This window comes from Hyla sarda, chromosome 3 (assembly GCF_029499605.1).
Source record: "Hyla sarda isolate aHylSar1 chromosome 3, aHylSar1.hap1, whole genome shotgun sequence".
Taxonomy (NCBI): domain Eukaryota; kingdom Metazoa; phylum Chordata; class Amphibia; order Anura; family Hylidae; genus Hyla; species Hyla sarda.
This window is the reverse complement of record NC_079191.1, coordinates 389354886-389426974: the sequence shown is the minus strand read 5'-3', so window position 1 is coordinate 389426974 and position 72089 is coordinate 389354886. Positions and strand designations below refer to the sequence as shown.

Sequence of the window (72089 nt, the reverse complement as noted above, 5' to 3'; positions counted from 1 at the left end):
AGTTATGCAACAGCTAGAGGCACACTGGTTGGGATTGGGAAACACTGAGTTAGGTAACAGACTACCGCAGTGTTTACACACCACTGTCTGTTTCCTAACTCAGTGTTTCCCAACCCATATGCCTCCAGCTGTTGAAAAACTACAACTACCAGCATGCATGGTCTGTCAGTGAATGCTGGGAGTTATAGTTTTGCAGCAGCAGGAGGCACATGGGTTGGGAAACAGTGAGTTAGGAAACGGACAATGTTTTCCAACCAGTGTGCCTCCAGTTGTTGCAATACTATAACTCCCAGCATGCCCAGACAGCTGAAGGGCATGTTGAGAGTAGTAGTTATGCAACAACTGGAGGAGAACAGTTTGGAGACCACTGTGTAGTGGTCTCCAAACTGTAGCCCTCCAAATGTTGCAAAACTTCAACTCCAAGCATGCCCAGACTGCCCAGGCATGCTGGGAGTTGTAGTTTGGCAAAATCTGAAGGGCCAGATGTTGCTGAACTACATCTCCCAGCATGCCTGGACAGTCTCGGCATGCTTTGAATTGACACCTGGAGCTCTACAGTTTGGACACCACTGTATAGTGGTCTCCAAACAGTGTCCTACCAGATGTTGCAAACCTACAACTCCCAGCATGCTGAGACTGTCTAGGCATGCTGGGAGTTGTAGTTCTGCAACATCTGAAGGGCCAGATGTTACATAACTACAACTCTCAGCATGCCTGGACAGTATAGGCATGCTGAGAGTTGTAGATTTGCAACATCTGGAAGGACACAGTTTGGAGACCACTGCACAGTATTCTATAAACTTTGGCCCTCCAGATGTTGCAAAACTACAATTCCCAGCATGCCCAGACAGCCAAAGGCTGTCTGGGCCTGCTGGGAGTTGTAGTTTTGAAACTCCTAGAAGCAGCAGTGAAGATCACTTTGCAGCATTCTTCACTGCTGCCTCTGACGCTGCGGCTGCCTCCACTTGCCTGCCTGTCCTCCCCTGCTCCATTTGCCGGTCCCCGGTCCTGGCGTCGCTCCCCTGCTCCACTGTTTAACTTTCTGGCACCAGTTGATTTAAAAGAACATGTTTTCAAGTTGAGTACACCTTTTTGACCTATTTGACAAGTTTTCTTCATGATTCATTTTTTTTAACAGGACAGACCAATCTAAGCTGCTTTAATGTTTTGTCCGGACAACAAACATGATCCTGACAGATTCATAATTCATATTTTTGCACAAAGTATAGGAGAATAAGATGCAATTGACTTGAAAGCCTATAAAAAAAAATCCAGTATCTATATCATAATGTGCCACCCCCCCCCCCCTCCATTTGGATTAGATACTGACAGTGCCCCCTGTATGGATTAGATACTGATGAGATGATACCCCCATATGCTGCATTTATCGGTACGTAATCTATATTGGGCAAGGGGGGTGCCGTCACATTCTGATATTCCCCCCCCCCCTCCCCATGTATGGATTAGATAATGACAGTGCCCCCTGTATGGATTAGATACTGATGATACCCCCACATGCTGCAATCATCAGTATCTAATCCATACAGGGGGGTACTGTCAGTATCTAATCTATATGGGGGGGGACGCGGTCAAATTATAATATTTTGCCCCCCTGTGTATGGATTAGATATTGACAGTGCTCCCCCATGTATGAATTAGATGCTGACAGTGCCCCCCATGTTTGGATTAGATACTGACAGTGCCCCCCATGTATGAACTAGATACTGATAGTGCCCAACTCGTCCCCACCCCTTATGTATGTGATATTGTGCCCCCTGAATGGATCAGATATTCTGGACTGTCTATAAGGGATATTTATAAAGGGATTTAGAGGGTTTATTTTTCTTATAAAAAGCCGCACGTGCGCATAAGCAATTTTTTTGTGTGACTTTTGTGGGTAAGCATAAAGAACCAATCAGCCCTACCTAAGCAATTCAGCTTTCACTTTGCAGTGGTCAGGAATTCATAAGGTTTGAATGTGGCATGTTGGCAAAAAAAAAAAAGTTGCAAACCCCCTTTAACCCCTTAACCCCTTAAGGACGCAGGAAGTAAATGTACGTCCTGGTGAGGTGGTACTTAACACACCAGGACGTACATTTACGTCCTAAGCATAACCGCGGGCATCGGAGCGATGCCAGTGTCATGCGCAGCTGATCCCGGCTGCTGATAGCAGCCAGGGACCCGCCGGCAATGGCCGACGCCCGCGATCTCGCGGGCGTCCGCCATTAACCCCTCAGGTGCCGGGATCAATACAGATCCTGGCATCTGCGGCAGTTCGCGATTTAAATGAACGATCGGATCGCCCGCAGCGTTGCTGCGGGGATCCGATCATTCATGACGCCGCACGGAGGTCCCCTCACCTTCCTCCGTGTGGCTCCCGGCGTCTCCTGCTCTGGTCTGTGATCGAGCAGACCAGAGCAGGAGATGACCGATAATATTGATCTGTTCTTTGTCCTATACATAGAACAGATCAGTATTAGCAATCATGGTATTGCTATGAATAGTCCCCTATGGGGACTATTCAAGTGTAAAAAAAAATGTAAAAAAATTTAAAAGTAAAAGTAAAAAAAAAGTGAAAAATCCCCTCCCCCAATAAAAAAGTAAAACGTCCGTTTTTTCCTATTTTACCCCCAAAAAGCGTAAAAAACATTTTTTATAGACATATTTGGTATCGCCGCGTGCGTAAATGTCTGAACTATTAAAATACAATGTCAATGATCCCGTACGGTGAACGGCGTGAACGAAAAAAATTTAAAAAAAGTCCAAAATTCCTACTTTTTTAATACATTTTATTAAAAAAAAAATTATAAAAAATATATTAAAAGTTTTTTATATGCAAATGTGGTATCAAAAAAAATTACAGATCATGGCGCAAAAAATGAGCCCCCATACCGCCACTTATATGGAAAAATAAAAAAGTTAGAGGTCATCAAAATAAAGGGATTATAAACGTACTAATTTGGTTAAAAAGTTTGTGATTTTTTTTAAGCGCAACAATAATATAAAAGTATATAATAATGGGTATCATTTTAATCGTATTGACCCTCAGAATAAAGAACACATGTCATTTTTACCATAAATTGTACGGTGTGAAAACAAAACCTTCCAAAATTAGCAAAATTGCGTTTTTTGTTTTAATTTCCCCACAAAAATAGTGTTTTTTGGTTGCGCCATACATTTTATGATATAATGAGTGATTTCATTACAAAGGACAACTGGTCGCGCAAAAAACAAGCCCTCATACTAGTCTGTGGATGAAAATATAAAAGAGTTATGATTTTTAGAAGGCGAGGAGGAAAAAATGAAAACGTAAAAATTTAATTGTCTGAGTCCTTAAGGCCAAAATGGGCTGAGTCCTTAAGGGGTTAAGGACATAGCCTATTTTATTCTTGTATTTTTGTTTGTTCATCCACTCCTTCTAGAAATCATAACTCTTTTATATTTCCCTCTTCAGACCCATATGAGGGCTTGTTTTTTGAGCCACCAATTGTCTTATGTAATGACATCACTCATTTTACCATAAAATGTATGGCGCAACCCAAAAAATATTATTTGTGAGGGGAAATTGAAAAGAAAGCCGCAATTTTGCCAATTTTGGAAGTTTTCATTTTCACGCTGTACACTTCACAATAAAAATGATGTTTTCTTTATTCTGTGGGTCAATACAATTAAATTGATACCCAACATTCCTATCTATTATTGTGCAGCTTTAAAAAAAATCTCAAACTTTATAAACAAAATTAGTTTAAAATCCCTCTAATTTGACCACCTATAAATTTCTCATTTTTCCGTGTATGCGGCTGTATGAGTGCTAATTTTTGCGTGGTGATCTGTACTTTTTATCGGTATCATGTAACTTTTTAATCACTTTTTTGGGGGGGGAATGTGATGTCCCAAAAACACAGCAATTTTTGACTTTTTTTTTACGCTTACACCATTCACCGTACGGTGAATATAGTTTGATAGTTTGGACATTGACGCACGTGGCAATACCACATACAGTATGTTTATTAATTATATTTTTTTTCACTGGAGTACCCCTTTAACTTTTACTTATTCTATTCAATAAAAGGTTCCCCCAAAGCAAAAAGTATGTCCGTCTGACAAGGACTGATGGCATTCCCTAGTCCGTGAAGACAGGGGAGATAAACAATAAGCAGTGGTCAACTAAGCAAATCTATGGTTCGTATGGTCTCAATTAGAATAAGGAGGTGCTTGGTTTAGTCAAAGGGGTAGAAAGGGGCAGCGGTTGCCCTAATTAGGGTTATTGCCCTGAAAGTCCCTAAGCGTGAAGGGTTACACCACCACACCTGACCCTTAGGAATTTCGAGGGTGTAGTGTAGGTATAGGGCCCACTAGACAGCTATGACACAGTTCCTTTGGTTGGATACACTGGATACATGCGCAATGACATCTCATACGGATTATTCTAGAAGTTGTTGAGCACATCTGAGGGTAATTTTGTGATTGTACAATGCACTATTAATATACAGTAAAGGGTTGTAACATTTAAACACCCCTGTGTAAGGATACATTTAGAGCCATGTATGAATATCACCATATATTTCGGAGTGAGTCCTTCGTTTGGGTTGGTTCATTGTTGATTGATATATCTCTATTGTATATATTCTGCATGTACTCACTTTTTGTATGTGTTTGGAAACAAGTCAAAATTTTATAATTATGTGTATGTGTCACGATTCGGCTTACGGGTTGTGGATCCGCTGTGTCAGCGAGGGATTGGCGTGGACCGTGCTAGTGGACCGGTTCTAAGAGGCTACTGGTTTTCACCAGAGCCCGCCGCAAAGCGGGATGGTCTTGCTGCGGCAGTAGCAACCAGGTCGTATCCACTAGCAACGGCTCTACCTCGCTGACTGCTGAGAAGGCGTGGGACAGAAGGACTAGGCAGAGGCAAGGTCAGACGTAGCAGAAGGTCGGGGCAGGCAGCAAGGTTCGTAGTCAGGATGGATAGCAGAAGTTCAGGTAACACAGGCTTTGGACACACTAAACGCTTTCACTGGCACAAGGCAACAAGATCCGGCATGGGAGTGCAAGGGAGGAGATAAGATATAGTCTGGGAGCAGATGGAAGCCAATTAAGCTAATTGGGCCAGGCACCAATCATTGGTGCACTGGCCCTTTAAGTCTCAGAGAGCTGGCGCGCGCGCGCCCTAGAGAGCGGAGCCGCGCGCGCCAGCACATGACAGCAGGGGACCGGGACGGGTAAGTGACCTGGGATGCGATTCGCGAGCGGGCGCGTCCCGCTGTGCGAATCGCATCCCCGACGGCCATGACAGTGCAGCGCTCCCGGTCAGCGGGACTGACCGGGGAGCTGCAGGGAGAAAGACGCCGTGAGCGCTCCGGGGAGGAGCGGGGACCCGGAGCGCTAGGCGTAACAGTACCCCCCCCCCTTAGGTCTCCCCTTTTTTTTGTCCGGTGACTGCCTCCCCTGGGATGAGGACACCGGGAAAGAATGGAGGGTTTCCTCAACGGCAGGCAGTACAGCAGGAGTAGGAATGGGGAGGGAGGGCAGAGGGTGAAGCTTGGCACGGGGCAGGGAGACACAAGGACGGGAGCCATGAGGAGGCACAGAGGCTTGCCTGACGGGACTGGGAGGGGGGGAGAGGCACTTCCTGTGGCAGGCAGAGTCCCAGTACTTGATCTCCCCGGTGGTCCAATCAAGGGTGGGCGAATGAAGCCGGAGCCATGGCAGACCGAGGAGGACCTCAGAGGTACAGTTGGGGAGAACGAAGAACTCAATCCTTTCGTGGTGGGGTCCAATACGCATCAGGAGGGGTTCTGTGCGGTAACGCACGGTGCAATCCAGTCTGACTCCATTGACCGCGGAAATGTAGAGCGGCTTGACGAGACGGGTCACCGGGATGCTGAATTTATTCACAAACGACTCCAAAATAAAATTTCCAGAGGCACCAGAGTCCAAGCAGGCCACGGCTGAGAGGGATGAGTTGGCTGAAGGAGAAATCCGCACGGGCACCGTGAGACGTGGAGAAGCAGACTTAGAGCCAAGAGACGCCACACCCACGTGAGCTGGGTGCGTGCGTGCGTTTCCCAGGCGTGGAGGACGGATAGGGCAATCCACCAAGAAATGCTCGGTACTGGCACAGTACAGACAGAGATTTTCCTCTCTACGGCGATTCCTCTCTTTCTGGGTCAGGCGAGACCGATCCACTTGCATGGCCTCCTCGGCGGGAGGCCCAGGCGTAGACTGCAAAGGATGCTGTGGGAGAGGTGCCCAGAGATCTAAGTCTTTTTCCTGGCGGAGCTCTTGGTGTCGCTCAGAAAAACGCATGTCAATGCGGGTAGCCAAATGGATGAGTTCTTGGAGGTTGGCAGGAATCTCTCGTGCGGCCAGCACATCCTTGATGCGACTGGATAGGCCTTTTTTAAAGGTCGCGCAGAGAGCCTCGTTATTCCATGATAACTCGGAAGCAAGAGTACGAAATTGGATGGCGTACTCGCCCACTGAAGAATTACCCTGGACCAGGTTCAGCAGGGCAGTCTCGGCAGAAGAAGCTCGGGCTGGCTCCTCGAAGACACTCCGGACTTCAGCGAAGAAGGACTGGACTGTGGCTGTGGCAGGATCATTGCGGTCCCAGAGCGGTGTGGCCCAAGACAAGGCCTTTCCTGAGAGAAGGCTTACTACGAACGCCACCTTAGACCGTTCTGTAGGAAACAAGTCCGACAACATCTCCATATGCAGGGAACACTGAGACAAAAATCCACGGCAGAGTTTAGAGTCCCCATCAAATTTGTCCGGCAGGGACAAGCGGAGGCTAGGAGCGGCCACTCGCTGCGGAGCAGGTGCAGGAGCTGGCGGAGGAGATGGTTGCTGCTGTAGCAGAGGCAGAAGTTGCTGTAACATGGCGGTCAACTGCGACAGCTGCTGTCCTTGTTGGGCAATCTGCTGCGATTGCTGAGCGACCACCGTGGGAAGATCAGCGAGACTTGGCAGCGGCACCTCAGCGGGATCCATGGCCGGATCTACTGTCACGATTCGGCTTACGGGTTGTGGATCCGCTGTGTCAGCGAGGGATTGGCGTGGACCGTGCTAGTGGACCGGTTCTAAGAGGCTACTGGTTTTCACCAGAGCCCGCCGCAAAGCGGGATGGTCTTGCTGCGGCAGTAGCAACCAGGTCGTATCCACTAGCAACGGCTCTACCTCGCTGACTGCTGAGAAGGCGTGGGACAGAAGGACTAGGCAGAGGCAAGGTCAGACGTAGCAGAAGGTCGGGGCAGGCAGCAAGGTTCGTAGTCAGGATGGATAGCAGAAGTTCAGGTAACACAGGCTTTGGACACACTAAACGCTTTCACTGGCACAAGGCAACAAGATCCGGCATGGGAGTGCAAGGGAGGAGATAAGATATAGTCTGGGAGCAGATGGAAGCCAATTAAGCTAATTGGGCCAGGCACCAATCATTGGTGCACTGGCCCTTTAAGTCTCAGAGAGCTGGCGCGCGCGCGCCCTAGAGAGCGGAGCCGCGCGCGCCAGCACATGACAGCAGGGGACCGGGACGGGTAAGTGACCTGGGATGCGATTCGCGAGCGGGCGCGTCCCGCTGTGCGAATCGCATCCCCGACGGCCATGACAGTGCAGCGCTCCCGGTCAGCGGGACTGACCGGGGAGCTGCAGGGAGAAAGACGCCGTGAGCGCTCCGGGGAGGAGCGGGGACCCGGAGCGCTAGGCGTAACAGTATGTTGGAGGAATAGAGACTTTTCTTTACTTTTAAAAATACCTGGGTACAGGAAGATTTTGTTCATAGTGGATTTTGAGACTTTGCAACTTTTGTATCTAGGTAAAACAGAGCGTGCTGCAGACATTGTTTTCTCTCAAACATTTCTCCCCCCCCCCCCCCCCCCCAGATGGTGGCATTAATCTTGTGCCTAAAGTCTCAGTTCTTCCTCTATTCGCCCCTCTGCCTACAACCCAACAGCCAGATGTATGGGGTGGTAACTGCATGTAAACCACCAACCTTTACAATACAAGTGTGAACAGCACACATATAAATAAACAGCACGATCAGCACACATTCAATACATTAACAGGAATGACAGTTGTTACATAGGACTGCCCTTTGTCCTCTCTTCTCTCTTGCTAAAGAAACTGCATAATTGACATTACAGATTCTTAAAGGAAAACCAACTTTATATGTTTCCTTATCACATCCTACACCATGGTAACATTATCAACCAAAATACATGGTGCCTACTGTGGAAGAATGATAGGGGCAGTTTTTCCGGGCTTAGGGTAGACCCATTATTCCTAGTGGACTACATAGAAAGACATTTTAGACAATTTTATACTTCCAACTTTGTGGGAACAGTTTGAGTTCGCCCCTTTCCTGTTCCAGAATGACTGTGACGCAGTGCACAATGTGGGCTCCATTAAGACTTAGTTTGATGAGTTTGGTGTGGAGGAACTCAGGTAACCTGCATGAAGACCTCAACCCCCCCTGAATGTAAAGACTATTTTGGCTGCAAAAGGTGATTCAACTCAATACTCCTGAGGGAAAGAAAAGAACATACCGCTCCAAAACTATGGGTGGTAGGAGTGGTATGTCCAACAAGCGTATAGAGATGTGACAGTCTGGTGTATGCATACTTTTGGTCATAGAGTATACATGTAGCAATGGCAGCATTAGCACTTCAGATGATTGTTTAGTTGGTGGATATGTCATTTATGTCATTTAGATGCCAAAAATTTCACATTCTGTCCCAGTGGTATAGTTTGGAGAAAGTTGGTGGGGCATGTCTAGGATTCTGTACTGCTAACCTAATGTGGGGGAGCTATACTGTCAGCCTAATGTGGGGGAACTATAACCAAATATGGGAGAACTATACTGCCAGCCTAATGTGGGGGAACTACAACCTAATGTAGGGGAACTATACTGCCAGCTTAATGTGGGGGAACTACAACCTAATGTTGGGGAACTATACTGCCAAATAAATGTGGGGGAACTACAACCTAATGTGGAAGAACATACTGCCTACATAATGTGGGGGAAATACAACCTAATGTGGGGGAACTATTGTGAGAACTATGTGGCATCACAAATTTATAAATCTCACCACCCCGAGTCATGTATCATACCACAGCCTGTCTAACTCCCCGTGCCTGCCACACACTCAGCGGAGTGGGGAGGGGGGGAATTGTCGTGTATGGAGATGAGAAGTTGAATGGAGTGACATGTCCCCGCTGTGCACTGTGATGGAGCTGGGAGATGCCGGGAGGGGGTTGGGTACGGGGGTGAGCAGCGGGGAATGGAGTGGGATTCCTCACTGTAGAATTTCATAAACCCCGCCGAGAGCTGTGAATGGCAACTTGGACATATACATCGCTGGAGAGCATGCCGCCCGTTCCCCTGGTTAATAGCTTATGATCGCAGTGGGTCTCAGAAGTGAGAACTGGTGCGCTCAATCCCTCAGCCCTTGTACTACTTCCCCAACATTGAACAGACTCTGTTCCATGATGGGGGTAGTAGTACAAACACCACTGTAGTATCCCCAGCTGCCCGCAGAAAGGGAAACTACTACTCCAATCATGGAAATGAGTCTGTTCCATGATGGGGGAAGTAGTAATCCTGTAGCACTGCAGGAGTCCATTGCTTGCACCTCTTCTGAGCATGCCCAGAACTGAAAACGGAACAAAAACGGATTTTAAAAACCGGGCGCAAATGGATGACATTAAAGGCTCATCTGTTTGCCATAGACTTTATTGTTAAATTTAATACATCTGTTTCTGTTCCGTTTTTTGTTTTTACAGAGAAAATGCACACACGAAATGTCTTTTCTCTGCTAAAAAAAATAGGAACCGAATAAAGGCAAACGGGTGACAAAGGACTGTAAAAAAAAATACTATTGACATCAATGGGATCTATTTACAGCTGTTTGCAAAAGGCTTGAATAGATTTGAGAACAGGCATGAGTTAGTGGGGACTGGCAGTAATGTGAATGAGCCCTTAGTGGCAATTACTTTATCACATAAGGTCTTGGAGATTTTAGCTTTTTTGCCATAATAAATGAAACACTTGAAAACAGCATTTTGTGTTTACTTGGGTTATCTTTGTGTAATATTAAAATGTATTTGATGATTTGAAACATGTAAGTGTGGGTTCGATATATCTGGTGTCCAGCACAGTGAACCAAGACTACAACTGACCACAACTGCTGACAAAGTGCATTTAATCTGCATTCATTATTGTGCAGGCCGGACGAGGGAAAGACAGCATGATGCACTCCTCGTCCGGCTCTCATTCAGCATGTCCGACCATTCAGTGTCCAAATTAAAGGGGTACTCCGCCCCTAGACATCTTATCCCCTATCCAAAGCATAGGGAATAAGGTGTCTGATCGCGGGGGTCCCGCCGCTGCTGCACCCGATGTTCATTTAGATCGTCGGGTGCAGCGACGGAGGCTCGCGACATCATGGCCATGCCCCGCTCATGACTTAACGACCACACCCCCTCAATACAAGTCTGTGGGAGGGGAAGTGACCCCCATAGACTTGCATTGAGGAGGCATGGCCGTGACATCACGAGCCTCCGCTCCGCATCTCCAGTCATCCAAAGGCGGGACCCCCGTGATCAGACATCTTATCCCCTATCCTTTGGATAGGGGATAAGATGTCTAGTGGGGGAGTACCCCTTTAAGGAGCTGGATGAATGTGAACTGTTCCCTTCGAATGAATGGGGTAAATTCTACAATCAGTTTCCCTACCGGCACTTTCCTACAGACGGATTTCCGGATATATGTGAAGAGGGCCTTAGTGGGACAATTGTACAAAAAGAAATAGAAAATCAGGAAAGGGGCAAATACTTTTTGACAGTACTGTATATACAATATATTGTTACTGGGTGCATTCATGTTCAATGGTCCATTTAACAGCTATCCCACTAAATATTAGGGACTGGGGTGTAGGATAGCGTTTGAAACCTTCCACCAACCATGGTTTTTGCAATGCAATTCCTGGCCAGGTTTTCTCATACCAAACAGCAAGCCATATAGCAAACGTTATTATTTTCTTTATTACAATGAAACCTCTCCAGAAGACCACCTCCCTATTCAGACCAAATTTTGTGTAGAAGACCACTTTTTAATGTAAATTAGAGTAGTTTTTTGCTTTCGCTTTCATATTTTCAATGGAATATTTGTATTGTACATTTATTATTTCAGCATTTCTGTGCGTCTTTTATCTTCTATCGAAGGAAGAAAACACATCCCCCATTCCAGTACACAATTTATTTCCTAGCAACTTTTGACATATATGTGGGCTTGTAATACTGGTTTGTTTTTCCAAATTAACCCTACCTGTTTATTTACTCTAAGATATCCAAAAAGCCATAACTTTTCCAATATATATAGGGGCACGTCACATTTAGGCAGTAGATCTTTACTTGGGATCTCTGCTAACATCATTTACTTATTCTAAAGAAAAGCAAGTAGTGAAATTATTCTTTTTGAATTGTATAATATATCTTACCTATATTTAGTCTACATTATATTTTATTTTGTCCTTATAGGGTGAAATTGCTTGGAAGATGCCCGTTCTGCAGGTGTTCAGCGTGGTTCTGCTTGGCATATCCTTAGTGTATTCCACTGAGATATGTCAAGAGACAAACTATACCATCATCAAGTGTGGAGCTCCAGGAAAAGATGGGCTACCGGGCACACAAGGCATAAATGGGTTAAATGGGGAAAAGGGAGCGCAAGGTAATGTGCAGAATATTTTTAATTTAATTCAGGCTGACATTTGGAAATGCTGTTTGTGAGACATAGGGGGTATTCATGAAAAATGGAGACGGTAAATGTCTTTTTACTCCATTAAATCATGTAGTGGAAACTGTGTAACTGCGCCAAATTTATTACATGATGCAGGGCATGTGATAAATCTGGTGCTGATCGTATTTCTTACTTCACTACTCCACTTTGTGTGATGATTCCTCTGCCACTTTATATGCAACTTTTTAACCCGTGCGACAAATGTGCGCTTTTATATTATTCCTGACCACAGTCAGTTTGTAAGTCAAGAGAGGGCTGATGTTGAATTGCACCTCAGTTAGCACAGTTGCGCCAAATGATGCGACAAACTGAAAAGTCGTACACGATACATTTCAGAACACTGCATGATATCAACTGCATGAAACAGCATGAAACAACTTGGTATGTTCTTTTAAAAAAAAAGTCTCCTAACGTAAGCTGCAATGAAAAGTCTCTAAGCACCATCTAAGACAAACAGTGTGACAAATTAACCCCACAAAACCAGGGTAAAGACAATAATAACTTCCCCCCATGTTTCCTAAATGTATATATATATATCTATATATTTTTAGGTCCAGTAGGACCAGCTGGGCCTCCTGGTCTTGAAGGACGTCCAGGACCAAAAGGTGAGAAGGGACCACAAGGGGAGAAAGGCGAAAGAGGAGATAGTGGAGCTTCAGGTAAGGACAATTTTTCCCTTTTCTGTTGTATAGTAGTTTCTTTTGTCTTTACTTCTCTTTTAATATTACATTTTGGACAAAGTTTATTAAACAATAGTAATAGAAGCATTATTTGCTCAATGATTTATGTCGTAATATTTTGCTTTTGACAGTTACAGTAAAATGGTTTGATACTAAACAGTACAACAGCTCATTAAATGGGTACTCCGCCCCTAGACATCTTGGATAGGGGATAAGATGTCTGATGTCTGATCTCGGCTGCGGCACCCCAGACATCCGGTGCACAGAGCAAACTTCGCTCCTTTGTGGATGCCTGGGGATATGGGGCGGAGGCTCGTGACGGTCATACCCCGCTCGTGACGTCACGGCCATGCCCCCTCAAGGCAAGTCTATGGGAGGGTGCATGATGGCCCCTCCCATAGACTTGCATTGAGGGGGCGTGGCCATGACATCATGAGCCTCTGGCTCCGCACTCAATGCTCTAAACGAACGACGGATGCAGCAGGGAGATAAGATGTAGGGGATAAGATGTCTAAGAGCAGAGTACCCCTTTAAGGCTATGTTCACACAAAGGAGTTTCTGCTCGGATATTCCACTGCAGCAGAGACCCATTGCTGTCAAGGGGATTCCGCCGGTGACATTCCTCTGCCGAAAGTATGAACACGTTCATTCTTTCGAAAAAATAATGTGCATAATATATTGTTAATAAAGTAGACAGTTTAAGAAATTTTTTTTAAAGAGTACCTGTCATTTGGAAAAATTAGCAGCATGTCTAAAGTTTTGATCTGTGGGGGAGTGAGAGTTTAGACCTCCGCTGATCAGTAGAACAACCTGGGAGAAGCCTACACTGCCGTGCGCTTCTCTCCTTGATCTGTGTCACATGATCGCGACATGTTACTTAGATTTACATTGCGAGTTTGTCCCGATCATGTGACACAGAGCAGGGAGAGCCTGAACTTCTCCTGGTTTGTTCTCCTGATCGGTGGAGGTCAGAACACATTTTCATGCAAAAGAGATTCAGCAGCAGCAGAGTTTCATTGATTTCAAAGGGATTCTGCTGCACTGTTCACATAGCAGAATTCCTGTGCCGTAAGGATCTGGCATGGAAATTCTAATTCCAGTGTTCCACAGAAAGAATGGACACATATTTTTTCTGTGGATTCTGCATGGAAATGCATTGCTGTCTATGAAACATCGCATTTCGGAGCGGTCCCAGTGCCTGCATGTTCTGGCAGCACTCTGCATTCAGGGGGAATGTCCACACAGAGATTTTCTGGTTCAATAATTTTTATTGAAGAATTTTTTGAACAACAAACATACCATATATGCAGAGAACAGTACATGAAAAGCATACAGTCCAACAAGTACATGTTCAGCTAGTAGATGGACATGTGAAGTGCCATCAAGAGAACCATGAGACCTATGATCCCATAGGTGTGATGCCAATTAAGTACATTTGCTGGGTAACAGAGAACAAATAACTAGAAAACCGTCTATCAACTGAGGGGGGATAGGTAGTTGGGTAAAGTAAGAGGAGGGTGAGGGATGAAGGAGCAGGAAAGAAATTGACAGGTAAGGTGAGTATATATATAATTTTCTATGCTAGAGATCGCAAGGAGTGTAGGAAGTATATATTGGTGGACTCTTCAATGCTGGGGTTATCAACATAACAAGGACGTACTGCTCCACTGTATGGCTCTCTCAATCCCACAAAGCACTATTCAGTATTATTTTACGGCACAGGCTGGGCGAAAGGAGACCGCACCCAAGGCTCCCACATTTTTTTCCATAGAAGGGATTGCCCCAGTATTATATACAATTGCCCTTTCACAGGCATAAGAATGATTTAAAGAAGAGCTAAGTTCTTTAATAGTTGGAGACAGAGGAGATTTCCAGTGGCGGGTTATAATTAATTTGGCTAAGACCAAGATTTTACAGACTATGCCTTTAAACTGGGGTGGAATGGAATGGAAATCAACAACAGTAAAGCCATGGATGGAGTCAGGGTGATATCGGAGCCAAGTATACTGCCCACCACCGCCCCAACCTGTTGCCAGTACATTTCCAGTATAGGGCAAGCCCATAATACATGTAATATAGTGCCTTTAGTGCCACAGCCCCTCCAACAAACCTTGCGGGGAGTCTGGATAAATGAGATGTAGCCTATCAGGAGTAAGATACCATCTGTATTGTGATTTAAGATAGGCTTCTTGGTGTAATACAGATGGTAAGGCCTTTTTTGCCCATTTGCTGGCAGTTAACCATTCTTGATCTGTGATTGACCTGAATAAATCCTTTTCCCAAGATGTAAAGAGGGTGTAGGTAGCCAATGGTTTATCGGTTTCTAGCAAATGCATCAATGAGCGAAGTCCTTTTTGCTGGACCCTTAGTAGAGAAAAGGCTTCTGTGGAGTAAAGCCATGTGCGGTCACCTCTGGTATGCAAAAAGTGCCTTATTTGTAGGAATTTTTAAAAGTCGGACTGAGGCACACAGAGATTTTCTGTGCAGACATTCCCCTTGTGAACATAGCTCCAGAACCCCCAACAGCTTCCACCACCCCCAATATATATGGGGTCATATAGAATAAAAATTTTAAAGCATATTCAAAAACTAAAATAAATAAACTGCTGTCTTTATGCACCACTGGGTATGCTATATATTGCATGTGATCTATCAAAGTATTCTTATAAATGGTTTGACTTAAATAGTTTGCCATACATTTACTGCAATACCTATTCTGAGGTTTAAGGTTTAGTTTACAGGTACATCCTGATACCCTGGTACTTAAGGACCCAGGGCGTACCTGTATGCCCGTGGGAATTTCGGTCCCTGCCGCGCGCCAGGCAGGGGTGGACCGGGGTGACTGCTGAGACCCCCCCTTGTCGGCGATTCCGGGACATTTTGGTCTCCAGTGACCAGGTGACCTGGAAAACAAGGGGGGTATCCAAGACACCCACGATCTCCCTGAAGGGATAGGAGTGAGGTGGCAGGGGTGCCACCCCTCCTATCCCTGCCAATGGTCGATCAGAAGCGACTACCAATAGCAGATCGGGGGTGGGGGGTTAACTTTCAGTTCCCCCGTGGTGCCCACCCACAGTAGGCTGGGCAGAACGGGGAAACCGACAGGGACCGTCGCCGAAGTCCACTTACCCATCGGCAGCAGCGGAGGCGACGATTGGTGGCAGTGATCGCGGCACCAGAGGACGGCGATGCTGCTCCCTGGATCGTACGGAAGCCGGTGAGTTGCTTAGCAACACCTGGAGGGCGACAGTTTGAGACCACTATACAGTGGTCACTAAACTGTAGCCCTCCAGATGTTGCAAAACTACAATTCCCAGCATGCCCAGACAACTGTTTGCTGTTTGGGCATGCTGGGATTTGCAGTTTTGCAACAGCTGCAGGGCTACAGTTTGGAGATCACTGTGCAATGGTCTATGAATTGTGGCCCTCTAGATCTTGCAAAACTACAACTCCTAGCATGCCAACACAGCAGTTTGTTGCCTGGACATGCTGGGATTTGTAGTTTTGCAACATCTCGAGGGCCACAGTTATGAGATCACTGTGCAGTGGTCTCTAGACTGTAGCCCTCCCGATGTTGCAAAACTGCAAATCCCAGCATGCCCCAACAGCAAACAGCTGTTGTAGTTGCGTACCTCCAGCTGTTGCATAACTACATCTCCCAGCATGCCCTTCGGCGATCAGTATATGCTGGGAGTTGTAGTTTTGCAAAAGCTGGAGGCACACTGGTTGGAAAATACTTAGTTAGGTAACAGAACCTAACTGAAGGTTTTCCAACCAGTGTGCCTCCAGCTGTTGCAAAAGTACAACTCCCACATGCACGGTCTTTCAGTATATGCTGGGAGTTGTAGTTTTGAAAAAGCTGGAGGTTTGCCCCCCATGTGAATGTACAGGTTACGTTCACATGGGCAGGTTTACAGTGAGTTTCCTGCTTGAAGCGCAAACTCCTTGCGAGAAACTCATTGTAAACCCCCGCCAGTGCAAATGTACCCTAAAAACACTACATTACACTAACATATAGTAAAGGGTAAAACACTACATATACACCCCCTTACACTGACCACCCCAATAAAAATTTAAAAAGTGTCGTACAGCAGTGTTTCCAAAACGGAGTCTCCAGTTGTTGCAAAACAACAACTCCCAGAATTTCCGGACAGCCACTGACTGTCCAGGGATGCTATGAGTTTAGCAACAGCTGAAGGCACACCGGTTTGGGAATCACTGGCGTAGAATACCCCTTTCCCCCCCCCCCTATGCAATCCCTAATTAAGTCCTCAAATGCGCATGGTGCTCTCTCACCGGAGCCCTGTCGTATTTCAAGGAAACAGTTAAGGGCCACATATGGAGTATTTCCGTAATCGGAAGAGATTGCACTACAAATTTTGGGGGTCTTTTTCTCCTTTTACCCCTTATGAAAAGGAAAAGTTGGGGGCTACATCAGCCTGTTAGTGTAAAAAAAAAAAATGTACACTAACATGCTGGTGTTGCCCCATACTTTTTATTTTCACAACCGGTAAAAGGAAAAAAAGACCCCAAAATTTGTAACACAATTTCTCATGAGTATGGAAATTCCCTATATGTGGGTGTAAAATGCTCTGCGGGAGCACAACAAGGCTCAGGAGTGAGAGCGGACTATGTACATTTGAAGCCTAAATTGGTGATTTGCACAGGGGTGGCTGATTTTACAGCATTCTGACATAAAGACAAAAAAAGAATTACCCACATGTGACCCCCATTTTGGAAACTACACCCCTCATGGAATGTAACAAGGGGTACAGTGAGCATTAACACCCCACAGGTGTTTGAAGAATTTTCATTAAAGTTGGAGGAGAAAATGAAAAAAAATGAAAATGTTTTCACAAAAATGCTGGTGTTACCCTAAATTTTTTCATTTTCAAAAGGGAAAATAGCAAAAAAATATTAAAATAATAATAATAAAAAAATATAAAAAAACGACATTTGTAACCCCATTTCATCTGAGTAAGAACATACCCCATATGTGGATGTAACGTGCTCTGCTGGCAAACTACAATGCTCAGAAGAGAAGGAGCGCCATTGGGCTTTTGAAGAGAAAATTTGTCACGTTTATTTCCAAAGCCCCCATAGTGCCAGAAAAATGTACCCCCCCACATGTGACCCCATTTTGGAAACTACACCCTTCATGTAATGTAATAAGGGGTACAGTGAGCATTTACGCCTCACAGGTGTCTGACAGATTTTTGGAACAGTGATCCGTGAAAATGAAAAATCTAATTTTTCATTTGCACAGCCCACTGTTCCAAAGATCTGTCAAACGCCAGTGCGGTGTAAGTACTCCCTGCAACCTTATTACATTCTGTGAGGGGTGCAGTTTCCAAAATGGGGTCACATGTGGGGGGGGTCCACTGTTCTGGCACAATGGGGGACTTTGAAAACGCACATGGCCCCTGACTTCCATTCCAAACGAATTCTGTCTCCAAAAGCTCAATGGCACTCCTCCTCTTCTGAGCATTGAAGTGCGCCAGCAAAGCACTTGACGTCCACACATGGGGTATTTCCACAGAAGAAATAAGAAATGTTTTTATTTTTTTATTTACACATCCAACTTTAACAAAAATTTGTCAAACACCTGTAAGGTGTTTAGGCTCACTGTACCCCTTGTTACGTTCCTTGAGGGGTATAGTTTCCAAAATAGTATGCCATGTGTTTTTTTTTTTTTTTTTGATATTCTGGCACCATAGGGGCTTTCTAAATGCGACATGCCCCCCAAAAACCATTTCAGCAAAATTTGCTTTCCAAAAGCCAAATGTGACTCCTCTTCTGAGCATTGTAGTGCGCCAGCAGAGCACTTGACATCCACACATGGGGTATTTCCATACTCAAAAGAGATGGGGACACACATTTTGGAGGGCATTTTCTCCTATTACCCCTTGTAAAAATGTAAAATTTGGGGGAAAAAATAGCATTTTTGTGAAAAAAATAAAAAAACATTTACACATCCTACTTTAACAAAAAGTCGGCAAACACCTGTGGGGTGTTAAGGCTCACTGTACCCCTTGTTACATTCCTTGAGGGGTGTCGTTTCCAAAATAGTATGCCTTGTGTATTTTTTTTTTATTTTTTTTATTTTGCTGTTCGGGCACCATAGGGGCTTCTTAAATGTGACATGCCCTAAAAACCATTTCAGAAATACTCACTCTCAAAAATCCTATTGTTGCTCCTTCCCTCCTGAGCCCTCTAGTGCACCCACAGAGCACTTGACATACACATTACACATTGGGAGTTTTTGGGCCTGCAGGGCTCTGTGTCTCACTAGTGCAAGTCATATTTGGTGTAACGGTAGTGTAAATTTGAAAAAAAAAATTTTTGGGCTGTGAAATAAAATCAGTCAGTTCACTTCACACTTGGGAGTTTTTTGTAGAGATGAGCGAATCGAAGTTGACGAACCCGAATACGTTACGAATTTCATGAAAAATTCGACTTGCAACGAATACAAATATCGCCGCGATTCTATCGCGCGAATCGCTTAATTAAACTCCATTTTACAGCGTTCCAGGCTGTTAGAGAATTAAGATGGCGGATCCACATGTGAGTACATGGGGCAGGGGATTATGGGAGGGCGGGAAACAGCGGCGGGAATGAAGGTAGGCGGGCTGACCCTGAACCACATGTGAGATGCAACCTATCAGTGTTCACTGACCCCTGTGATGTCACAGCCCCTATATAATCGGCGGCCATCTTGCCTCTCTTCATTTCATCTATGCACTCAGATAGAGTGGACGGGATTGCATGTGTGTGAATAGCTCATACCACAGCGTTACACTGTAACTGCTAGTCACATCAGCATTAGGGAAAGGCAGGAGTGCAGAGTGCTGTGCTGTTACACTGAGAAGGATCATTGATAGCTAAACCTCCTATTCACGTTATTGAGCATTGCAGCAGAGAGGGGCAGATAGCTGTCAGCTGCCTCATATAGATCTCCAAGCTGCCTGAACTTTCTGAAGCATCTTATCTTCTCATTTTTCAGCCCAATTGAGTTTAATTTTATTTGCTCGACAAATCTTCTGCTGCTCAGAATTGTGCGACAGAGTGCAATTTAGGGTTTAATCCCTGGATTATTTTTTTTCGTGGTGCTGCACTGTTGGGTCCTGCTGCTGTTCAGAAATAAGTCATATTAGTGTGGACTTTAGTGCCTTTTTACCATTTTTCACCTGTTACTCTGTCTCTGTGCTAAATTCAGTGTTATACCACACGTTATACACCTGCCGGTGTATTAAAGAAAAAAAAAGTTTTTCCTGCGTACAAATACGCTTAACAGTGGCCTTATGATTGCAAAGGGCCCACATACAAGCAAATAGCGTACCATATACTACCATTTTTTCTGTCTTTGTGCTAAATTCAGTGTTATACCACACGTTATACACCTACCTGTGCATTAAAAACAAAAAGGTTTTCCTGCGTCTCGGTGCTAAATTCTGTGCTATTCCACACATTAGTATACAGCGGCTGGTGTATACAACAAAAAAAGAGTTTTTTTCTGCGTATAAATACGCTTAACAGTGCACTCATCATTGCAAAGGGCATACATACTTGCAAAGGGCCTATATACTTTGAAAAGACAGCCGTAAGTAATCGCCTACTGCTGTTCTATACCCTCATAAACGCACTAAGCTTGTCAGGCAGGAAAGTGCCAGGACAGAGAAGGGGCAGAGGCCTACATACGTCAGGCAGAGTTTGCAGCAGACTTGGGGTGAGTGGCAGCAGGAGTCACAGCAATAGGCCTGAGCTCCCTTTAACACCCAGCGGTCGTGTCGTCGACCCATCTCTCCTCGTCAATTGGTTTGCACACTCATCCCCATCATCACAAGCGACATGTGACAACCCCAGTCAAGAGTCGGTGGGTTCCTCAGACACAACCCTCAGTTGGCATGGCCCGGGAGCAGTCCCTGTGATCCCATTGCCTTTGTCCTATGCTGTTCCCTCTCCCAAAGAAGTATCTCACGCTTTTGGGTTCAGCTCCACTATTTACTGAGGACGATCCAATAAAGGACAGTCAGCAGCTAATGGGCAGCCAAGAATGTGAGGAGACATGCGTCGCTTGCTCCGCAAGGCGGGCAAGTAGTGATGCAGAGAGTGACGTGGGAGGCAGTGTTTCAATTGTTCAGGGTCCTGAGGCAGACACTGTTGTGGAACACGAGGAGGACATCAGTGACATGCGCACATCTTTTGATGATGATGAAGCTGATCGCAATTGGGAGCCGGGTGCAGAAGCCGGGGCTTCATCATCATCAGGAGAAGAGATTTGCTCTTTGTCTATGAGGCAGCAAGGCGGTAGCACGGTTGGCAATCAGCGTGGTGGTGGCAGTAGTGGAAATTCAGGAGCCAAACGTGCCAGGGGGAGACCACCTGCTTCGCGGCAAGCTACCATTCAGGGAGGTAGTGGAACAGGGGTTCCTGTAGACGGCGCCAATAACAGTGAAATAGTGCGGACTGCGGGTGGGAAAATCAGCTACTCTGCGGTGTGGTTGTTCTTCATAAAGAATCCGGAGGACCTTAGCGTAGTCACATGCAAAATCTGTCGGCAGAAAGTGAAGCGTGGCCAGGGTCCCAATCTCGGCACCACGGCCCTGCGTCAACACATGATTCGCCACCATAAAGCGGCCTGGGATAACCGTGGCTCCGATGTAGTGGTCCAGCCTGCCGCATCACCCAGTGGCCATCCGCTCCCTCTGTCATCCAGCCAAGGCTCCACCACCTCAGCCGAAGGGAGCATTGTGTCAAACCCTCCTTCTTGAGCTCCTGCTTCTTCCGCTCGTAGTCAGCCATTCCGCCAACAATCTATCGGCGAAGCCATGTCCAAGAGACAACAGTATGCGCCCACTCATCCAACTGCGCAGAAGTTGAATGTGCTCCTGTCCAAGTTGCTGGTGTTGCAGTCCCTCTCTTTCCATCTGGTGGACTCTGCAGCTTTCAGGGAATTGATGGCTTGTGCCGAGCCGAGGTGGAGAGTCCCAAGCCATCATTTCTTTGCGAAGAAGGCAGTACCAGCCCTGCATAACTTTGTACAAGAGAAGGTGGGCCAGTCCTTGAGCCTGTTGGTGTGTTCAAAAGTGCACGGCAGCGCCGACGTGTGGAGCTGTAACTACGGGCAGGGACAATACATGTCTTTTACGGCCCACTGGGTAAATGTTGTTCCCGCACAGCCACAACAGCAACTTGGACAGGTCACACCGCTTCCTCCTCCACGCTCTCGCTCCCAGGCAGTTGGTTCTTTTACAGTGTGTGCCTCCTCCTCCCCCGTGTCCTCGGCCTACACTGCACGTCCGAATCTCGGTGGCCCTTCATCGTACCGCGTGTATAGGGCACAGCGGTGTCAAGCCATCCTTCACATGGTTTGCCTTGGCGAACGGAGTCACACAGGGGAGGAACTGCTGAAGTTCATTAGGGAAGAAATCCGAATATGGCTTACTCCACAAAATCTGGAAATGGGAACCATGGTGACCAACAATGGGAAGAACATTGTTGCCGCACTGCGACGAGGAAGTGTGAACCATTCGCCCTGCATGGCACACATGTTGAATCTGGTTGTCAAGAAGTTCATCAAGTCTTCACCCCATTTGCAAGACGTCCTGACAATGGCAAGGAAACTGTGCATGCACTTCAGCCACTCGTACACCGCCAAGCACACTTTGCTTGAGCTGCAGCGTCAGAATGGTATTCCACAACATAGTCTCATTTGTGACGTTGCCACACGTTGGAATTCCACCCTCCATATGTTGGACAGACTATTCGAAAAAAGAAAAGCCATCATGGATTTTTTGATGATACAAGCAGATAGGAGTACTCCCCTGTGTAACTTCAATGTGAACGAGTGGCGGCTCATACGTGACACCTGCCGTTTGCTGAGGCCCTTTGAGGAAGCCACATTTTTTGTTAGTCGCTCGAATTACGCCATGAACGACGTAATTCCACTCCTACATTTACTCCAAAAAATGATTGAAAACATGGCTGGTCACGGCAATGGAGACGTTGCACCTACATCAGAAGTCTACATGAGTCCTGTTGGGGATGAACTGGAGGAGGATGATGAGGGGCAGAGCGGAGCACAGTTTACGGTGGATGAGATGGCCGGTGTTTCTGGTCGTTGGACAAGAGAGGAGGAGCAGGAGCAGCCAGAGGAGCTGGAGGGTTATTACGAGGGAGGCAAGACAGAGGACCCAGACACACCGTGGCAGTATGTAGTGGAGATGGAGGCAGGTAGTCCCAGCGAGTCACTGTCACAAATGGCACGATGCATGCTGAGTTGCTTGCGTAGTGACCCCCGAATTGTCCAAATTCATTAGCGCGATGACTTCTGGATCTCCACCTTATTAGACCCTCGCTACCGGTCCAGAATGGGGGCCTTTTTTACACCCACTGAGAGGGAGGGCAAACTGACCTACTTCAGGGAGCTTCTACGTAGTCGGTTGGCCGATGCCCATCGGCCATATGGTCGATCCACTCGCAGGTCTGACTCGGGAGGCCCTCTGTGCTCACCTTCCACTGCCACGGCTGCTGGGGAGGGGAGGGGTGGCAGGAGCAGTACCGGCTCAATCAACAGCAGCCTGAGTCTACAGTCGCTGATGAGTAGCTTCCTTCAACCGCATAGTGAAGCTACTCATCAGCAGCAGGTGGACATGGAGCAGGACCTGAACCAGCAGGTGGTGGCTTACCTCGACATGACCCTGCCAACAACCGTTGAAGATCCGCTGGACTTCTGGGCAGCCAAACTCGATTTTTGGGCGCAACTAGCGGAGTTTGCCCTGAAAAAGCTGTCCTGCCCGGCCAGTAGTGTGCAATCAGAGCGGGTGTTTAGTGCGGCCAGTGCCATAGTCACCCCAAGGCGAACTCGTCTGTCCACTAAAAATGTGGAGAGACTGACGTTTGTCAAGATGAATCAGGGATGGATCAGCCAGGATTTCCAGCCACCAATGACAGATGGGTCTGAGTAGATTGACCATGCTCCTACAATAAAATTTTCTCTATTGTGGTTGGTTATGAAACCCTCTGGGGCAGACCTGGGCATTGTATAGCCCGCTTACCACATACGGCCCTTTGATTGGCTCTGACCGGCCCGCGCTGATTGGGGGACAACTATGCTGCCTAATCTGGGGGACATCTATGCTGCCTAATCTGGGGGACATCTATGCTGCCTAATCTGGGGGATATCTATGCTGCCTAATCTGGGTGACATCTATGCTGCCTAATCTGGGGGACAACTATGCTCCTTATCTGGGGGACAACTATGCTCCTAATCTGGTGGACATCTATGATGCCTAATCTGGGGGACAAGTATGCTCCTAATCTGGGGGACATCTATGCTGCCTACTCTGGGGGACACAATGGATAGAGTTTCTCCGAGACAATCGTGCTCAGGGAAAAAAAATCGGTGTCCAAAAAAGCACTCTCTCCTCTGCGTCAGCTCGCAGGTATCGGATACAAATGGTGGTCATGAAAAGAAATAGCCTTGCTCGGTGGAGTAGTTTAGTAGTTGGAGTTTTATTGAGAAAAATCACAGATAACGCATTTCGAGGGGTGGGACCCCCTCTTCGTCAGATCCAATGATGTGGCATGTATGCAGAGGCCACTGATTTATACATGAAAAAGCCCGCGAAAATCACTGCGAATTACCGGGTGCACGGCAAGAACATACATGCAAACATGACCATAATTATAATATACATATGGGCTGTACCGTGTCAGCAGTGTTTACAACCCTCTGGCGGAGGTAAAACAAATTCTGAAAATACACAGATACATCTCCCATAATAAAGATACTTAAAAGTATTGGGACCATTGGCCCTGCCCTCTGTATGAGAGGCAGTGTAGGTGTGAGTGATAGAGTGCTGCTTCCCGTAGTCCGGTGACATGCAGAGATAGATGTGCGGGAGGATCGTGGCTGTCCATGGTATGGGAGACCTGGGTGAGTGTTTCCCATGTGGACCACATGTTAACATTACATTCCGAACAGGCCCGAGCTAGAATGAAGGGCTGTTTTTCTTTTTCTTCGATGTGGTGTTTTTGTAGGGGTAACGTATAGAGCTACCTCTCCAACAATCGGCCCCATGGGAAGGCAGAGATGTAGCCAGGTCGTAGTCCCTGGAGGTTGGGTAAGGGAATTTTTGGTGGCAGAGATGTAGCAGGATCGCGACTCCCGGAGGCCTTTGCTACGGTGAGGGAACATTTAGTGAGATTCACCCTTTGTGGTATATTATCCTCCAATGTAGGTGTGGCCATTTGGGAGAGGATCCCATGGATATATGGCCTGACTGAAGTTCCTAAGGAGAGGATGATATGATGAAAAGAAGCGGTGCGGCAGTCAGAGTAGGTGGGTCTGTAGTGTTTGGCTTAAGTGGATTAATTCAATGGCTTCATTCAATCCATGAGGCTGGAGAGATTCCAATCTGTAAATCCAATACATTTCTTTTTTTTCCCAAAGCTTCCAAGCGATTGGTAATGTGTTCTGGGATGTAATCAATGGGCATGATGGAAAAGGCTTCTTTGATCTCATTGTGTTTAGTTGTGATGTGCCGTGATAGGCCATGGAGCATGAATCCCTTTTTCACATTGCATCTGTGTTGATTCAGTCTTTGGTGTAATTTTTGCGTGGTCCTCCCCATGTATTGTTTTCCACAACAACAGTTGATGAGGTAGATGACAAACTGGGATTGGCATGTCAGGTGGAATTGCAATTGGAAAGTTTCACCTGTGGTGGCTCTTAAAGTCGGTGCTGTGATCTGCTATGATGTTGCAGCAGAGACACCTCTTCTTGCCACATTTGAACACACCTTTTTTAAGGGTGGTCTCCTTAGTGCAACGTTTGGCTGGTCTTTGTTTTTTCAAGCGACTGGGCGCTATCATATTTCTAAGAGAGGGAGCTCTCCTGAATGTAAGCATAGGTTGAGAGGGCAGGATTTCTTTCAGGTAGGGGTCATTTTTTAAAAGACCCCAGTGTTTTTGTAGTATCTTTCTTATGTTGTAGTGGCCTGAGGAGTAGGTTGTTATAAAACTACTGTTCTTCCTCTCCGTGTTGTGTTTCAAAATTTTTTTGGGTTCCCTCGATTTTCTTCTGATTTCTCCTTTTTACATTCTTCTTTTGGGTTTGCATCATTCGGAGTTGTTGACGGCACTCGAGGGGATGGTAAGCAGGATTCCTGAGTGAGTTTAAGTGCTTTCTGGAATGCATTTTCTACCAGGGTTTTAGGGTATCCTTTTATAGCAAATCTGTTCTTTAGAATTTTTGATTGGTCAATGTATGTCTTTGTACTCGTGCAGTTTTTGCGCACCCGGTTAAATTGGTCATAAGGTATATTTTGCTTCCATTTGGAATAGTGGCCACTCAAAAACGGTACATAGCTGTTGGAGTCCACGGTTTTGAAAAACGTGGAGGTAATGATTTTATTGTCATGGTGAGAGATTAGCAGGTCTAAAAATTCGATTTCCTTGTTGGAGATGTTTGGTGTTAGGGTAATACCCCAATTAGTGTTATTCATTTCGCAGATCAGTGTATGGATCTGCTCGACTGTACCTTTCTAAAGCAAGAATAAATCATCTATATAGCGTTTGTAGATGACTGTGTGCTCGCAAAACAGGTTATTTTTGTAGAGGAACTCTTCCTCAAACTGCCCCATGAAAAGGTTCGCGTAGGAGGGCGCCACTCTGGTGCCCATGGCTGTCCCTCTGGTTTGCTGGAACGTTCTCCCGTTGTATGTGAAGAAGTTGTTCTTTAGAATAAGTTCCAGACATGTAGTTAGAAAATCTGCCTGATTTGCAGGGATTATGGTGTCATTTCTCAAGTAGGACGCTGTGCTCTTTATTCCTAGATCGTGTCTGATGTTGGAATATAAGGCCGACACATCCATAGTTACAAACAGCATGTTCTCTTCCCATGTTATATCTTTTAGTATTTGGATTAGTTGGTCCGAATTTTTAAGATAACTGGGTAGATTCTGGACATGGGGTTGGAGTATAAGGTCCAGGTACTGTGAGATGTTACTCGTAATACTCTCAATCCCAGAAATGATAGGTCTTCCTGGTGGATGTTCCTGGTCCTTATGTACCTTAGGTAGATGGTAATAAAAGGGCATCTTTGGGTTGGAGATCCATAGAAAGTTCTTTTCTTTCTTGGTGATGACATTCTGTTTGACACCATCTTCCAGTATAGAGAAAACTTTTTGTTTTAGTGCAGGAAGGGGGTTACTGTTAACCTGTTCATAGTACGAGGTGTCCCCCAGAATCTTCCATGCTTCTTTGTCGTAGTCCATGTAATTTTGTATTACAATGTCTCCGCCCTTATCAGCGGGGCGTATCACAATATTCAGGTTTTCTTTTAATGCCTTCAGGGCAGTGCGTTCGCACTTAGTGAGGTGGCCCTCTTTTGTGGTAGACTTAGAGGTGTCGGGGAGACTCTTGAAGTCCTTCGCTACTAGGTCATGGAAGGACTTCAGAAGATGACCCTGACTTTACACAGGGTAGAATTTGGTTTGGCCTTCACCTCCGGGTGCACCCCGGGTATTATGGTTGTGTCCTGTGGGAGATATTTAGGGCTGATGCATGGTAGCGCGAAGTGACGCTGTAGTGTCAGACATCTCGTGAACCTATGAAGGTCTAGAAATAGATCAAATTTGTCCGGGTGTGATTTAGGGCAATATGATAGACCTTTCTGCAGCAAGGATATCTCTCCTTGGTTTAGTAGGTGGTCTGATAGGTTAAAGATTTTGATTGTTGATTCCTTTATAGACTCCTTTGCGAGTTCTGGTGTGATGAAAGGTTTACATTTTTTTTTGGGTGTTTTTCCACTGGGTGTTTCGGACCCCTCCTCGTGTTCCTCTCCTAGTTTTCTTTTTGTTGGTTTTCCAGGTTGGAAGTAATCCGTTATTTGCCGGGGCCGATCGTGACCCACCCCTAAAAAATGGGTGGATAGATTACTGTGGGTGGTTTTTGGGATTGTGGTGGTTGTTTCTGAAGGGCTGTGGATGTCTCCATGGTCGGTGCCTCCAGAGAGGTTGATAAGATCTCGCTCAGTGGTCTGGTTTTGGCGATTCGGTTGGTTCATCTGGTGTTTCTCCCTGAGTGAAGGAGGTAGGTGATCGTTTAGGTGGGCGGATTGGTGAATCTCAGCCGTGACAGTAAAGGTGTGTAGAGAGTCCCTTATCGTTTTTAGAAAAGGGACTAGGGCGTTTTCTCCTGTGGCAGAATTGTCTATCAGGACTGTATGTAAATCAGAGTTTGGTTCTGAAATGCTGGTGTCATGCACTGTTAGTGTTGATAGATCCAGGGGATTTTCCTTTAGTGGTGATGGGGACAGTTGTAGGATTGGTACGACATCCTCTATGTTGAACACCATATCTTCTTTCGGTTTGTCCTTCAGACGTTTTATGGAATGTCTGATGTCTTTCATGTGCTCATCCACTCGTGGGTGTGGGATCCCCGGGGTCTCTGGGTTGCGTGTTCCTTTGTTCGGCTGGGTGGGTAGAGAATTAATCGAGGTGGGAGTCATTGGTGGAGGGATGGTTCTAATGGTGTTTTGATTGATGGTGGGCTTTTGTGTAGTGTAAGTGTTGGGTTTTATGTTTTGGGTATTCTTGGTTATATAGGCGGAGTTCCACCAGGTGGCTGTTCTCCTCTTGTTGTGGGACAAGTATGCTCCTAATCTGGGGGACATCTATGCTGCCTAATCTGGGTGACATCTATGCTGCCTAATCTGGGGGATATCTATGCTGCCTAATCTGGGGGACAACTATGCTCCTAATCTGGGGGACATCTATGCTGCCTAATCTGGGGGACATCTATGCTGCCTAATCTGGGGGACAACTATTCTCCTAATCTGGGGGACATCTATGTTGCCTAATCTGGGGGACAAGTATACTCCTAATCTGGGGGACATCTATGCTGCCTAATCTGGGTGACATCTATGCTGCCTAATCTGGGGGACAACTATGCTCCTTATCTGGGGGACAACTATGCTCCTAATCTGGGGGACAACTAAGCTACTAATCTGGTGGACATCTATGCTGCCTCATCTGGGGGACAAGTATGCTCCTAATCTGGGGGACATCTATGCTGCCTACTCTGGGGGACAAGTATGCTCCTAATCTGGGGAACATCTATAATGCCTAATCTGGGTGACATCTATGCTGCCTAATCTGGGGGACAACTATGCTCCTAATCTGGGGTACATCTATGCTGCCTAATCTGGATGACATTGATGCTGCCTAATCTGGGAGACAACTATGCTCCATATCTGGGGGACAACTATGCTCCTAATCTGGGGGACAACTAAGCTCCTAATCTGGTGGACATCAATGCTGCCTAATCTGGGGAACAAGTATGCTCCTAATCTGGGGGACATCTATGCTGCCTACTCTGGGGGACAAGTATGCTCCTAATCTGGGGGACATGTATGCTGCCTAATCTGGGTGACATCTATGCTGCCAAATCTGGGGGACAACTATGCTCCTAATATGGGGAAAACTGATGCTTCTGTCCTTGGGCCCATAATTTTTTGAAGTTTAGCAGTAGCTAAATACATGCTTAATGCAAATGTCAACATTGATCTTTAAATGTAAGGGGTTATGAAACCCTCTTGGGTACTGCGAATGACTGCTCCAGGCTCATTATGTGTCTTTCACAAACTACTTGCCTCCCTGGTGCCTCAGGCCTTGGGCCTATAATTTTTTTAAGTTTAGCAGTAGCTAAATACATGCTTAATGCAAATGTAAACATTGATCTTTAAATGTAAGGGTTATGAAAACCTCTTGGGTACTGCAAATGCATGCTCCAGACTCATTCTGGGTCTTTCAGGAACTACTTGCCTCCCTGGTGCCTATGGCCTTGGGCCTTACATTTTTGGATGTTTAGCAGTTGCTAAATACATGCTTAATGCAAATTTCAACAATGATCGTTAAATTCTCGGCGCTCTGCCAGGGCCTTCTCCTAGCCCACCTAGGCCGATCCGAGGACCTCACTAACCAACTCACTAACTAATCCAATAGCTTATAACGACGGGCGGTGTGTACAAAGGGCAGGGACTTAATCAACGCCAGCTTATGACCCTCACTTACTGGTAATTCCTTGTTTTAAGGGTAAATAATTGCAATCCCAGATCCCTATCACGAACTGGTTTCAGCGTGCAACACGCACATGTCCTTGAAAGATAAAGACATGCAAATCCGTTCAGTGGAGCGCGGCTGCGGCCCCGGAAATCTGAGGGCATAACACACCTGGTATTGCTCGATCTCGCAATTGATCGTGCAAAGGTAGGGGGTTATTAAAGCCTCTTGGGTACTGCTGAGGCCTACTCCTGACCGCTCCTGGTGCAATGTATGGGGTAATTAAACACTCTTGAGTAGTGTTTTTTTATTTTTTATTTACTGATAATTTTATCTGTAATAAAATAGAATTTTCCAGAATGCTAACCGTTACACAACGGAACTCTTGTTGCGTGTGATTTTTTAATGAAAAAAATAAAATAAAATAAAATACGGACAGGGATTAACTCTGCTTCATCATTTTGGGCGAAAAAAGTCCTTTGGTGATCTGATCTTTTGGAGACAGATGCGCTTACACACATATTGAATTAGTTTTTGTAAAAAAAATTCAAACATTGTGTGGTTTATTATTTTTGAAGAGAATGTCTTTGGGTGGTCCACCGTCCTGCATTATAGAGTCTTGTGAACTGTTGGATATGCGCTTGTTCTTACACAAAGGTATTTCTTTAAAAAATTTCTAAAATGTTGTTGTTTTTTGGAGGGGATTGTGAAGCCCGGGTGTGTACTGGTGCATCAGCCAACTTCAGGCTGTGTTCTTCAGGCTATATATGGGTTCCTGATGCCGCAGAGGTGGGGCCTGGGTCTGGAAATTTCTCATTTTTGGATAGCGGGTGCTACCTATGAGAAATCTTTGTCAAAAATGTCATATATTGTGTTTTTTTTTTTTTGGGGGGGGGGGGGGGGATTGTGAAGCCCTGGTGTTTAGTGTACTAGTGCATCAGCCAACTCAACGCTGTGCCCTTCAGCCACTAAATGGTCTCCTCTTGCTGCCAACATGTCCACGCTGTGTCATTCAGCCACTATATGGTGTCCTTATGCTGCCAACACCTCCACACTGTGCCATTCAGCCACTATATGGTGTCCTCATGCTGCCAACACCTCCACGCTGTGCCATTCAGCCACTATATGGTGTCCTCATGCTGCCAACACCTCCACGCTATGTCATTCAGTCACTATATGGTCTCCTGACGCCACCACTAGGCTCTGTCATTGTGCTGCTGTGCGGCAGTGATTCTAAGAGCGATGACGGTAATCTGCATACTATTCTGAATAACAGTATTATTTCACTACCCCAGCACACTCCATATGCGTTTTAGGACACAGCAAAGTGTTCTATACCCATATAGAGGCTGTATGTAGGCTAGAAATAGCCTTTTTAAACATCGATTCGCCACGAATAAATTCGGATCGAAACAAACTTTTCGGGAAAATTCGGTGAATCGGTCGAATCGAATTTTTGAAAAGTTCGCTCATCCATATTCTCAATCATCATCTGCGAAGACTAGGTGATGTCAATCTCAAAGGTTTTAAATGCCCAGACTCATCTGACCTTGCTCCAACAATCAGCAACATGGGTTCTTCTAAGCAGTCGTCTAGATATCTGAAACTGAAAATAGTTGATGTTCACTAAGCTGGAGAAGATTATAATAAGATAGCAAAACGTTTTCAGATGTCAATATCCTCTGTTCGGAATGTAATTAAGAAATGGCAGTCATCAGGAACAGCGGAAGTTAAAGCAAGATCTGGAAGGCCAAGAAAAATATCAGACAGAACAGCTCGCAGGATTGTGAGAAAAACAATTTAAAACCAACGTTTGACTGCACAATCCCTCCAGAAAGATCTGGCAGACACTGGAGTTGTGGTACACTATTCCACTATAAAGAGATACTTGTACAAATATGGTCTTTAAGGAAGAGTCATTAGAAGAAAACATCTTCATTGTCTTCTATGTAGGCTAGAAAGAGCCTTTTTTTAATATTGCCGCGAACAAATTCGTATTGAAACAAACTTTTCGGGAAAATTCAGCGAATCGGCCGAATTGAATTTTTGAAAAGTTCGCTCATCTCTAGTTTGTGGGTCTGCAGGGCTCATTGTCCCACTAGTGCAAATCATATTTGGTGTAACAGAAGTGTCAATTTGAGAAAAAAATATACCTTTTTTGGCTGTGAAATTAAATCAGTCAGTTTACAAAACATTTGGGAGTTTTTGGGCCTGCAGGGCTCTGTGTCACACTAGTGCAAGTCATATTTGGTGTAACAGTAGTGTAAATTTGAAAAAAAATAAAATAAAAATTTTTTGGCTGTGAAATAACATCAGTCAGTTTACAAAGCACTTGGGAGTTTTTGGGCCTGCAGGGCTCATTGTCACACTAAAGCAAATCATATTTAGTGTAACAGTAGTATAAATTTGAAAAAAAAAATTTGGGGCTGTGAAATAAAATCAGTCAGTTTACACGTTATTCCAAACAATTTAGGAATGTTAGGTGATTTATGCCCTTTATGGATTAAAACCAGACTCTGCATCAACTATGTCATTTTCCATGCGACTTTTGCCATGGATCCCCCACCGGCACGCCACAGTCCAGGTGTTAGTCCCCTTGAAACAACTTTTCCATCACTATTGTGGCCAGAAAGAGTCCCTGTGGGTTTTAAAATTTGCCTGCCTATTGAAGTCTATGGCGGTTCGCCCGGTTCACACATTCGCGAACATTTGCGGAAATCCGCGCTCGCCGTTCGCTAACGGAAAATTTTATGTTTGCGACATCACTAATACACATATGAGGTATTTTCTTACTCGAGGGATATTGGTTACACATTTTAGGAAGATTTCTCTCCTCTTACCCCTTGTAAAAATTCAAAAACTGGGTCTACAAGAACATGCCAGTGTAAAAAATGAAGATTTTGAATTTTCTCCTTCACTTTTCTGCTATTCCTGTGAAACACCTAAATGGTTAACAAACCTTTTGAATTTCATTTTGAATACTTTGAGGGTTGAGGGGTGCAGTTTTTTAAAATGGGGTTATTAATGGGGTATTTCTAATAGGAAGGACCTTCAAATCCACTTCAAAACTAAACTGGTCCGTGAAAAGTTTCGATTTTTAAAATTTTGCGAAAAATTGGAAAATTGCTGCTATACTTTGAAGCTCTTTGATGTCTTCCAAAAGTAAAAGCACGTCAACTTTATAATGCCAGCATAAAGAAGACATATTGTGTATGCAAATTAATATGTACCGTAATTTATTTGGAATATCCATTTTATTTATAAGCAGAGAGCTTCAAAGTAAAAAAAAAATCGAAATTTTTGGAATTTTTCACCAAGAAATGATGCAAGTATCGACAAAATATTACCACAAACATAAAGTAGAATATGTCAGGAAAAAACTATCTCAGAATCAGAATGAAAAGTAAAAGCATCCCAGAGTTATTAATGCTTAAAGTGACAATGGTCAGATGTACAAAAAATGGCCGGGTCCTACAGTGAAAATTGGCTGGGTCCTTAAGGGGTTAAAGGGGTGCTCCAGTGGAAAACTTTTTTTTTAAATCAACTGGTGCGAGAAAGTTAAACTGATTTGTAATTTACTTCTTTTAAAAATCAGTGGGAGTACCCCTTTAAAGGGAACTTGTCGGTTGTTTCAGGCCAGGCAGCCCCGACCGCAGGCTGCATAAAACAACCACAGGTTTCCTCACTAAAAGACAATGATTTACTTGTTGTGTCCGAGAAACTATAGTATTAAAAAATCTTTGTGAATGTGGTACACAGCCAAGGTGGGGGCTCTATATAGCTGCTCTCTGTCTTGCTTGGCTGACACGTCTCTCCCTATGTGTGTATAGGGCAGTGTTTCCCAACCAGTTTGCAGAACTACAACTCCCAGCATGCCCAGACAGCCAAAGGCTGTCCGGGAATGCTGGGAGTTGTAGTTCTGCTACAGCTGAAGGTACCCTGGTTTGGAAACACTGGTGAAGTGAGAGCTGCCTTATTGGCTGTATACCTGCCACTCATAGTGATGGTGTCACTGCCTGTTTCATGCTTCCCCTTTAATATGTTTTAAAAGTAAGAGTATACTATTAACCTTTATAATGCATTTGTTTTTTATCAGTGCTTGAAGCTCTTAAACTCCAACTGGGTGTTTTGGATGGAAAAGTCACGAAATTGCAGTCCAACCTGGTATCGCTGAGGAAAGGTTAGTAAGAAATGTAGATTCTTGTTTTCTTAGGAACAATTCTATAAACAGTAAGGGTATGTTCACATGGCGGAATTTGTGCGGAATGTCCACACGGAATATTCCACAAGGACATTCCCCTGCAGCAGAGCCGCATCAATTTCAATGGGTTTCTGCTGTACTGTACACGGCAGAATTTCTGCACCAAAAGTTTCTGCCGTGAAAATACCCATTCCAGGGTCCACAGAAAGAATAGACTTGTTTTTTCTTTTTGCAGATTTCGCTTGGTAATTCATTGCCATCTATGAGACGGAGCATTTCCAAGCAGTCCTAGCGCCTGACGGATTATTCAAATGTTTTCCGTGGGGACATTCTACATATTTTACGCCATGTGAACATAGCAATAAATGGGTACTCCTGAGGAAAATATATCTTTTTTTTTTATCAACTGGCTCCGGAGAGTTAAACAGATTGTAAATGACTTCCATTAAAAAAATCTTAATCCTTCCAGTACTTACCAGCCGCTGTATACTACAGAGGGAGTTGTGGTGATCTTTTCTATCTAACCACAGGGTTCTCTGCTGACACCTCTGTCCATGTCAGGAACTATGCAAGAAAGGTTTGCTATGGGGATCTGCTCCTGCTCTGGACGATTCCTGACATGGACAGAGGTGTCAGCAGAAAGCACTGTAGTCAGACAGAAAAGAAAATCAAAATGAAAAGAACTTCCTCTGTAGTATACAGCATTTGAAAAGTACTGGAAGGATAAAGATTTTTTTTTAAATAGAAGTCATTTACAAATCTGTTTAACTTTCTAACACCAGTTGAATTAAAAAAAAAAAAGTTTTCCACCGGAGTACCCCTTAACGACGCATGACGTATATTTATGTCCTGCGCTGGCTCCAGCGATATAATGCAGGGTGACCCCGCGTCATATCAGTTCGGTCATGGGACCCGCGGCTAATACCGGACATCACCAATCTCGGTGTCTGAAGTGAAACCTTCCCAGCAGCTCAGTGGTGCTGTTTGGTACCACCGTGGTGAAATCCCGGCGCCCCGAACAGCGTGCAGGACGCGAGGAGGATCCCTACATGGCTCCTCATTGTCCGATCGCCGAATGACTGCTCCGTACCCGAGATCCAGACAGGAGCAGTCGAGCAGCAATAACACTGATCAATGCCATGCTATTGCATGGCAGTGATCAGTGTAGGAAATCAGTGTATGCAATGTTATAGTCTCCTAAGTGAAAATAAAGTGTCAATAAATGTGATTTAACCCCTTCCCTAATAAAAGTCTGAATCACCCCCTTTTCCCATAGAAAAAAACTATGTAAATAAAAATATAAACATATGTGCTATCACCGCGTGCGTAAATATCTGAAATGTAAAAATATATAGTTAATTAAGCCACACGGTCAATGGCGTACACGTAAAACAAATTCCATAGTACAAAATAGAATATTTTGGTCACTTTTTATACCATAAAAAAAATTATAAAAAAAGATCAAAAAGTCTGATCAAAACAAAAATGGTACTGATAAAAACTTCAGATCACGGCGCAAAAAATGAGCCCTTATACATCCCTATGTGCCGAATAATAAAAAAGTAATAGGGGTCAGAATAGGACATTTTTAAACGTATACATTTTCATGCATGTACTTATGACAAAATCAAACCTATATAAGTAGGGTATCATCTTAATTAGAGATGAGCGAACTTACAGTAAATTCGATTCGTCACGAACTTCTCGGCTCGGCAGTATATGACTTTTCCTGCGTAAATTAGTTCAGCTTTCAGGTGCTCCGGTGGACTGGAAAAGGTGGATACTTTCCTAGGAAAGAGTCTCTTAGGACTGTATTCACCTTTTCCAGCCCACTGGAGCACCTGAAGGCTGAACTAATTTATGCAGGAAAAGTCATCAACTGCCGAGCTGAGAAGTTTGTGACGAATCAAATTTACTGTAATTTCGCTCATCTCTAATTTTAATCATATGGACCTACAGAATGTTACGCTGAGCCCTCCGGGTCCCCGCTCCTCCCCGAAGCGCTCGCAGCGTTCTTTAATTCGCAGCGCTCCGGTCAGACCTGCTGACCGGGTGCGCTGCGATATTGCTCCCAGCCGGGATGCGATTCGCGATGCGGGACGCGCCCGCTCGCGATGCGCATCTCGGTCCCCGTACCTGACCCGTTCCCCGTCTGTGTTGTCCCTGTGCGCGCGGCCCCGCTCCTTAGGGCGCGCGCGCGCCGGGTCTCTGAGATTTAAAGGGCCAGTGCACCAATGATGGTGCCTGGCCCAATCTTCCTGATTAGTTTCCACCTGTGCACTCCCTACTTATACCTCACTTCCCCTGCACTCCCTTGGCGGATCTTGTTGCCCTTGTGCCAGAGAAAGCCTTTCCTTGAGTGTTCCTAGCCTGTGTTCCAGACCTCCTGCCGTTGCCCCTGACTACGATCCTTGCTGCCTGCCCTGACCTTCTGCTACGTCCGACCTTGCTCTTGCCTTATCCCTTGTACCATGCCTATCTCAGCAGTCAGAGAGGTTGTGCCGTTGCCGGTGGATACGACCTGGTTGCTACCGCCGCTGCAAGACCATCCCGCTTTGCGGCGGGCTCTGGTGAAAACCAGTAGCTACTTAGAACCAGTCCACTGACACGGTCCACGCCAATCCCTCTCTGACACAGAGGATCCACCTCCAGCCTGCTGAATCGTGACAGTAGATCCGGCCATGGATTCCGCTGAGGTGCCGCTGTCAAGTCTTGCCGACATTTCCACGGTGATTGCCCAGCAATCCCTAATGATCACCCAACGAAATCACCAGCTGTCATACTTGACCACCGTGACACAGCAACTTCAGTCACAGATACAGCAGCTGCTGCCGCAGATACAGCAACTTCAGTCACAGACACAGCAGCTGCAACAGCAACAACCATCTCCTCCGCCGGCTCCTGCAACTCCTCCGCAGCGACCGGCCGCTCCTAACCTCCGCTTGTCCCTGCCGGACAAATTTGATGGGAACTCTAGACTCTGCCGTGGTCTCCTGCCTGGGAAGGCCCTGCCATGTGCCCCACCGCTCGGAGCACCTCTCTCACAATATCCTTTGCAATCCACCCCTGTGCCTCCCGCCGAGGAGGCTATGCAAGTGGATCGGTCTCGCCTGACCCCTGAAGAGAGGACTCGCCGCAAAAAGAAATAATTACTTCTATACTGCACTGTGCGTTACCGCACAGAATCCCTGCTCTTGAGCATGGAACTTTTTGTTTTGCCCAAATGCTCCTCTGAAGTCCTCCTCGGTCTGCCATGGCTCCAACGCCACTCCTCTACCCTTGTCTGGACCACCGGGGAGATCAAGAGCTGGGGTGCTTCTTGTCACAGAAAATGCCTCACGTCTGCTCCCAGTCCCGTCAGTCAAACCTCTGTGTCTCCCCCTTTACCTGGTCTCCCCAAGGCCTATCTGGACTATGCTGTGTCTCCTCCTCACAGCCCCCATCCTGTTAACTCTCTGCCCCGTGCCAAGCTTGACCCTCTTCCCTCCCTCCCCACCCCCACGCCTTCTTGTGTGCCCGCTGTTCATGTGGTTTCGCGGGGCTTCGCCACCATCTGGAAAAAGACTCTAAAATCCCTCATACTAGCCTCATCCTGGGTGAAGAAGCTTGCCAAAGAAAAAAGAAGAACTCCTCCTGTTTTTGTGTGGCTCTCCACCAAGTATATCCGCTTCCGTGTCCCCAGTTTTAATCTGGGACCACGTTATCTTGGACCCTTTGTAGATGAGTGCTCAGAGGAGAGATCTTGGGAACCTGAGGACAACATCCTGGACAAAAGTCTTATCCTCAGGTTCTCAGGCTCCAAGAAGAGGGGGAGACCCAAGGGGGGGGGGTACTGTTACGCTGAGCGCTCCGGGTCCCCGCTCCTCCCCGAAGCGCTCGCAGCGTTCTTTAATTCGCAGCGCTCCGGTCAGACCTGCTGACCGGGTGCGCTGCGATATTGCTCCCAGCCGGGATGCGATTCGCGATGCGGGACGCGCCCGCTCGCGATGCGCATCTCGGTCCCCGTACCTGACCCGTTCCCCGTCTGTGTTGTCCCTGTGCGCGCGGCCCCGCTCCTTAGGGCGCGCCGGGTCTCTGAGATTTAAAGGGCCAGTGCACCAATGATGGTGCCTGGCCCAATCTTCCTGATTAGTTTCCACCTGTGCACTCCCTACTTATACCTCACTTCCCCTGCACTCCCTTGGCGGATCTTGTTGCCCTTGTGCCAGAGAAAGCCTTTCCTTGAGTGTTCCTAGCCTGTGTTCCAGACCTCCTGCCGTTGCCCCTGACTACGATCCTTGCTGCCTGCCCTGACCTTCTGCTACGTCCGACCTTGCTCTTGCCTTATCCCTTGTACCATGCCTATCTCAGCAGTCAGAGAGGTTGTGCCGTTGCCGGTGGATACGACCTGGTTGCTACCGCCGCTGCAAGACCATCCCGCTTTGTTCTGTACAGTACTCACCTCCGCTCGGCACTGGTCCGGTGCTGCAGGGCTGTCCGGAGAGGAGGTGGTCCGGTGGGACAGTGGTTCCGGGCTGCTATCTTCACCGGGGAGGCCTCTTCTAAGCGCTTCGGGCCCGGCCCCAGAATAGTCACGTTTCCTTGACAACGACGCAGAGATACGTTCATTGCCAACGTACTTCTGCGTCATTGTCAAGGCAACGCCTCTATTCCGGGCCGGAAGCGCGGAGAAGAGGCGCCCCCGGTGAAGATAGCAGCCCGGAACCACTGTCCCACCGGACGACCTCCTCTCCGGACAGCCCTGCAGGACCGGACCAGCGCCGAGCGGAGGTGAGTACTGTACAGAACTAAAGGGGGGTGAGAGGGGGCTGGATGATGTCGAAGGCCGCAGTGGTCTTCAACCTGCGGACCTCCGGAGGTTTCAAAACTACAACTCCCAGCAAGCCCGGACAGCCGATGGCTGCCCGGGCTTGCTGGGAGTTGTAGTTTTGAAACCTCTGGAGGTCCGCAGGTTGAAGACCACTGAGGGCGGATGATGAGAAGAGGATGATGAAGGGGGGGGTGTGGGATGATGACAAGAGTATGATGAAGGAGGGGTGTGGGATGATGAAGGGGGGTGGGGATGATGAAGGGGGGTGTGTGGGATGATGACAAGGGGATGATGAAGGGGGGTGGGGATGATGACAAGGGGATGATGAAGGGGGGATGTGTGGGATGATGACAAGGGGATGATGAAGGGGGGATGTGTGGGATGATGACAAGGGGATGATGAAGGGGGGATGTGTGGGATGATGACAAGGGGATGATGAAGGGGGGATGTGTGGGATGATGACAAGGGGATGATGAAGGGGGGATGTGTGGGATGATGACAAGGGGATGATGAAGGGGGGATGTGTGGGATGATGACAAGGGGATGATGACAGGTGATGATGATGACAGGCGGTGATGATGATGAGGATGTTAATGACGGGTCTGGATGATGACAGGGGGGGGGTGATGTATTTCCCACCCTAGGCTTATACTCGAGTCAATAACTTTTCCTGGGATTTTGGGTTGAAATTAGGGGTCTCGGCTTATACTCGGGTCGGCTTATACTCGAGTATATACGGTAGAATTGGTGGCACAAAAAATAAGCCATCATGAGGACTTTTAGGTGGAAAATTGAAAGGGTTATAATTTTGAAAAAGTAAGGAGGAAAAAATAAAATGCATAAGCTGAAAAACGCTTAGTCCTTAAGGGATTAAGGATCTGTTCTCATGTAGCAGCTTCTCATTGTCTTCAATGGGATTCTGCTGCACTGTGCACACTGCTGAAATTCTGGACTCCACCCAGAGAAATTTGGGGGGGGGGGACATTCCATCTGCAGTAATCGCTACCATCATGAATCAGTGCCATTACCGTGTGGACAGGTGACGTCACCACTGATGGCAATGAAGTTCTGTACTGTATTCCGGTAAAAGGATGAATATTTTCATTCTTTTGGTGAATTACTGTACGGAACTGCGCTGTCATCAATAACCACAGCACACGTCAGCACGATCATAGCGCCAAATTATTACACTGGCATCTGCTACACATTGAAAATTCACCCCCAATTTCCAATATTTTGTAAGGTGCAAGAGGCCTTAAAGGGGTACTCCGGTGGTCAACAAGTTTTTCCGTTTTTGACTCACCCTATTTGTTTCATTTCTATTCTTGTTGTTTGGTCAACTCTATTTCTGTTCTTTGTTGTCTTTTTATCCCCCCACTTAGTTTTTCTATCTTTGCTTCTATATCCTGTTTCTTGCTGTGCTGAAAACTACAAATCCCAGCATGCCACATGCTTTGCTGGTTTGGGGCGGCTCCTTTTTTTTGTTTGTTTGTACCGCCCTTTACCCACCCTACTATTTTCCAGGGTCGGCCCCCTTATACACAGCACACTAATGAAATCAGCCTTGGTTGGGATACACTGGCATACACACACAAAAGGGACTACAACTCCCAGGATGTGTCACTCAGGAGTCTTCAGTATAACACCAGAATGCTGCCTCTGTAGTCTCCTGGGGGTTGTAGTTCACCACACCTCTGTAGGGCATACACCAGTGTTTCCAAACCAGGGTGCCTCCAGGTGATGCAAAACTACTACTACCAGCATGCCTGGACAGCCAAACATTGTCCGGGCATGCTGGGAGTTGTAGTTTTGATACAGCTGAAGACACCCTTGTTGGGAAACAATGCACCTTGTTTGTAATATACTGAATTGGCTAGAACAGTGTTTCCCAATCAGTGTGCCTCCAGCTGTTGCAAAACTACAACTCCCAGCATGCCCAAAGGCTGTCAGGGCATGCTGGGAGTTGTAGTTTTACAACAGCTGGAGGCACATTGGTTGGGAAACACTGGTGTAACATGATGTGTATGCTGAATAGGCTAGAACAGTGTTTCCCAACCAGTGTGCCTCCAGCTGTTGCAAATATACAACTACCAGTCTACAACTACCAACTACAAATCTACAACTACCCAAAGTCTGTCAGGGCATGCTTGGAGTTGTAGTTTTGCAACAGCTGGAGGCACCCTGGTTTGGAAACACTAGCATACACACACACATAACAGGGACTACAACTCCCAGCATGTGTCATTCAAGAGTCCTCCCCCCTCACTAGGGTTGCCACCTTTCCCTCAGAATAATACCGGTCGTGGGTGTGGCTATGTGGGGGTGGAGCTAAAAGGGGGAGTGGCCTGATTGCACAGAGGACGAGGGATCAGGGGTTTAAGAAATGGCATGGGGGATGGGAGGGGGGTAAAGGAATAGTATGGGGGATGGGATGGATACAATATATATATATATATATATATGCGGGGGGAACTTTCCTATATCGCACAAAAAATTTACATTTAGAGAATAAAACTTACAATTGTAAATAACATTTATTTAACAGGCAATTAATTTAAGGGGTTACCCAGCAAATACAAATATAATATAAATACATTTGACAACCTCACCAAATAGTGCAAATGCAAACATTGTAACAGCTCCTCTGTATACACACTACCAACAACAAAAAATAGGATGAAAAAATCATCAAAACCAAATTGATACCGATAAAGCCCTCATATAGCTCTGTAGGTGGAAAACTGAAAATGTTGTACTGAATAAAACCACTATACACAGACCAGTATACTATAAAGGATCTGTACACAATATAAGTGATTATATACAGGACCATATGGCGGTAGATATCATCTGTACACAGGATGTATATACCATATAAGTGATTACAGTTACATTTTGGGACTCACAATTACGTCTTTTCTGATCAGCAGCGTCCTCTTTCCTTTTCTTCTCCGTTCGGATCAGACCGCCATGTGGATCTCTTAACATCTGCAGGAAAAACATGTCAGACTCTGCATATATTCAGTGTCCTCCCCTCCTCTACACAATCTTCCTATCTATAGGCCCACAAACTGTAAAGTCCTCCTTGGTGTCCTGCACAGTAAAAGGGCAGGTAGGTAGGTAGCCCGGTAAATAGATAACCAGGTAGGTAGATCAGGAGGCCGGATATGTAGGTAGGTGACAAGCCAGGTAGGTAGGGGGCTAGCTAGGTAGTTCGGCAGCCATGTATGAAGGCCAGGTACATAGTTAGATAGCCTGGTATGTAGGTAAGTAGTTAGGCATCCAGGTATAAGTTAGGTAGCCCCCCCAATAAGTATAGGCAGTTACACCCCCTCCCCCGTTCCCTATAGGCAGAGTCACCCCCTCTCTTCCCCATAGGTATAGGCAGAGTCACCCCCTCTCTTCCCCATAGGTATAGGCAGTTACCTCCCCCCCTCTTCCCCATAATTATAGTCAGTTACCTCCCCCCCTCTTCCCCATAGGTATAGGCAGTTACCTCTCCCCCTCTTCCCCATAGGTATAGGCAGCTACCCCCTCTCTCTTCCCCATAGGTATAGGCAGTTACCTCCCCCCCTCTTCCCCATAGGTATAGGCAGTTACCTCTCCCCCTCTTCCCCATAGTTATAGGCAGTTACCCCTCCTCTCTTCCCCATAGGTATAGGCAGTTATCCCCCCCCCTCTTCCCCATAGGTATAGGCAGTTACCCCCCCCCCTCTCTTCCCCATAGGTATAGGCAGTTACCCCCCCCTCTCTTCCCCATAGGTAAAGGCAGTTACCCACCCACCCCTCTCTCTTCCCCATAGGTATAGGCAGTTACCCCCCCTTCTTTCTTCCCCATAGGTATAGGCAGTTACCCCCCCTCTCTCTGCCCCATAGGTATAGGCAGTTACCAACCCCCTCTCTCTTCCCCATAGGTATAGGCAGTTACCCCCCCCTCTCTCTTCCCCATAGGTATAGGCAGTTACCCCCCCCTCTCTTCTCCATAGGTATAGGCAGTTACCCCCCTCTCTCTTCCCCATAGGTATAGGCAGTTACCCCCCCTCTCTCTTCCCCATAGGTATAGGCAGTTACCCCCCCCCTCTCTCTTCCCCATAGGTATAGGCAGTTACCCCCCCCCTCTCTTCCCCATAGGTATAGGCAGTTACCCCCCCCCCTCTCTCTTCCCCATAGGTATAGGCAGTTACCCCCCTTCTCTTCCCCATAGGTATAGTAAGTCACCCCCCTTCCCCCCTCTTCCCCATGGAATTGGGGTGGGGGGGGTTGCCACAGGGGAATTGGGGTGGGTGGGGTGGAATTCAGAGACACACAAACACTGACTGACAGACACAGACACACAAACACTGACACACACATAGTAACAGACACACACAGACACACTTACCTACTACACAGCACCTCTCCAGTCTCCTCGCAGTCTCGGGCCGGCGAGTGACGTGACGTCCTGCGCGGGTCTGCAGCTTGACGTCACTTCCGCAACGTCCCTCCGCAGATCCAGCCGCCCGGCCACACAGCATTGCACAGTGCCAGGTAAGGTTTTAGACTGGGACATCCTCAGAGTCAGACAGGGTGCTGTGCTGAGCGGCATGGTGCAGGCGTGCGGCCCGCACCCCCGCTCAGCGGCGCCGCTTTTTTTAGGTTAGTGTGTGATGACAGTGAATGAAAAATACCATTGCATGGCCGTTATTTTTCATCCAAAGTTACCGGCACAGCCCGGAATCTGAACGAAAATACCGGCTGTGCCGGTAAAATACCGGTAGGGTGGCAACCCTACCCCTCCCCCTTCACATATAGAGATCCAGTATGTGATTTATTCCCCTGCAGTCCATACAACCCCAGCCCGTTCACCTTGTCATCCTCCCCTTCAGATAACACACATATCTTCTCTGTGTTCCTTCTCCTGCGCAGACCTGCGTCTTCAGAAGCAGTTCAGGGGGAGGGGAGGTGAGGAGCTGTGTACTATAGCTTCTCATGCAGGAGGGAGATGAGGGGGCATGGTTATTTCTCTTATGCAGACAGAGAGAAAAAAAACAAACCCTGACGTGTTGTCCACAGCCCAACAAACAGGTAAGAAAAACACACACATGCTGCCATAACATATAACACATGTATATTGCAAAAAAACTAAACTTACAATGAAGATGCAAAATAGTCAAAAAATTTTACGACTGGAGTACCCCTTTAAGAAGAATGTGGGTAATAGTGTTACATTGTTATTTATTTACTTAATATACCCCCAATTATTATACCCCCCCCCCCCATAATTCACTGATATCAGACAGACATTATATCCTTGTGTTAAGAAGTGCTGGGACTGCTGGGAATAAGGATGGTATTTTTAAGGGGGGAGGGGTCCCAGTAGCTGCCCAGCGCCCATTTCTACAATCATACTTTTAAATGGGCACTAGCAGATATAAAAACTTTTATATATGTTGTACATCTTGGCATCACAATAGTTTTTCTAATATTCTTCTTTAGAAAATGTTCACATGTCATCAACAGAACTTTTTATGTAACGTATATGATACCATTATATGTATAAATTTGTTATATACATTGCTCAAAAAATTTGTATATTTTTGTCTCTGCAGCTATTGAATGTGTGTCTCTATGAGGAGTCCAAATACAGGAAGTGAGAGTGAACAAGCAGGGCTCTGTGCACTGAGGACAAGCAGGGCTCTGTACACTGAGGACAATCAGGGCTCTGTACACTGAGGACAAGCAGGGCTCTGTACACTGAGGACAAGCAGGGCTCTGTACACTGAAGACAAGCAGGGCACTGTACACTGAGGATAAGCAGGGCTCTGTACACTGAAGACAAGCAGGGCTTTGTACACTGAGGACAAGCAGGGCTCTGTACACTGAAGACAAGCAGGGCTCTGTACACTGAGGACAAGCAGGGTTCTGTACACTGAGGACTAGCAGGGCTCTGTGCACTGAGGACAAGCAGGGCTCTGTACACTTAGGGCAAGCAAGGCTCTGTACACTGAGGACAAGCAGGGCTCTGTACACTGAGGACAAGCATGGCTCTGTACACTGAGGACAAGCATGGCTCTGTACACTGAGGACAAGCAGGGCTCTGTACACTGAGGACAAGCAGGGCTCTGTACACGGAGGACAAGCAGGGCTCTGTACACTGAGGACAAGCAGGGTTCTGTAAACTGAGGACAAACAGGGCTCTGAGTACTGAGGACAAGCAGGGCTCTGTGCACTGAGGACAAGCAGGGCTCCGTGCACTGAGGACAAGCAGGGCTCCGTACACTGAGGACAAGCAGGGCTCTGTGCACTGAGGACAAGCAGGGCTCTGTGCACTGAGGACAAGCAGGGCTCTGTACACTTAGGGCAAGCAAGGCTCTGTACACTGAGGACAAGCAGGGCTCTGTACACTGAGGACAAGCATGGCTCTGTAAACTGAGGACAAGCAGGGCTCTGTGCAGTGAGGCTCTATGACATGCTATGGGCTCACACATGAGGATGACTTACAAGCCATAAGCCTGCACAGAGCCCTGCTTGTCCTGCCCTTACTTCCTGTATTAGGACTCCTCACAGGCAATAGCTGCAGAGAGAGCACTTTTTCACCCATAAATATACAACTTTTTTAACCAATGTGTATTATAAACATACATGTAATTGTATTACCTACATTATATAAAAAGTTTTTGTTGACAACAGGTCCACTTTATTGAAAACTGCCTTTGAAAATCCCACCACTAGGGGTCCCCATACCTCCTGGGACACTGATGAGTTCCACAGCAGCATGAGTGTGTCCAGGGGTCATGGACATGAGAAGGCTGATTGACAAGGCTGCAGGAGAAACACTTTTCATTTTACCAAACATGTGCCTCCAGCTGTTGCCAAACTATAGCTCCAAGCATTCCGGTACAGTCAAAGCATGTCCCGACATGCTGGGTGTTGTAGTTTTGCTAAAGTTGTAGGCACACAGCTGAAGGCAACACCGCTGTAAAAAAGAGTTATCCAAACACTGTACCTCCAATTATTCCAAAATTACAGCATTACAGGACTGACAAAGAATGATACACATGAATGACAAAGGGAAAATATATACAAATTTTGCATAAAAAAAAACACTGTACTTTTATTACTAAACCTTTGCACTAATAAGTTATACACTCACTATATTGTCTTTGGTGGTAGAGTATAGGCAATCTCCAATAATCATTGTGTGTGTGTGTGTGTGTATATGCAGCATAAAACTAGAGAGGAAAGGGTCACAGAGCAGGGCTGCCAGGGTCAATTCCGAGAACAGTGAGTCAGCGAGTGAGGAAGGGGGAGGAGTCATCAGAGTGCAGACAAGAGAGAGACACGCCCCCTCCCTCTGAGAAGATGAAAAAGACAGTGGGCAGCTGTAATAGGCCATTTGTTTGTGAAATATCAGTGATAGATACATACAATTTACATGTACATGATCATGAGGAGGTACTGAGTAACATAACATTTTTATTTTATTATTATTATTTTTTGTGGGATCTGACAGGTACACTTTAAGTTTTCATGTCTAAATAATAAGAGAAAAATGTTGGTAATTGGAATACTCCTTTAAAGAAGCACTCCAGGTTTGCATGAAATGGGCAAAAAACAATCACACCCACATGCACACACACTATCACTAGTCTTAAAGCTCCATCTATTATATGCCTGCACAGCTGCCTCCATACATTTCATGATTGTAACTGGCTCATGTGATTATCAGTCTGTGATCACAGTGTTTAATGTCAGAAGAAATGGTCTGTCCTGGGTCAGCTGACTTCTTGTGAATTACGGGATAACATTATCACATCATCAGATTTCTGGCTGCTCACAGACTCCTCCCCTCCCCACCCAGATCTGTATGCTTTGGCTGCGGCTGCAACTAGTATATATAGTAGTATATGTCCCCTGGTATATAACTACTATATTTTTTTTTTCGGCATTTTGGGATTTTTCACTAATTGCATGATGGCAATATTTCTCTAAAAAATGCACTTTTATTAAAAAAAGAAAGAAAGAAAAGAAAAAAAAAAAAAAAAAAACATCAAAATGTGAGGTGAACAGATCCCAACCTCAATTTAATCCTCAAATCCTCCTCACTGTGGATGTGTTGAGGGAAAAACTTTGAAACATTTTTATCACCTATCCCACTGTTTCCCCAACAGTCTTTGCAAGAGACAACCGTGGTACAGGTTCCTCACAGGTTTGCTGGGACTCCTGGATCAATGAGTTTTGGTGCTAGCCACTGTGCTACTATTTTTAGAAGAATTGGATTTGTAGTAGTCACACATGATTTAGTAGATTGAGCTTGGATAACTCACGGTTTTGTGGCTACTAGGTATTAGGCTTCTGGCCTAGCTTGAATTGACAACCTATGCTCTTGAATATCTCATTTCTCAATAAAGCACAATACAATACCAAGTGGTGAAAAAATCTCTCAATTTTATTATTAATCCTATTACATATTCACAACAATTGGAAACCCCCATATAAAACATATACACACAATCAGACATAATAAAAACAGGGGTGGGGGAACACCCAACAAAGGTAACAATCATGGATCTATGTATAATGACTCAAATACTAAAGTGCACCATGCCTATATAAAGTGCATACAGCATAAATGGATAGCAGCCCAAAGATGAGGTGGTCAGTGCATAAAATTAAGGTGCACTGTGCTTAAAATATCCAATCAGGGTGCCTCCAGCTGTTTAACTAATAACACTGCAACAATAAATGAATGGCCTATTTGTCCCTATATGAAAAAGTACAGTACATAGGGTAATATCCTAACATCAGAGAGACAAATAGCCAATAGCAGCAATAAGCATCTACCATATAAGCGGCACATGCATTAGGTAAGCACTTTGCCCGATCACTATAGTTAAGTATAGTGACCGGGCAAAGTGCTTACCTAATGCATGTGCCGCTTATATGGTAGATGCTTATTGTTGCTATTGGCTATTTGTCTCTCTGATCAGCTTGAGGCACCCTGATTGGATATTTTAAGCCCAGTGCACCTTAATTTTATGCACTGACCACCTCATCTTTGGGCTGCTATCCATTTATGCTGTATGCACTTTATATAGGCATGGTGCACTTTGGTATTTGAGTCATTATACATAGATCCATGATTGTTACCTTTGTTGGGTGTTCCCCCACCCCTGTTTTTATTATGTCTGATTGTGTGTATATGTTTTTTATGGGGGGTTTCCAATTGTTGTGATTATGTAATAGGATTAATAATAAAATTGAGAGATTTTTTCACCACTTGGTATTGTATTGTGCTTTATTGAGAAATGAGATATTCCTGAGCATAGGTTGTAGGTTGTTGTTCCTAGAGTTTTTTTTTTTTTTGCTCTTATTTAATTATACAGGATCAAATAAGTGATCTTATTTAATGTAGGTTTGTCTAGCTTGAATTGATGCTGAAGATATGAGATTAGTGCTGCTTGATAGTCCGGAACTAAGAGAGGTGCTTGCTTTGTAACCAGGAAATAAGAGAGAGAATTTAGAGGCTGCAGCTTGGGACAAAGCTCATTGGTCAGCAGACCTGTAAATCCTGACCCAGTGAACTCTGGCACGCACTTTTCTCATTTTATCCCGTCCGGGCTGCAAAATAAAAGAAAACAAACTTTCTCTTACCTGCCAACGAGCCCCCGTAGCTCCGGTACACTCCGGTACAGGTGTTTGGTCCCCGGGCTGTATTCTTCTTACTTCCTGTTAGCCCGGCACGTCACACGGGGCTTCAGTCTATCACCAGCCGAGGCGGGACATCGCTGCGGCCAGTGATAGGCTAAAGCTCCGTGTGATGTGACGGGCTAACAGGAAGTAAGAAGAATACAGCCCGGGGACCGATCGCCTGTACCGGAGTGTACCGGAGCTCCGGGGGCTCGTTGGCAGGTAAGAGAAAGCTTGTTTTCTTTTATTTTGCAGCCCGGACGGGATAAAATGAGAAAAGTGCACGCCGTACTACTCCTTTAAACCATAATACAATTACATTAAAGGCATGTGACCTCTAAGGTCCTATACAGAGGTATTCTTATATAACATGTTAAATATATATATATATTTATACATTAAATACCATTTATATGAGGCGACTAGGGGTTAGCCCTACAGGAGAGCCCTATTGACATGGAGGGACTCTGGCTGAGGGGACTTTAGACAAAGGGACAGGATCACGTCCTGTACCGGGACACCACAAACCCCCTTACTTAAAACAAGTTGTCCTCAACGTAGGTCCCCAATGACAGAGGGATGAAATGACCATAGGGCCAGACACAGTCCTGGGCATAAATGTAAATGTCCTTGATCAGGCTATAGATAAACAACAAGATAGAGTCCTTGTGCATAGTGAAATGTCCATACAAGCTCCAAAATTTTTATATAAACAAAATTACATTATTTGGGTTTTTCTGAGTTTAACATATATAGCTATGCATTAAGTAAATGATACATGACATTTGATCTATATTTTTCTCTATATATATCTTTCTTCTTGACTGACAAGTACTTTTGATACGGAACTGAAAGTATGTATAATGAGGGTGAGGCTTCTACATAATAGAATAATAACCTCACTTATTATTTTGTTCTATACCACATTTTTATTATACCACATATTTATTAACTTAGTAATACACTTGTTTCGGATTTGGTTGCCTGAGGCTTTCTCCCCAATGCCTTTGCTGCTAGGGTCTATAGGTATCACACACTTATCCCTAGTACTCTGAACTAGATAAAATTAATGTTACCTTTCTGGATACGTGCATTTTTATTTAGCTACAGGAGCACCTTCTGTCCAGGAAGAGCATCCGGAACACGTAGGAGACATAAGAACACATTAGTGCATAAACAGTGGTATGGAACTGAGATGTAGCATGTTACAGTCCCTAAGACTTATGTGCTACCTGGGGGAGTAGGGTATATGGGGTGTAGCTGTGGGGTGACTAAAGAGTGTCTGGTTAACCCTTTCTATTCATGACGCCAGGGTGAGGGCTCCTCTGTAGTGCTTGTCCTACCGCCACCCTTCCCAAGGGCGATAGGGAGGTATAGAATAATAGAATGTCCACAACCGGAGAGTTTGCTGAAAACAGTTGGAACTTTACTGAAGATTTTATGCAAGCTTCATAACAGGAATAGTCTCTATACATGCAAAGTCTCTCAGGGATTTACAAAGGTTGGGACCTTACGCGTTGTAGACTCCTTAGACTGATATGTGCTGTTCCACTGGATTTAGGGGATTTAGTTTCGGTCCAGTAGTCAAGTTAGCTTTAGCGGGGATTAGTTTAGAACTCACGGTTTAGTTTAGGCTGAGGCCGGTAGGTTTTCTGGTCTAGCGTGTCTTTGAAAGTTGCACAGATCCGTCCTGCTAGTCCGGCATCCACGAGAGCAGCAACCCAAGACAGCGATAATTGGCTACAGCTCCCTTATATGGGCAGGGGCTGAACTAGAGCTAATTGGTCTAATACTTCTGTCAATCACCTTCTCATAGAGTTATGGGTAGCATGTGACCTAAGGACCTCCAGAGGTCCTTTAACATACCATAGAGGAATTAACATAGTCACATGACCAAAGGTCCTGCGACGCTAACAAGGTAAGCATACTATACATTATATTAAATATGCATTATTATTATTATTATTAAATATGTACATATAAACATTATAGAATTAGAGTAGAAGAGAGGCGACTAGGGGCTGTCCCACTTGGGGGACACTACCTGAACGTAGTAACTCTGACTTTGGGGACCACCGTACAAGATACGGTATGCAATACGGTACCGGGACACCACCAACCCCCTTACTTAAAATAAGTCGGCCTCGACGTCTGTCCCCTAAGACAGAGGGACAAAGTGAAGGCTGCTTTATAACAGTCCAGGGCATAACTTTTGTATGTCCATCCATCAGGCTGTATAACACTACAAAGCTATTTTACTTTTTTTTGAGGTAAATACATATAAATAGGTAAACTTATGAACAGGATTACTTGGTTCATGAATTTAGTAACAGGATGGTATTAATATACATGAGATACATCCTACTTAACATTTATGAATCTCACTAGACATTTTTTAATCTCACTAGACATTTTTGCCACATTAGTTGCCTGTTTAGTACACTGAGGGTTTTACTGGCTTGCCTGAGGCTTTCAACCAATAAACTGGCTACTAGGGTCCATTGGCTAAACGCTCTTATCCCTAGAACACAACAGATAAACCTTACCTAGGTTACCTTTTTGATTATGCGTATTATTTTTAGCTCGCAAGAGCACCTATTGGCTGGGCAGGGCATCTCGCACACGTAAGAGAGAGAAGAGAACAGTTAGTGTACATAACAGTGGCAGGAATTGGAAAATGACATAGGCTACAATTCCTAAAGCATTTACTTAAGTGTGAGATATTTTTGTTGTTTGGTGTACTAAGTTTAAGTGAGGTAAGTACACTTGAGTGATTAGTTTGAGGTACTATGTGTACAAAAATTCGTGAAAGGTCAGTCTTGGTACCTTAAGGGTAGTTTTCCTTGTTTAGACCTTTGAGACCGACGCAACACCACTTCTTGACTCTCAGGAACCTCATCAAAAAGACAATTCTCTAGAAACTTCTGTTCCCGAGGGACCAACTTGAGGGCTGGAAACAGGAGTCATATCTTCTGCAGGACTGGTGTGACCCATGAGGCTTGGTGAGGAGAGTCCTGGAGTACTTGGAGCTGTCACTGGAGTACTTGGAGCTATCACTGGAGTACTTGGAGCTATCACTGGAGTACTTGGAGCTGTCACTTGAGTGCAACTGATGCTGGGCGAGGAGATCAAGGACAGTTGGGCTGCTGGACACGGTACGCCATAGAACATTGCAGGCTGATGAGGGGAGAACAGTGGAATGTCCATTGTAGGATGGATTCCTTCTCCTGGAACACACTCTCTCATTGGCCTCGCTTCTGGGGAATCAGGAGGAGGCGGCCCTGGCAAGTCGGCCTTCAGACACAATTTTATCCTATTTTGGCGGACCACTTGTGGTTGAAACCCCTCCTTCTGCACTTCGTAAACATCCATGTCGGGATATGGCATTGCCGTAACAGTGTAAGGCTCCGTTTCCCACAGAGAATCCAGCTTATGTGACCGAGGGAATTTTCTGAGCCACACTCTGTCTCCAAGTTGCAGTGGCTGGGCGGAGGCATGCTGATTGTAATCCTTTTGCTGCCTGTAGTGAGCCTCGCCCATTTTATTTTCTATAATATCCTTAACTTCTTCAATCCTCCTTCGATGCTCAGAAACCCAATCTTGAGAGGTTTGAGGGGAATTGCTGAAATGTGCTTGTAACCTAAAGGCTCTATCCTTGGGCAGTGGGCCATGTCGGCCCATCATAAGGAAGAAAGGAGTGTATCCTGTGGAGCAGTGGATAGTATTGTTGTAGATCTCCCACAGTTCAGGTAGAAGTCGGGGCCACTCTTCGTGTTTTGATACAGATGCTGCCCTTAGCATGTGGATGAATGTCACGTACCAGCAGGACTGGAAGTGGATCCTCTGAACCAGAGAGGTGATGAAGCGGGTTGTACCAGAGGACCGGTTCTAAGAGGTTACTGGTTTTGACGAGAGCCCGACGCAAGGCGGGATGGACTTGCTGCGGCGGTAACCACCAGGTCGTATCCTCCAATAGCAACTCGACCTCTCTGGTGGCTGATATGGCGTGGTACACAGGGAGCAGGCAAGAGCGTAGTCAGACGTAGCAGAGGGCAGGCGGCAAGGGTTCACAGGCGAGTATACGCTAGCAAAGGGTTCGGCAATTGGTTAGGCAATAACACTGTAGGTAACGCTTTCTCAGAGGCACAAGGCACAAAGATCTGGCAAGGTCAGGAAGGGGTAGGTGTCTTTATTGGGAATTGACAAGGGAGGTGTGGAACCAGCGCACCAATTAATGGTGCGCTGGCCCTTTAAATTTATTGAAGCTGGCGCGCGCGTGCCCTAGAGAGCGGGGCCGCGCGCGGCGGGAACCAGGAACCAGGGGCGCCGCATGTGGAGCAGGTAAGCTTAACGGGGACGCAGCGCGTGAGCGGGGACCAGCTTCCACGCTATCCGCGTCCCTGCCAGGCTGAGACCCGCGCTCCCGGTCAGTGTGTTTGTCCGGGAGACGCCGGGACCCCAGAAGAGGAAACACAGGCAGCGGGTGCTCCGGTCCGGAGGTGGAGGCCGGAGCGCTCGCTGTGACAGTACCCCCCCCCCCTTAGGTCTCCCTCTCTTTTTGGTACCAAGTTGAGAATGAGACTGCGGTCCAAGATGTTACTTTCAGGCTCCCAAGATCTTTCTTCAGGACTGCAGCCCTCCCAGTTGACCAAAAATAATCTTTTCCCCCGAACAAGCTTGGAGGCTAGGATTTCTTTAACAGTAAAAACATCGGAGGTACCAGTGACAGGGGTGGGAGAAAGAAGTTTGGGAGAGAAGCGATTAAAGATAGCAGGTTTGAGAAGGGAGACATGAAAAGAGTTATGAATTCTGAGGGAGGGAGGAAGATGGAGCTGGTAGGACACCGGGTTAATGTGGCTCTTAACTCTGAAGGGACCTAGGTAACGAGGGCCCAGCTTGTAACTTGGTACCTTGAATCTGATGTATTTCGAGGAGAGCCACACCTTGTCACCGGGACAGAATTCTGGAGGAGCTCTACGACCCTTGTCGGCCTGGAGCTTCATACGGGCCGAGGCCTTGAGGAAGGCTGAGTGAGTCTCTCGCCAAATAGATGAGAAGTCCAGAAGAAGATCCTCTACCGCTGGTACAGAGGAGGGAGTAGAGGTCCTAGGCAGAGGTGGCAGAAGATGGCGACCATAAACCACAAAAAATGGAGACTTGTTGGTAGCGGAAGATTGTTTGTAGTTATATGAGAACTCTGCCAAAGGGAGCAAGTCCGACCAATCATCTTGGTGGGCGGACACAAAATGGCGTAGGTAATCTCCCAGAGTCTGGTTCACCCGTTCTACTTGGCCGTTGGACTGTGGGTGATACGAGGAAGAAAAGTCCAGCTTGGCTCCGAGTTGACCACAGAGAGCCCTCCAAAACTTAGAAACGAACTGCACCTCCCGGTCAGAGACGATGTGTCTGGGAAGGCCGTGGAGGCAGAAGATGTGATGAAAAAATTGTTTGGCCAACTGAGGCGCAGACGGGAGACCAGGCAGGGCGACAAAGTGAGCCATCTTCGAGAATCGGTCAACCACGACCCAAATGACTGTCGAACCATGGGAGGGGGGGAGATCTGTGATAAAGTCCATGGCGATGTGTGACCAAGGGGTCTCAGGAACAGGAAGAGGCAGAAGAAGGCCGGCAGGTCTCTGACGAGGAGTCTTGACAACGGGCGTAGATCGCACAGGACTGAATGAATTCTGTGACGTCTCTCTCAAGCGAAGGCCACCAATACCTTTGAGAAATTAATTGAAGAGACTTCTTAATCCCAGGATGACCGGCCAGAAGGGAAGTGTGACCCCACTTGAGAACTTGCAGTCGCTGGCGAGGAGGAACATAGGTCTTACCCGGAGGAAGAAGCCGTAAGTCCACAGGTGCAACGGAGATGAGACATTCAGGTAAGACAATGTGTTGAGAAGTAGATATGTCGCCCACCACATCCGAAGAGCGAGAAAGGGCATCAGCCCTGATGTTCTTGGCAGCAGGACGAAAGTGAATCTGGAAGTTGAAGCGGGCGAAGAAGATGGACCAACGGGCTTGACGGGGATTTAATCTCTGAGCAGACAGGAGGTAGACTAGATTCTTATGGTGAGGAGCACCCTCGAGATGGTGTCTCCACTCCTCCAAGGCCAATTTGATAGCCAATAGTTCTCTGTCCCCGATGGCGTAATTCTTCTCGGCGGAAGAAAAGGTCTTAGAGAAGAAGCCACAAGTTATAGTTTTGCCCCCGGAAGACTTCTGAGTTAATACTGCTCCAGCTCCCACCGAGGATGCATCCACTTCAAGGAAAAAAGGTTTGGAGGGATCTGGCCGGGAGAGAACAGGTGCCGATGCAAATGCGGTTTTCAGGGACTTAAAAGCCTCTTCAGCGTGAGGAGTCCAGGACTTTGGATTGGCACCCTTTTTAGTTAGAGCCACAAGGGGAGCCACTAGGGTGGAGTAATGAGGAATAAACTGTCTGTAATAATTGGCAAAACCTAGGAACCTTTGTATGGCTCGGAGACCAGAGTGGCGTGGCCAGTCTAGAACTGCGGATAACTTGGTAGGATCCGTTTGCAGACTTTGGGCTGAGATGATATACCCCAGGAATGGCAAGGAGGTACGCTCAAACAGACATTTCTCAATTTTATCATAGAGACGGTTACTTCTGAGTTGGGTGAGAACTTGCCGGACATGGTCTCGATGTTGCTCCAGATTGGAAGAAAAAATAAGAATATCATCCAGATATACTACAACACAAGTATAGAGAAGGTCCCGGAAGATGTTGTTCACAAACTCCTGGAAGCCTGCGGGTGCGTTACATGGTCCAAAAGGCATCACCAAATGCTCAAAATGACCGTCCCGGGTGTTAAATGCGGTCTTCCATTCGTCTCCTTTACGAATGCGGATCAAATTGTAAGCCCAACTTGGTCCAACTTGGTGAAGATCTTGGCTTCTCTGAGACGGTCAAAGAGCTCAGAGATTAGTGGCAGAGGGTAACGGTTTTTAATGGTGATTTTATTGAGTCCTCTATAATCAATGCAGGGACGGAGAGAACCATCCTTTTTGGATACAAAGAAAAACCCGGCTCCAGCAGGAGACGAAGACTTTCTAATAAAACCTCTCTGTAAATTCTCACGTACATAGTCTTGTGGATCCCAAAGTGTCCCAACTAGTCATGATAGGCATTAAGAACCATGGCTGCATCACTTTGATGGACTAAGATCTGATGCAGGGGCTCTCCTGAGACCGGATCCAAGGAATTTCTGCATAGTAGTCCCTTGTGGAGAAACAGGCGATTCCTCTGTCGCCACAACCGCTTCAACTCCAAGTCCCCTTGCGCCTTGCGGAGCCTAGTCGGAACTCTCTTCTGCAATAGATAGTCCAAGAGATCCCCCATGACCCGACTCTCATCTTGCAAGGTCTTCCAGGTATACAGATCTTCGGGAACCTTAGGAGGCCCAGGGTCATCACCTTCTTGAGCCGTCAGGGTACTCTGACTCACAAATCTCTGTTAAAAGGGCGGCATCTCTACATCTTCCCACACATCTTCCATGGGTGGTTCCTCACCAGGAGCCATATGTGAGAGCACATCCGTGTTGACATTGGTCTTCCCACTTCGATACTTGATGTTGAAGTGGTAGTTGGCCGATCTAGAGGCCCAGCGTTGTTCAATGGCTCCCAGCTTGGCAGTGTTCAGGTGAGCCAAGGGATTGTTATTGGTGTAGACCGTAAAGGGAGTAGCCATCAAATAGTCCTTAAATTTTTCAGCGACCGACCAGACCAAAGCAAGAAGTTCTAGCTTGAAGGAACTATAGTTAGCATAATTCCTTTCTGCGCCCCGTAAGTGCCTACTGGCATAGGCTATAACTCTCTCTTTACCATCCTGTATCTGCGATAGAATGGCCCCCAAACCTTCAAAGCTGGCATCAGTGCACAGTAGAGATGTTGCGAATTGTTCGCGAATGTCGCGAACATATGTGAAGTTTGATCCGCCCCCTATACTTAAACATTGCAGTAAACTTTGACCCTGTGAGTCAGAGTCAGCAGACACATTACAGCCAATCTCTTGCATGGACGCCATTTTAGCCTCATTCAGCATGCTGTAGGCTTAGGAAGGGGAGGGTTAGAGAAGCTGCTCCTGCTGTATAGGGAAAGCGATAGCTAGGTTGCTGCTAGGTGGTGTATTCAGGGTCCAGTTTACTCCTAAAGCACTAGTGTAACATCTGCTTTAAGGACAGCACCCAAAAAAGCCCTTTTTAGGGCTGAAAGATATCAGTCCTGGTTGGGAGGGAACCGCTGGTTAAAAGGGGTACTCCAGAATCAAACTTAAGTTCCTTCAAGCAACTATCTACTACAGTATTAAAAGGGCTGAAAGATATCAGTCCCTTAGTCTTGCAACAGCTGGAGGCACCCTGGTTGGGAGGGAACCGCTGGTTAAAAGGGATACTCCAGAATCAAACTAAAGTTCCTTCAAGCAACTAACTACTACAGTATTCAAAGGGCTGAAAGATATCAGTCCGTTAGTCTTGAAACAGCTGGAGGCACCCTGGTTGGGAGGGAACCGCTGGTTAAAAGAGGTACTCCAGAATCAAACTTAAGTTCCTTCAAGCAACTAACTACTACATTATTCAAATGGCTGAAAGATATCAGTCCGTGTGTTTTGCAACAGCTGTAGATACCCTGGTTGGGGACCACTGCTTAAAAGGGGAACTCCGCTGGCAAACTTTTTTCTTTAAAGCAACTAACTACTACAGTATTCAAAGGGCTGAAATATATCAGTCTGTGTGTTTTGCAACCGCTGGAGGCACCCTGGTTGGGGACCACTGCATAAGGGGAACTCCGCTGGCAAGTTTTTTTGCTCATTGTCACACTAGTGCAAATCACATTAGGTGTGACAGTTGTGCAAATTAAAAAAAATACCTTTTTTGGCTGTTAAATGAAATCAGCCATCACTGTCAGTTCACGTCACAGTTGCCATTTTTCTTGCCTGCAGGGCAAATTGTGTCATCCTAGTGCAAATCACATTAGGTGTGACACTTGTGTAAATTTAACCATCGTGGTGCTGGGATTCCCTTTGGCCCTAGAATGGCCAGTGTTCAGAGGCCACGTACCCTGAACCCCCAAAGTTCTGAGGACTTAGTTGACTGGCTATCACAAGACACCCAATCTACTACTAAAGCTTCCGCTCAGAACCTTGACGCACCGTCCTTCTCCTCCTCTAGCTTAGCTTCGGGCACCTCTCATGCTACCACTTGCCCGCCTGCTGCCACCACCAACACTAGCACCACAGCAGCTTTACTTGATCTGTCAGAGGAGTTATTTACACATCAGTTTGAAGACATGAGTGATGCACAACCATTATTGCCAGAGAATGTAGTTAACAGGGATATGTCTCAGTCACGCAGCATTACATATATGGACGTACGGTGTGATGATGATGTTGTACCTGCTGCTGCTTCCTTTATTGAGGTGTCAGATAGCGATGAAGGTGTTGATGATGACGATGTGTCCATGGATGCCACGTGGGTGCCCGCTAGAAGAGAAGAAGAGGGGGAAAGTTCAGATGGGGAGACAGAGAGGAGGAGAAGACGAGTTGGAAGCAGGGGGAGGTCGTCGCAAGGAGCTAGTGGCACAGTCAGACAGCATGCATCAGCCAGACGGGACGCCAATCAACGCATGCTGTTGCCACCACCAGAATGCCGTCATCGCAGAGCTCAGCAGTGTGGCATTTTTTTTGTGTGTCTGTCTCTGACAACAGCGAGGCAATTTGCAACCCCAGAAGAAACTGAGTCGTGGGAAGTCCAACACCCACCTAGGCACAACTGCTTTGCGAAGGGACATGATGTCACATCACAAATGCCTATGGGATCAACATGTCAGTACAAGCAGCACACAAAGTCAAAGAAGTCATCCTCCTCCTGGTCCAGCATCTTCAGCCAGGTCAACCACTGCTGCCTTCCTTGCCCCCTCTCAACCATCCGCCTCTTCGTCTCTCGCCTTGAGCAGTTCCTGCTCATCTGCCCACAGTCAGGTGTCTGTCAAGGAGATGTTTGAGTGCAAGAAGACAATGTCTCAAAAACACCCCCTAGCCCGGCGTCTGACAGCTGGCTTGTCGGAACTGCTAGCCCGCCAGCTTTTACCATACAAGCTGGTGGAGTCTGAAGCCTTTAAAAAATTTGTAGCCATTGGGACACCGCAGTGGAAGGCACAAAAGGCAATCCCCAACCTTTACTCCATTGTGCAAAAGGAAATTATGGCATGTCTGGCACACAGTGTAGGGGCAAGGGTCCATCTGACCACTGATACCTGGTCTGCAAAGCATGGTCAGGGCAGGTATATCACCTACACTGCTCATTGGGTAAACCTGTTGACGGCTGCCAAGCATGGAATGCATGGCTTTGCTGAGGAGTTGGTGACACTGCCACGACTTGCAGGCAGGCCAGCTGCCACCTCCTCTACTCCTCCTACTCCATCCTCTTCCATAACATCCTCGGCCGAGTCCTCTTCCACTGCTGCGTCTTGCTCCACATCACCGGCACCCCCCCCCAGCTCCCCAGGTGCTATTCCACATCCCGGATACGGCAGTGTCACGCCATCTTGGAGTTGACTTGCCTCAAAGCAGAGAGTCACATCGCACCAGCGCTCCTGTCGGCCCTGGTGGACCAGTGGCTGACTCCGCACCAACTGGAGATCGGCAAGGTGGTTTGTGACAACGGAACAAATTTGTTGCATTGAGGTTGGGCAAGTTGACACGTGCCATGCATGGCATATGTGTGAAATCTGATTGTACAACGCTTTGTGCTCAAGTACCCAGGCTTACAGGATGTCCTGAAGCAGTCCAGGAAGGTGTGTGGCCATTTCAGGCGTTCCTACACGGCCATGGCACACTTGTCAGATATCCAGCGGTGAAACAACATGCCAGTGAGGCGCTTGATTTGTGACAGCCCGACACGTTGGAATTCAACACTCTTAATGTTTGACCGCCTGCTCCAACAAGAAAAAGCCATCAATGAATATTTGTATGACCGGGGTGCTAGGACATCATCTGCGGAGCTGGGAATTTTTTTTGCCACGTTACTGGAGGCTCATGCACAATGCCTATGTTACGCCGAGCGCTCCGGGTCCCTGCTCCTCCCCGGAGCGCTCACGGCGTCTCTCTCTCTGCAGCGCCCCGGTCAGACCCGCTGACCGGGAGCGCTGCACTGACATTGCCGGCAGGGATGCGATTCGCATAGCGGGACGCGCCCGCTCGCGAATCGCATCCCAAGTCACTTACCCGTCCCGGTCCCCGGCTGTCATGTGCTGGCGCGCGCGGCTCCGCTCTCTAGGGCGCGCGCGCCCTAGATGCCTGGCCCAATTAGCCTAATTAGCTTCCACCTGCTCCCTGGCTATATTACTTCACTTCCCCTGCACTTCCTTGCCGGATCTTGTTGCCTTGTGCCAGTGAAAGCGTTTTGTGTTGTCCAAAGCCTGTGTTTCCAGATCTCCTGCTATCCATATTGACTACGAACCTTGCCGCCTGCCCCGACCTTCTGCTACGTCTGACCTTGCCTCTGCCTAGTCCTTCTGTCCCACGCCTTCTCAGCAGTCAGCGAGGTTGAGCCATTGCCAGTGGATACGACCTGGTTGCTACCGCCGCAGCAAGACCATCCCGCTACCAGTAGCATCTTAGAACCGGTCCACCGGCACGGTCCACGCCAATTCCTCGCTGACTCAGAGGATCCACAACCAGCCATGGATCCCGCTGAGGTGCCACTGCCAAGTCTCGCTGACCTACCCACGGTGGTCGCCCAGCAATCGCAGCAAATTGCCCAACAAGGACAGCAGCTGTCGCAGCTGACCGCCACGTTACAGCAACTTCTGTCACTGCTACAGCAGCAACCATCTCCTCCGCCAGCTCCTGCACCTCCTCCGCAGCGAGTGGCCGCTCCTAGCCTCCGCTTGTCCCTGCCGGACAAATTTGATGGGGACTCTAGACTCTGCCGTGGCTTCTTGTCTCAATGTTCCCTGCATATGGAGATGTTGTCGGACCAATTTCCTTCAGAACGGTCTAAGGTGGCGTTCGTAGTGAGTCTTCTATCTGGAAAGGCCTTGTCTTGGGCCACACCGCTCTGGGACCGCAATGATCCTGCCACAGCCACAGTCCAGTCCTTCTTCGCTGAAGTCCGTAGTGTCTTCGAGGAACCAGCCCGAGCTTCTTCTTCCGAGACTGCCCTGCTGAACCTGGTCCAGGGTAATTCTTCAATAGGCGAGTAAGCCATACAATTTCGTACTCTCGCTTCCGAATTATCTTGGAATAACGAGGCTCTCTGCGCGACCTTTAAAAAAGGCCTATCCAGTAACATCAAGGATGTGCTGGCCGCACGAGAGATTCCTGCCAACCTGCAAGAACTTATCCATTTGGTCACCCGCATTGACATGCGTTTTTCTGAGAGACACAAGGAGCTCCGCCAGGAAAAAGACCTAGATCTCTGGGCACCTCTCCCACAGTATCCTTTGCAATCTACCCCTGTGCCTCCCGCCGAAGAGGCCATGCAAGTGGATCGGTCTCGCCTGACCCAAGAAGAGAGGACTCGCCGTAGGGAAGAAAATCTTTGTCTGTACTGCGCCAGTACCGAACATTTCTTGGTGGATTGCCCTATTCGTCCTCCATGTCTAGGAAACGCACGCACGCACCCAGCTCACGTGGGTGTGGCGTCTCTTGGTACGAAGTGTGCTTCTCCACGTCTCACGGTGCCCGTGAGGATTTCTCCTTCTGCCAACTCCTCCCTCTCAGCCGTGGCCTGCTTGGACTCTGGTGCCTCTGGGAATTTTATTCTGGATTCTTTGGTGAATAGGTTCTGCATCCCGGTGACCCGTCTCGTCAAGCCGCTCTACATTTCCGCGGTCAACGGAATTAAATTGGATTGCACCGTGCGTTACCGCACAAAACCCCTCTTAATGTGCATTGGACCCCATCACGAAAAGATTGAATTTTTCGTCCTTCCCAACTGCACCTCTGAAGTCCTCCTCGGTCTGCCATGGCTCCAGCTTCATTCTCCCACCCTTGACTGGACCACCGGGGAGATCAAGAATTGGGGCTCTGCTTGCCACAAGAAATGCCTCTCCTCTGCTCCCAGTCCCGTCTGTCGGGCCTCAGTGTCTCCTCCTGTGCCTGGTCACCCCAAGGCCTATCGGGACTGTGCCGTGCCTCCTCATAGCCCCCGTCCTGGTGACACCCTGCCCCGTGCCAAGCTTCACCCTCTGCCCTCCCTCCCCATTCCCACTCCTGCTGTACTGCCTGCCTTTGAGGAAACCCTACAATCACTCCCGGTGTCCTCCTCCCATGTGAAGCAGTTGCCGGACAAAAAAAGGGGGAGACCTAAGGGGGGGGGTACTGTTACGCCGAGCGCTCAGGGTCCCTGCTCCTCCCCGGAGCGCTCACGGTGTCTCTCTCTCTGCAGCGCCCCGGTCAGACCTGCTGACCGGGAGCGCTGCACTGACATTGCCGGCGGGGATGCGATTCGCATAGCGGGACGTGCCCGCTTGCGAATCGCATCCCAAGTCACTTACCCGTCCCGGTCCCCGGCTGTCATGTGCTGGCGCGCGCGGCTCCGCTCTCTAGGGCGCGCGCGCGCCAGCTCTCTGTGACTTAAAGGGCCAGTGTACCAATGATTGGTGCCTGGCCCAATTAGCCTAATTAGCTTCCACCTGCTCCCTGGCTATATTACCTCACTTCCCCTGCACTTCCTTGCCGGATCTTGTTGCCTTGTGCCAGTGAAAGCGTTTTGTGTTGTCCAAAGCCTGTGTTTCCAGATCTCCTGCTATCCATATTGACTACGAACCTTGCCGCCTGCCCCGACCTTCTGCTACGTCTGACCTTGCCTCTGCCTAGTCCTTCTGTCCCACGCCTTCTCAGCAGTCAGCGAGGTTGAGCCGTTGCCAGTGGATACGACCTGGTTGCTACCGCCGCAGCAAGACCATCCCGCTTTGCGGCGGGCTCTGGTGAATACCAGTAGCATCTTAGAACCGGTCCACCGGCACGGTCCACGCCAATTCCTCGCTGACACAGAGGATCCACAACCAGCTAGCCGAATCGTGACAGCCTATAGGCTCATGCATCCTTTTGAGGAGGTGACAAACCTGATCAGTCGCACCGTCAGCGACATCATACCGTTTGTTTTCTTCCTGGAGCGTGCCCTGCGAAGAGTGCTGGATCAGGCAGTAGATGAGCGTGAAGAGGAAGAGTTGTGGACACCATCACCACCAGAAACAGCCTTATCAGCATCGCTTGCTGGACCTGCGGCAATGCTGAAAGAGGATTGTGAGGAAGATGAGTCAAAGGAGGAATGTGGCTTTGAAGAGGAGGAGGAAGACCAATCACAGCAGGCATCCCAGGGTGCTCCTTGTCACCTATCTGGTTCCCGTGGTGTTGTATGTGGCTGGGGGGAAGAAGATTATACCTTCCCTGACATCACTGAGGACGAGGAACTGGACATGAGTAGCTCGGCATCCGTCCTTGTGCAAATGGGGTCTTTCATGCTGTCGTGCCTGTTGAAGGACATTCATATAAAAAGGATTAAGAAGAACGACCTGTACTGGGTGTCCATGCTACTAGACCCCCGGAATTAACATAAAGTGCCTGACATGTTACCGCATTACAGCAAGGCGGAAAGGATTCAGCAGGTCCAAAATAAATTAAGAAGTATGCTTTACACAGCGTATAAGGGTCATGTCACAGCACAACAGGGATCTAACGGGGGAAGAGGTGAAAGTAATCCTCCTCTTCCTCCCCAGAACACGCCGGCAAGGACAGGATGCTGTACAGACATGCTGTTGATGGAGGACATGCGGAGCTTTTTAAGTCCTACGCATCGCCACAGCCCTTCGGGGTCCACCATCTGAGAACGACTTGACCGACAGGTAGCAGACTACCTGGCCTTAACCGCAGATATCGACACTCTGAGGAGTGATGAACCCCTTGACTACTGGGTGTGCCGGCTTGACCTGTGGCCTGAGCTATCACAATTTGCGTTCGAACTTATGGCCTGTCCCGCTTCAAGTGTCCTGTCAGAAAGGACCTTCAGTGCAGCAGGAGGTATTGTCACTGAGAAGAGGAGTCGCCTTGGTCAAAAAAGTCTGGATTACCTCACCTTTCTTAAGATGAATGAGGGATGGATCCCGAAGGGACTGACAATGGGCGCTACATTTGACTGAACAAGGCCTGATCAGATTTGCTGCCTTGGCCTAAAAATGGTCCACATGCTGCTGTATTTGAACTCTGAATGCCGGATGAATTGCGTGACTTATCCGCCTCCAACTAGGGTTCAAACCGCAATGTTTTAGGGCACTTTGACAAAACAAACAGAAATGTTTCAGGCCGCTGCTACAGCAGCCGCTGTGACAATACCAAATTTTCCAGCCAGGTGTACATGCCTAATTTTTCTGGCCTCTGCTGCTGCACTTGTTATGGTGCTGCACTTTTTATGGGCGCTGCTACAGCTGCGGCTGCGACAATACCCAATTTTTCATCCATGTGTTCATGCCTAATTTTTCTGGCCTCTGCTGCTGCACTTGTTATGGTGCTGCAATTTTTATGACCGCTGCTACAGCTGCGACAATACCAAATTTTCCTGCTAGGTTTACATGCCTAATTTTTCTGGCCTCTGCTCCTGCACTTGTTATGGTGCTGCAATTTTTCTGGATGCTGCTACAGCTGCGGCTGTGACAATACCCAATTTTTCATCCATGTGTACATGCCTAATTTCTCTGGCCTCTGCTGCTGCACTTGTTATGGTGCTGCAATTTTTATGGCCGCTGCTACAGCTGCGGCTGCGACAATACCCAATTTTTCATCCATGTGTACATGCCTAATTTTTCTGGCCTCTGCTGCTGCACTTGTTATGGTGCTGCAATTTTTATGGCCGCTGCTACAGCTGCGGCTGTGACAATACCCAATTTTTCATCCATGTGTACATGCCTAATTTTTCTGGCCTCTGCTGCTGCACTTGTTATGGTGCTGCAATTTTTATGGTCGCTGCTACAGCTGCGACAATACCAAATTTTCCTGCTAGGTTTACATGCCTAATTTTTCTGGCCTCTGCTGCTGCACTTGTTATGGTGCTGCAATTTTTCTGGATGCTGTTACAGCTGCGGCTGCGACAATACCCAATTTTTCATCCATGTGTACATGCCTAATTTTTCTGGCCTCTGCTGCTGCACTTGTTATGGTGCTGCAATTTTTATGGCCGCTGCTACAGCTGCGACAATACCAAATTTTCCAGCCAGGTGTACATGCGTAATTTTTCTGGCCTCTGCTACTGCACTTTTTCTGGTGCTGCAATTTTTCTGGCTGCTGCTACAGATGTGGCTGCGGCAATACCCAATTTCTCATCCAAGTGTACATGCCTAATTTTTCTGGCCTCTGCTGCTGCAATTGTTATGGTGCTGCAATTTTTATGGCCGCTGCTACAGAAGCGGCTGCAACAATACCAAATTTTTCAGGCATGTGTACATGTCTAATTTTTCAGGTACTCTCTGCTGACATCTCTGTCCATTTTTGCAACTGTGGATATTAGATGTATGCTAAGGGTAGCATGGTGGCTCAGAGGTTAGCACTGGGGCCTTGTGTTAAAATCCCACTATGTGCTGCCTCAAGGGGGGCTCTAACTATGTGCTGCCTAATATGGGGGAATCTTATGTGCTGCCTAAAGGGAGGCTCTAACTATGTGCTGCCTAACATGGGGGAATCTATGTGCTGTCTAAAGGGATAATCTAACTATGTGCTGTCTAAAGGGGTAATCTAACTATGTGCTGTCTAAAGGGGGGAATCTAACTATGTGATGCCTAAAGGGGGGCTCTATGTGCTGCCTAAAGGGGGCTAAAGCACGTTATTCCAAACCATTTAGGAATAATAGGTGATTTATGCCCTTTATGGATTAAAACCAGACTCTGCATCAACTATGTAATTTTCCATGGGAGTTTTGACATGGATCCCACTCCAGCACGCCACAGTCCAGGTGTTAGTCCCCTTGAAACAACTTTTAAATCACTATTGTGGCCAGAAAGAGTCCCTGTGTGCTTTAAAATTCGCCTGCCCATTGAAGTCAATGGCGGTTCGCCCGGTTTGCGAACTTTTGCGGACGTTCGCGTTCGCGGTTCGTGAACCGAAAATTTTCTGTTCGCGACATCACTACTGATAGATATTAGGCTTCAGGCCTAGCTTGAATTGATGCTGAAGATATGATATTAGTGCTGCTTGATAGTCTGGAACTAAGTGAAGTGCTTGCTTTGTAGCCAGGAAATAAGAGAAAGAATTTAGTGGCTGCAGCCACTTATATATTAAGGGGGTGGGACAAAGCTCATTGGTCAGCAGACCTGTAAATCCTGACCCAGTGTACTCTGGGTATCACATGACCCAAAGGTCCTTAAACCATAATACAATTTAATTAAAGGCACGCGACCTCTAAGGTCCTATACAGAGGTATTCCTATATAACATATTAAATATATATATATATATATATATATATATATATATATGTATACATATATATATATGTATACATATATATATATATATATATATATATATATATATATATATATACATTAAAAACCATTTATATGAGGCGACTAGGGGTTAGCCCTACAGGAGAGCCCTATTGACATGGAGGGACTCTGGCTGAGGGGACTTTAGACAAAGGGACAGGACCAGGTCCTGTACCGGGACATCACAGTGGCAGGGGTCCCACCATTAGGGACCCCCACGATCTCTGTGCAACCCCAGGCATTCTGTGCCAGGTGCTGCCTCAGAGACAGGGATGTCACGGTCACACCCCCTAGTGACGTCACAGCCACCCCCTCTCCATTCATGTCTATGGGAGGGGGCGTGACAGCCATCACGCCACCTCCCATAGACATGAATGGAGGGGTCGTGGCGTGACCGCACTTGGGGGCATGGCCAAGACGTGACGTCTTGGAGGCAGCACAGAATGCCAGGGGCTTCACCGAGATCGCGGGGGTCCCCAGCAGCAGAACTGTTGCAATCATACATCTTATCCCCTATTCTTTAGATAGTGGATACGATATATGAAGCCAGAATACTCCGTTAACCCCTTAAGTACCAAGCCCATTTTGACCTTAAGGACCTTAAGGACCAGGCCGATTTTATAAATCGTAACCTCTTTTATATTTTCATCCACAGACTAGTATGAGGGCTTGTTTTTTGTGTGACCAGCTGTCCTGCATAATGACATCACTCATTTTATCATAAAATGTATGGCGCAACCATAAAAATAGTATTTGTGTGTGGAAATTAAAAAAGAAAACCGCAAGTTTGCAAATTTTGGAAGGTTTCGTTTTCACGCCGTACAATTTACAGTAAAAATGGCATGTTTTGTTTATTCTGTGGGTCAATAAAATTAAAATGATACCCATGATTATATACTTTTCTATTATTGTTGCGCTTAAAAAAATGGCAAACTTTTTAACCAAATTAATATGTTTAAAATCCTTCTATTTTGACGACCTATAACTTTTTCATTTTTCTGTATAAGCGGCGGTATAGGGCTAAGTTTTTTGCACCATGATCTGTACTTTTTATTGATACCCCATTTGTGTATATAAAACTTTTATTAATTTCTATAAATTTAAAATTTTTATTAATTGTATTAATTTTTATTAATTTTTTAAAATAAAATGTGACAAAAAGTAGCAATTTTACGTTCACGCCGTTCACCATACGGAATCAAAAACATAATATTTTAATAGTTTGTACATTTATGCACATGGTGATACCAAATATGTGTATTATGTTTTTTTTACACTTTCTAAGGGTAAAATGGGAAAAAATTACATTTAACATTTTAATTGGGGGAGGGGATTTTTCTAATTTTTTTAACTATTTTTTTTTTTAGCTTTCTTTACTTTCATTTTTACACTTAAATAGTCCCCATAGGGGACTATCTATAGCAATTGTTTGATTGCTAATACTGTTCATAGCACTGATCAGTGTTATCGGACATCTTCTGCTCTGGTCTGCTCGATCTCAAACCAGAGCAGAAGACGCCGGGAGACGGACGGAGGCAGGTGAGGGGACCTCCGGCCGCCATGCTGGATGATCGGATCCCCGCGGCAGCGCTGTGGGCGATCCGATCATCCATTTAAAGTACCGCATCTGTATTGATCATGGCATCTGAGGGGTTAATGGTGGACATCTGCGCGATCACGGATGTCCACCATTACCGGCGGGTCCTTGGCTGCTAATAGCAGCCGGAACCTGCCGCACATGATGCGAGCACCGATCCGGTGCTCGCAGTCATGGAGGCGCGTAAATGTATGTCATGGTGTGTTAAGTACCACGGCACCATGACGTACATTTACCTCCATTGTCATTAAGGGGTTAAATATTCCCGATGAGTTAACTAAGATTTATAAATCAATGGGCAAGATTTATCAAAACCTGTGCAGAGGAAGAGTGGTGCAGTTGCCCAAAACAACCAATCAGATCGCTTCTTTCATTTTTAAAGGGGCCTGGGAAAAATAAAAGAAGCAATCTGATTGGTTGCTATGGGCAACTGCACCACTCTGCCTCTAGACAGGTTTTGATAAATCCCCCCAAATGGGTATTTGTTGTATAACACTTTTTATTATTCAATGTGGCTTTTCTTCTGTTTCAGCTTTCGCACTGTACAGAGGTGTAAAGTTAGCTGGTGACAAGATCTACATTTCAGATGATACACAGGCCGTCTATGACGTAGCCAAGTCAACTTGTACCATGGCAGGAGCTCAACTGGCTTCACCACAGAACAACGACGAGAACCAAGCCGTGCTAACCATCCGTACCCAGTATGGAGTTTCCCCATATCTAGGAATAAATGACATCATGACCGAGGGCACATATAGGCTTCCAAATGGTAACGTCATAAGCTACACAAACTGGGCCCCCAATGAGCCCAATCAAGGTGCAGGGGAGGACTGTGTGGAAATGTATGATACTGGAAAATGGAATGATAGGTCTTGTGGAGAAAAACGTCTCGTCATCTGTGAATTTTAGTCATTCTGTTTCTGTGTTACATATGTAATGATAATATTTCAATCATGAATGTGTCTTTCCATATAAAATACAAATGAAAGAACTTAGCATAAAGATCTGTATGAATCATATGTAAACACATTTTTGTCCAATAAATACTATAATAAATATATGAAAGCTCTTTTGATTTTAATAGGGTCTTTTGGCTCTGATTTACATGTATTTTGCCTTCAATTACCTGAAATCCATCTATGCAGGGAAATAACTTTAGGGAGTGCCAAGTTGCCCGAGACTTAGGCCATGTTCACACGTCCGGAATTTCTTTGCAGAATTTCTCATTGGAATCCCGCCGGAAATTCCACAGCAGCAGAGTTCTATTATATTCAATGGGATTCTGCTGCATTGTGTACATGGCGAAATTTCCATGCCACAAATCCGATTTCCACGTCCGCAGAAAGACTGAACTTGTCAATTTTTTTCTCTGCAGCAGAGTCTTATCGATTTCAATGGGATTCTGCTGCACTGTATACACGGCAAAAATATGTTTGTGCCATGGAAATCCTGATTCTGGCGTCCGCAAAAAAAAAAAGGGGGGGGGTTTCTTTAGACATTTTAAATGATAAAACAAAGCGTGGTGACCCAGTACAGAATAAAGTGTTCTTCTGTATTCCTGGCTGCCCTGTGTGGCAGATGCTGCTTCAATGTCTGTCAGGACTCCTCAGGACTCTATATGGTGTCCCGGTACTGTATTGCATACAGTACCTATTGTAGAGGTCCCCAATGTCAGAGTAACTACGTTCAGGTAGGGTTCCTCAGGTGGGACAGCCCCTAGTCGCCTCTCCTCAAGTCTATCTCTAATGATAATATATGTATATATTTAATAATTATATATATTTTATAGTAATGTATAGTACTTACCTTGTTCAGCGTCACAGGACCTTCGGTCATGTGACCATGCTAATAACCTCTATGGTATGTTGGAGGACCTTTGGAGGTCCTTGGGTCATGTGTTACCCACAAATCTTCGTAATGGTGAATGACATCAGTATGGACCAATTAGCATTAGTCCAGCCCCTGCCCATATAAGGGAGCTGCGTCCAATTATCGCTCTCTTGGGTTGCTGCTCTCTTTATGTTATTGAAGCTTGTAGTAAACCTTCAGTAAAAGTTAATACTATTTCAGAAAACTCTCCGGTTGTGGACAATCTATTCTTCTCTACCTCCCCATCGCTCTTGGGAAGGGTGGTGGTAGGACAAGCGTTATTGAGGAGCCCCCACCCTGGCATCACGAATAGCTGGTTAACAAGCACCCTATAATTACTGCATAGCTAAACTCCCCATACCCTACACCCCCAGGCTATCACATCTATATTTCATAGTATAATGCAATGTTGTGCAATGATTAATATATTGTTTTTTTCTATGTATGTACTTGTCACTTTAAACCTTAAACCTGTTGTTAAGGGAGTATGCAGTGGTGAACCATGTGACTTATTGGCACAATGGGACTTCTCAAAACCTGCCCCTTATATAGTGAGGTAGGAGTTCAGAGAGCAGTTAATGTTGAGGTACAGTTGAGAGAAGTCTGAGGAGTCTGTGAGGTGATTCTGAAGGAGGCCTGAGGCCTAGTCCAGCAACCACGCATCTTCTACAAGTTGACCCCTGCACCTGGGTGAAAGGCAAAGCCTGACGGCAAGCACTACATTCTTGGGGATTCAATTCAAGTCAAGTCCAGCAAGTCAGTCAGTCAAGTTAGTCCTTCAATTAACTACAGTCCAGCGTGGGTTGCATACAGCAAGACAGTCACAGTATCATACCACTACAAGTCCCAGAAAGCCGATAAACTTCTCAAAGTTCACCCTGCATCTCCTTCATGCTAATCTGAGCAGTAACGGATTGTACCACCTTTCCAACCTCAGAAAATCCAGTTATCCGTAACCTTGCATCAGAGTAATTATTTGCCCCATGCCTGGTACCGGAGAAGCTGGTCTACCTCGGGTGATGTATAGGTCAACCACGCCCTGGCGTCACAAAAAGGTTAATTCACACATTACCCTCACCCGGCACCGCAGAAGGATTATCTATATGTTACTCAATATGGCCAAATTTCCATTGCCTTCCTATAATATGCATCCTCCTAAGGCACTTCTTAGGATTTGCTGTTAATCCCGCTGCCCTAAGAGAATTTAATACAGTTTGTACTTTTGGTAAATTATTTTCCCAGTAGTCACTGAAAATAATAATATTATCCAAATATGCAGAAATATACCTAAAATGGGGTTTGAAGGGTAAACAGACATATTGGTTTGGGGTGAAAAAGAAAAATGAGTTTTATATTTTGTAGCAGCAGTCAAATCAAGCATGGCCTAGTTTCTCAATCAACTCATCAACCTTTGTTAAAAGTTACGCATCAAACTCTGACATTTCATTAAACTTACAGAAGTTATTACAAAACAATAGTGTGCCAACTGGCTTCGGAATAGGGATCTCTCACAGAGCTATTACAATTAGAGATGAGCGAACTTTTCAAAAATTCGATTCGGTCGATTCGCCGAATTTTCCCGAAAAGTTTGTTTCGATCCGAATTTATTCGCGGCGAATCGATGTTAAAAAAGGCTATTTCTAGCCTACATACAGCCTCTATAGGGGTATAGAACACTTTGCTGTGTCGTAAAACGCATATGGAGTGTGCTGGGGTAGTGAAATAATACTGTTATTCAGAATAGCATGCAGATTAACGTCATCGCTCTTAGAATCACTGCCGCACAGCAGCACAATGACAGAGCCTGGTGGTGGCATCAGTGTCAGGAGACCATATAGTGGCTGAATGACATAGCGTGGACATAGCGTGGCAAGAGGAGACCATTTAGTGGCTGAATGGCACAGCGTGGAGTTGGCTGATGCACTAGTACACTACACACCAGGGCTTCACAATCCCCCCCAAAAAAACAACACAATATATGAAATTTTTGACAAAGATTTCTCATTGGTAGAACCCGCTATCCAAAAGTTAGAAATTTCCAGACCCAGGCCCCACCTCTGCGGCATCAGTAACCCATATATTGCCTGTAGGACACAGACTGGAGTTGGCTGATGCACCAGCACACACCAGGGCTTCACAATCCCCCCTCCAAAACCAACACAATGAGAAATTTTTGTCAAAGATTTCTCATTGGTAGCACCCTCTATCCAAAAATTTGAAATTTCCAGAACCAGGCCCCACCCCTGTGGCATCAGTAACCCATATATTGCCTGCATGACACAGCCTGGAGTTGGCTGATGCAAGAGTACACACCAGGGCTTCACAATCTCCCCCCCCCCCCCCCCAAAAAAAAAAAAAAACAACACAATATATGAAATTTTTGTCAAAGATTTCTCATTGGTAGCACCCGCTATCCAAAAATTTTGACATTTCCAGAACCAGGCCCCACCCCTGCGGCATCAGTAACCCATATATTGCCTGCATGACACAGCCTGGAGTTGGCTGATGCAAGAGTACACACCAGGGCTTCACAATCCCCCCCCAAAAAAACCAACACAATATATGAAATTTTTGTCAAAGATTTCTCATTGGTAGCACCCGCTATCCAAAAATTTTAAATTTCAAGACCCAGGCCCCACCTCTGCGGCATCAGGAACCCATATATAGCCTGAAGGACACAGCCTGGAGTTGGCTGATGCACCAGTACACACCCGGGCTTCACAATCCACCCCCAAAAAAACGCCAATTTTTTTGAAATTGTCTGACAAAATACCTTTTTGTTAAAACAAGCGCATATACAGCAGTTCAGAAGACTCTATAATGCAGGACAGTGGACCACCCAAAGACATTCTTCTATAATATAATAAACCATACAATATGTTCAATTTTTTTAAATAATTGAAAT

The 72089-nt window shown here is 46.4% G+C and overlaps 1 protein-coding gene across 1 annotated transcript; it reads left to right on the top strand.

The window, feature by feature from the left end:
• Nucleotides 1-11540: 11540 nt before the first annotated feature.
• Nucleotides 11541-68349, top strand: LOC130362864 (pulmonary surfactant-associated protein D-like). The gene is made up of 4 exons (XM_056567959.1): nucleotides 11541-11725; nucleotides 12346-12453; nucleotides 33637-33720; nucleotides 67848-68349. The coding sequence occupies exons 1-4, from the start codon at nucleotides 11554-11556 to the stop codon at nucleotides 68222-68224; spliced, it is 741 nt and encodes a 246-aa protein (XP_056423934.1). The 5' UTR covers nucleotides 11541-11553; the 3' UTR covers nucleotides 68225-68349.
• The last annotated feature ends 3740 nt before the right edge of the window (nucleotides 68350-72089 follow it).

What these genes read in the sequence shown, in the direction of transcription:
- LOC130362864 (XM_056567959.1), top strand. Translation starts at nt 11,554, where the DNA reads ATGCCCGTTCTGCAGGTGTTCAGCGTGGTTCTGCTTGGCATATCCTTA. An exon ending in TGGGGAAAAGGGAGCGCAAG is followed by an intron (nt 11,726 to 12,345) that starts GTAATGTGCAGA and finishes ATATATTTTTAG; the next exon opens with GTCCAGTAGGACCAGCTGGG. An exon ending in AGGAGATAGTGGAGCTTCAG is followed by an intron (nt 12,454 to 33,636) that starts GTAAGGACAATT and finishes GTTTTTTATCAG; the next exon opens with TGCTTGAAGCTCTTAAACTC.